The sequence below is a fragment of the Lycium ferocissimum genome, unplaced genomic scaffold (genome assembly GCF_029784015.1).
Source record: "Lycium ferocissimum isolate CSIRO_LF1 unplaced genomic scaffold, AGI_CSIRO_Lferr_CH_V1 ctg60, whole genome shotgun sequence".
In the NCBI taxonomy this organism is placed as follows: Eukaryota; Viridiplantae; Streptophyta; class Magnoliopsida; order Solanales; family Solanaceae; genus Lycium; species Lycium ferocissimum.
Genome location: NW_026726189.1, coordinates 253,548 through 323,201, shown reverse-complemented (window position 1 = coordinate 323,201; position 69,654 = coordinate 253,548). Strand labels below are relative to the sequence as shown.

The 69,654-nt window shown below is 35.2% G+C and overlaps 8 protein-coding genes across 13 annotated transcripts in view; 4 read left to right on the top strand and 4 right to left on the bottom strand.

The window, feature by feature from the left end:
- Window positions 1-2,373, bottom strand: part of LOC132045118 (uncharacterized) — a 3,246-nt gene extending 873 nt beyond the window's left edge. Inside the window, exons 1-2 of the mRNA XM_059435652.1 lie at window positions 1,706-2,373; window positions 1-1,464 (exon numbers count right to left, since the gene is read on the bottom strand). The exon at window positions 1-1,464 is cut by the window's left edge and continues 873 nt beyond it. Coding sequence (XP_059291635.1) covers window positions 1-1,058 — 1,058 coding nt within the window. The 5' untranslated portion in view covers window positions 1,059-1,464; window positions 1,706-2,373. The remainder of the gene's footprint in view (window positions 1,465-1,705) is intronic.
- A 1,732-nt stretch (window positions 2,374-4,105) lies between these two features.
- On the top strand, window positions 4,106-6,378 carry LOC132045086 (ABC transporter I family member 17-like). Its single transcript, XM_059435610.1, has 4 exons — window positions 4,106-4,559; window positions 4,650-4,973; window positions 5,688-5,875; window positions 5,985-6,378. Exons 1-4 carry the CDS (start codon window positions 4,544-4,546, stop codon window positions 6,237-6,239), a joined length of 783 nt encoding a protein of 260 aa, XP_059291593.1. The 5' UTR covers window positions 4,106-4,543; the 3' UTR covers window positions 6,240-6,378.
- A 14-nt stretch (window positions 6,379-6,392) lies between these two features.
- On the bottom strand, window positions 6,393-12,832 carry LOC132045085 (very-long-chain aldehyde decarbonylase CER3-like). 2 transcript variants are annotated; one of them, XM_059435609.1, is made up of 11 exons: window positions 12,366-12,832; window positions 12,047-12,267; window positions 11,721-11,953; window positions 11,371-11,590; window positions 11,063-11,190; window positions 10,640-10,890; window positions 10,228-10,335; window positions 9,486-9,692; window positions 8,728-8,838; window positions 8,119-8,292; window positions 6,393-7,599 (listed from the first exon to the last, which is right to left on the bottom strand). In XM_059435609.1, the coding sequence occupies exons 1-11, from the start codon at window positions 12,477-12,479 to the stop codon at window positions 7,432-7,434; spliced, it is 1,935 nt and encodes a 644-aa protein (XP_059291592.1). In that variant the 5' UTR covers window positions 12,480-12,832; the 3' UTR covers window positions 6,393-7,431. The 2 variants fall into 2 exon arrangements, with proteins under 2 accessions (XP_059291592.1, XP_059291590.1); XM_059435607.1 differs by having other exon boundaries at window positions 10,640-10,896; window positions 12,366-12,829.
- A 3,920-nt stretch (window positions 12,833-16,752) lies between these two features.
- Window positions 16,753-25,220, bottom strand: LOC132045119 (uncharacterized). Of its 3 annotated transcripts, none has more exons than XM_059435653.1 (21): window positions 24,857-25,218; window positions 24,471-24,749; window positions 23,098-23,352; window positions 22,541-22,665; window positions 22,261-22,305; window positions 22,073-22,154; window positions 21,919-21,987; window positions 21,675-21,845; window positions 21,490-21,555; window positions 20,564-20,632; window positions 20,147-20,290; window positions 20,009-20,067; window positions 19,684-19,863; window positions 18,602-18,712; window positions 18,360-18,450; window positions 18,016-18,057; window positions 17,654-17,776; window positions 17,523-17,571; window positions 17,387-17,436; window positions 17,212-17,273; window positions 16,753-17,126 (listed from the first exon to the last, which is right to left on the bottom strand). In XM_059435653.1, exons 2-21 carry the CDS (start codon window positions 24,627-24,629, stop codon window positions 17,063-17,065), a joined length of 2,016 nt encoding a protein of 671 aa, XP_059291636.1. In that variant the 5' UTR covers window positions 24,630-24,749; window positions 24,857-25,218; the 3' UTR covers window positions 16,753-17,062. The 3 variants fall into 3 exon arrangements, with proteins under 3 accessions (XP_059291636.1, XP_059291637.1, XP_059291638.1); XM_059435654.1 differs by having other exon boundaries at window positions 24,471-24,735; XM_059435655.1 differs by lacking the exon at window positions 18,016-18,057 and having other exon boundaries at window positions 24,857-25,220.
- Window positions 25,221-32,761: 7,541 nt separating this feature from the next.
- Window positions 32,762-36,649, top strand: LOC132045129 (ubiquitin receptor RAD23b). Its single transcript, XM_059435666.1, has 12 exons — window positions 32,762-32,943; window positions 34,286-34,447; window positions 34,580-34,618; window positions 34,714-34,769; window positions 34,844-34,888; window positions 34,995-35,172; window positions 35,270-35,404; window positions 35,484-35,549; window positions 35,747-35,794; window positions 35,882-35,991; window positions 36,215-36,293; window positions 36,389-36,649. Exons 1-12 carry the CDS (start codon window positions 32,878-32,880, stop codon window positions 36,503-36,505), a joined length of 1,101 nt encoding a protein of 366 aa, XP_059291649.1. The 5' UTR covers window positions 32,762-32,877; the 3' UTR covers window positions 36,506-36,649.
- Window positions 36,650-37,829: 1,180 nt separating this feature from the next.
- On the bottom strand, window positions 37,830-44,101 carry LOC132045153 (uncharacterized). Of its 2 annotated transcripts, none has more exons than XM_059435691.1 (7): window positions 43,946-44,101; window positions 42,962-43,191; window positions 41,109-41,348; window positions 40,852-40,963; window positions 40,562-40,736; window positions 38,911-39,151; window positions 37,830-38,292 (listed from the first exon to the last, which is right to left on the bottom strand). In XM_059435691.1, exons 2-7 carry the CDS (start codon window positions 43,143-43,145, stop codon window positions 38,003-38,005), a joined length of 1,242 nt encoding a protein of 413 aa, XP_059291674.1. In that variant the 5' UTR covers window positions 43,146-43,191; window positions 43,946-44,101; the 3' UTR covers window positions 37,830-38,002. The 2 variants fall into 2 exon arrangements, with proteins under 2 accessions (XP_059291674.1, XP_059291675.1); XM_059435692.1 differs by having other exon boundaries at window positions 38,917-39,151.
- An 11,687-nt stretch (window positions 44,102-55,788) lies between these two features.
- Window positions 55,789-58,489, top strand: LOC132045107 (uncharacterized). Of its 2 annotated transcripts, none has more exons than XM_059435638.1 (2): window positions 55,789-55,807; window positions 57,765-58,489. In XM_059435638.1, the coding sequence occupies exon 2, from the start codon at window positions 57,803-57,805 to the stop codon at window positions 58,118-58,120; it is 318 nt and encodes a 105-aa protein (XP_059291621.1). In that variant the 5' UTR covers window positions 55,789-55,807; window positions 57,765-57,802; the 3' UTR covers window positions 58,121-58,489. The 2 variants fall into 2 exon arrangements, with proteins under 2 accessions (XP_059291621.1, XP_059291620.1); XM_059435637.1 differs by lacking the exon at window positions 55,789-55,807 and adding an exon at window positions 55,944-56,059.
- Window positions 58,490-59,885: 1,396 nt separating this feature from the next.
- On the top strand, window positions 59,886-64,948 carry LOC132045108 (probable polygalacturonase). The gene is made up of 5 exons (XM_059435640.1): window positions 59,886-60,440; window positions 62,083-62,203; window positions 62,334-62,582; window positions 63,311-63,464; window positions 63,770-64,948. The coding sequence occupies exons 1-5, from the start codon at window positions 60,027-60,029 to the stop codon at window positions 64,293-64,295; spliced, it is 1,464 nt and encodes a 487-aa protein (XP_059291623.1). The 5' UTR covers window positions 59,886-60,026; the 3' UTR covers window positions 64,296-64,948.
- The last annotated feature ends 4,706 nt before the right edge of the window (window positions 64,949-69,654 follow it).

The following is a 69,654-nucleotide window of genomic DNA, read 5'->3' as shown; positions in this document are numbered from 1 at the left end:
ACGAGCTTCATATGGGTCTGCTGCTTTTTGGTGTTGTTTATTATAGGCTCATGCCCTGACCTTGCCCCAACAAGTTGAACACAAGATCGAATTAAACCTCTTAAGTAAGCATCTAATCCATTGTTCAACAAGTTGGCACAACTGCTGGCCACTCCTTCAAGGCCTTGTTCTGCAGCAATCTGCTCCATGCGTTCCCTCAGAGATACACTATCCAACAAAGCACCACAACTAGAAGAGGTAACACATTTACTATTTGTTGCCAAAGGCAACGCTTTACGTGCTCCACCAACACTAACAGGGCAAAATGGAACCCCAAGCGGAGCTTGGAGCTGGCTCCTTGCATGCATATCTTTCCCGTCATTTTTATATACTGAAACTGGACCTTCCTGTGATCTCTTTATTACAGAAAATCTAGCAGTTTCTTGACCAGATGCCTCCCTTTCATCATCAGCCTGCTGCAAGAGTCCTTGATAATGCTGCACAGCCCTCCGTGCATCAGGTGGATTGGTATCCCCATTCTCCATAACATCAAAACTTGATTCTGTCGCTGTCGGTTGTTGAATAGTGAAATTGGTCTTCCCGTTTTGACCAAGCACAGTACGGCGATCCCCAGTCCTACGATCAAGAAAGCTTGTTCTGGCCTTTCCAGGAGATAATGGGAGAATATCCCCATTAGACAAACCTGGTTGACTTGAAGCCTGGCTTGAAGAAACATGCGATCCATTTTGCTCATAAGCATCATTTGGGGACCCATTACTGCCAACTGCTGCACCAGGCTTCAAAGCATCAGTCTCCTGAGTTGGCGGTGGAACTTTTGCGCTACAAGCATTTCTCAAAATGGAACGAATGAACTGATTATGCAGTGGAATGTTCTCTCTGCCCAATATCCTAAGACAAAGCTTATTGAACTCAACCTTGCTTATTTTCAAACTCAATAACCTATTTAAGTAATAAAAGTACTGTTTAAACTTCTCAGGTCCAAGTTTCCTCACTAACTGAGCTTTCAGTTCAGCAAGATTGATTCGCGAATGCTGATGTGGCGGTTGCATGACTTGCATCTCTGTCAACACATAACAAGCAAAAGAGCACAAAATTTCTACTGTTTTCAAGTGTCACAACAAGTCAGAATACAAAATTAGGGTTTTCCCCAATTCCAAAAACCCATAGTGGAAACAAGATTGTATTCCTCCAATGGCAATTCAGGCAATGCTGAATCAAACCCCATATCCAAAATTCCAACTTGCAACAGTATAACTATTGAAGGGGTTAAGACCCCAGCTAGAGATCCATAATTCTCAACTAACTCTCCCTCCAAAAATCCCAATCTTGAAAATTTTCAAATTCTCAGTACCAATCAAACTCCAACCTTAAAACCAAGAAAACCCCTCAATCTCTAATACCTCTATGCAACTCCAAGTAAACCCAAAGACTTTATTTTTCCCAATTCAATTAAGTTCAAATTGCCTGTAAATTACAGGGCAAAACTTAATACAGACAAGAAAATGCCACCAGGTACCAAAAAAGTAAACTTTCAAAGCTTCCCACTTCAAGTTCAAATATATCCCACACAAAATTGGGATAAAAAGAAGAGATTTTTAAGCTTGAAGGGGATACTGAAATTAGAAAAAAAAAAAAAATACAGACTTTATTGAAATTCAAGATTCAAGAAAGTAGAGGGAAAACCCAAATGTTTTTCAACTCTTACTTGTTCATTGAAACCCAAATAGCTTCTTCTTCCATTGCTCTACAAATTGCTTTGAATTTCAATTCAGTGTTCTATATCAAGAAACCAAGAAGACTCACCTTCAACACTCTCTCTTTCAGATCGCTCTTTTCCAATACTCTTATTTCGTTTGTGTGTCTGATCAGAAATAGCAATTTCTTTTTCTGTAAATTCTTCTACTTCTATTTTTCTTTCTTTCTCTCTCCATTACCAAACACAGCCTTAGTGTTTGACCCTTTCACGCGCTTTCTTCCTCGTACACTCTCACGCGCCCGGTAATTAAGGTTTCAAGGCGCGTTTGAGTTTTACAAATGTAAGTGCGCGTGGGTGTTTTTGTTTTATGATGATATGTTTTATGAATTTTGCTAGTATTATGTCGTGGAAAAATAAAAAAGAGAAGTTTGTTTTGTAGGAAGAAGAACTAAAAGATTCTAAGTTATAAAGAAATATTTTTTTTTTGGGGGGAAATGAACAATGCAAAGTTATTTCTTGGTATGTTAGTGATCATTGCACCATTCTTTTTCCTAGATTTTTGAAGATGATGATGTAAAGTTGATAAAAAATGACTAGTGCTGGCATAAAAGGAAAAATGGAACAGAATTTTATGGGGAAAAAAACAGAGAGAGCAGATGGTTTGACAAATGAGGAAAAGTCAATTTGACATTCTAGTTGGACTTGGAAGGGAAACATGATTCTAGGTTGTTTGTTGTATATACCAACTTCCCCTCATTGAGCACCTAGTACTAAAAATGTATTTATGTCTTCTTCTCAAAGTACAGGTATCTCTCCCTCTCCTTGTCTCTTTTGCTTATTGGGAGTACCATCAATTTCGCCTGCGTGAGCTTGCTCACATAATAACAACTCGGTATAAATGTCACGAATCTATAGGCATAATTTATGAAATCTTTTCTACATAAGCTAGACATGGAGAGTTTGTTTATTCATAGATGAAGTGAGATTTTGGGATCTTTTGTTTGCTACAAACTACAAGGTAGGCAGAGCGAGTCAGTTTTTCGTTAAAAATGCATCACAGTTAGGGGTGAAGCTAGGCTTTTGGTTACGGGTTCGGTCGAACCTAGTAGCTTTGATCCAAGCTCTATATTTGTCTTAAGAAATTCATTTAATGTATACAGATTATTAATTTAGAATCCAAAAGAACTTAATAGGACAAGAATCCCGAATTCATAAATTTCAAATCTTGACTCCGCCTTTGATTATTCATAGTCTTTGAATCTCACCCAACCAATAAACACTTGCAATTCCATCTCCGACTGAGATCACCTGACCGATCTCATCCACTTTAAAATTTTGTGTAAAAGTTGCTAACTCGACGGAGTAGAGAAGGACTTTGCTGATTATAATAAGGTTGGTCTCACCTTTGTCCATCGAAAATGAAGGATCTAATTGTGGTTTATTTGGGACGATGCTACGAACTTCAGAAATAGCATGAAATCTTTGTCGGTTTCAAATTAATATAAATTAAATATAAAAAAAGGAAGTGTTACAGGAAGTTGATAGCTAATGTAAAATTAGTTAATCGATTACTCCTCAAAATACCTAATATTAGAATTAGATGAGCTTAAATGAAACGAGATGGATTGTGAGAATTCATAGATCTGACTTGAACTTGCTTAATTAGGGCTGAGCCATAGTTATTATTGCAATATTAGAAGTATCATTAGCAATAATATCAACTAGGATTACCAAAAGTTTAAGGGAAACCTATCAGTCTCTTGTTTGAAGTTTATGTAGCATGCATGTTTCGCGTAGATTATATGAACCAGTTACGATTCTTTAAATAAAACGGAAAAAGGTCCAAATAGGTCCTTGGACTCTGCGAATTGAGAGATTTGCACTCTGTCAATACTTTAGCCCACCTATGCCCTTACTGTCAAACACTTGATCCAAATATGCTCTTATTTTAAATAATTCCCCCACGTAACCTAATTACGAGTTAATTAATCAATCAATACCAGATCTTGACACGTGTCACAATCCTCAGAGAACTAGACTTACACAACCCTATATGAATGGCTTATTTGGTCCAAGCGCATACTTTTTGAGGGCATATTTGGTCCCAAACACATGTTTTGAGAGCATATCAATTTTAAGTTAATGAAACAGTAGTGGCCAAAATCTGCTTGGACCAAACCCCCCAACTTTCCTGTACATGTCCAGTCCAAACAAGCCCAAATACATAGCATGTCGCTCCACTCCATCATTGACACACCAGTCTGCAGGTACACCACTAGATCCAGCAGACTGCATCAAAGACTCTCCAAGTATTTAGCATTGTGTACTTACTCATTTTACTATGACTCACTGTATCTCTCAACATTTGTTTATTAGTAGCAATATTCACTTCATCTATCATCGTGATTTTAAAATCACAAGTACACCATGTCTACAGACAAAAGTGGCCGAATCAATTTTGTCTGAATCTGACAGACATACAACCATATAAGTAATACCCAAGTTGTTAAGACTTAAAAAGTGACAAATTGCAGAAAGGTCTTTTCCTCCCTCAGATAATGAGATTAGTCATCCCCAGACTTTACTACTAATGGCATAAAAGATTCTTTATTTTCAGATTTAGAAAGAGATTGCACTCTTTGACAAAACATCACCTATCGTTGAAAGTTACTTGTGTCAAGAATTTGTCCTAGTGCTTTGGTGGAAAGTGGGGAAGGTTGATTCTTTCCTCCATATAAATCTTCATTCCCACAGAAACAAAACACAAAAAAACTTCTTTCCTTTTCTCCTCTACTTGGTCTGCAGCTAAAGAGGTGTGTACTATCTAACAGCTTGACATTTCATACTATGGAAATTTTACCAGGTTAGTACAAAGTTAATTTCAAGAAAGCATTTTTCTTGAAGCAAAATTTCATCTTTTCTTGAAATTTGTTTGTGGTTGGTTTAATTATAGGAGCAAGAGAGCATCTTTTAGCGAATGAAAATGGGTTTGAAGAGAACCAAGAAATCAAGATTCAGGTAAGGGGTCTTACAAAGGTCTCAGAAAAGGGTGTTTCTATATTGAACAATGTGAATGTTGACATACCCAAAGGTATAATCATGGGTGTTATAGGCCCAAGTGGTAGTGGAAAGTCAACCTTCTTAAGATCACTCAATCGATTGTGGGAACCTCCTTCCAACACTGTGTTTTTGGATGGTCAAGATATATGTGATCTGGATGTGCTCACTCTTCGCCGTAAGATTGGCATGCTGTTTCAGCTTCCTGTTCTCTTTGAAGGTATGCTATTGCATTTCTAGAATTATACCAGTATTGTAGACAGATCCATCTTTTTGTGTAGATATTTTATCCATCAGATGTTTGATGTTAGAACTTGCTATCCCTCCCTCTATTTTTTTGTTAACCGTGTTTTCGGGTCAACATGTGTGCATGTCGACTTATTCTACGGGTACTGCTACCTCCCACCAGCACCAGTGTTGTGATTCAATCCGCTGTGATTTGAACCTGAGAGCTCGTGGTTCTCAACCCACTTCGTTGACCTTTAGGCTATCCCGTTGGGTGCATAACTTTCTATCCTCTGCCCTGCCTTGTAGTGGTGGAGCCAGAATTTTTCACTAAGGGAATTCATAAAGTAAACATACTCAGAAGTCAAGGGATTTAACATCTACTCCTAGCTCCGCCCCTGCTGCTTTGTATGCTTAATCTAATGGAGTGGCAATGCTTCTGGCTTCACTTAATGATATCTAAGTCCTTCATGCCCCAAGGCTTTCCCTTCAGTGGTAAAATGGTAAAAGCCCGGGGCTTGGCGTGTGGGTTAGGTACACATCACAGGTTAGAACATTTGTGGTAGACAATAGCTTAGTGTTTAAGTGAACAAAGGTAGGGAGCAGTTTCATGGATTTCCCGGCTATTAAGAGAAGTCCTTTTTCAACATATATTTCAAGTTGTAGTTACTGTTGCTTGGTTAAGTGATCTTTGTGGAAAATCTTTCAGGCACTGTTGCAGATAATGTGCGATATGGGCCGCAGTTAAAAGGAAAGAAACTAATTGACAATGAGGTACACAAGTTGTTGACTCTAGCTGACCTGGACTCATCTTTCTTCAACAAGTCTGGTGGGGAACTCTCTGTTGGTCAAGCACAGAGAGTTGCACTTGCTAGGACCTTAGCTAATGAACCAGAGGTGATTTTAATTATACCAACATTTAACCAGTTTTGACATTAAGAATCTTCACTCGATTGACGTTAAATTTGAAATAGGAATCTGACTTTATGTTACCATATTCTGTAAGGTTCTGCTGTTGGATGAACCAACAAGTGCACTGGATCCAATATCAACACAGAATATTGAGGATGTTCTTGTAAAGCTGAAGAGGGAGCAGAATATGACTATTGTGATGGTTTCACATAGCATTAAACAAATAAAGAGAATAGCTGACATAGTATGCCTGCTTGTCAATGGGGAGATTGTAGAAATATTAAAGCCTGATCAACTCTTTGAATCTAAACATCCCATGGCACAAAGATTTCTTGAACTCAGCAACTAAAAACTTCTCACCCTCCCAACCCTGTCTTTTCTGTATATCTTATGTTTTGTGTTTTTTATGCTTGGATGATGAAATCCATTAAACCATTTCAGATGTGTAATAGTATTTGATTTATCATAAATATATCCTTGGGTAAACATTGCCGGTCCCAAGCCCGGATAAAGGAGGAGGGTTGCCGAGGGTCAATCGGAAACAGCCTCCCTACCCAGGTAGGGGTAAGGCTGCGTACATCTTACCCTCCCCAGACCCCACTATTGTGGGATTACACTGGGTTTGATATGATGATATCCTTGGGTAAACAACAATAAGATGTTTCTGATTTATCCTTGGCTTGAATGCCCTTCCTACAGAAAGTACATATCCAATCACCAATATGATCTTGAGTTTGAGATACATGTGATAACTTGTAGCAAGCCGAATTAGGTTGAGCATGTTTCATTCTCCTTTTATTTGAATCAGATCTTGCTATGGGTTGATCGCGTAGCAGTCCATAGTGTGTTGTTCAGATTTACTAGTATGAATTGGTCATTTTGATACATGGCTGGAGTCCAAAACCAGAAGCAGCAGCTTAGTACGAACAGTGTAGCTGCCAAACACCCTTGGCCAACTTTGATTTATCATAAATTATACCCTCGGTCGTATTTGTGCAGATTGAATAGCAACGGGCCAAGCAGGTGCCAGTTTCCCCTGTTTAAAGATGCATCTAAGGTAAAAGTACAAGATATACAGCTATATAGATCGAGCAAGCAGTGCTTGTCTTGGTTGCAGATCAATTTCCAGCAGTAACATTATTTGTGTGATTTCTTCTTTTAGCAAAGCTCTATACATTAAAAGATAACATACATATATTCATCGAGTATTCATAGAAGAATTTCTTCAGATAATAACTCCGATATACCACTTATCAAATAGCAAATCTTGCCCGTCTCTGAAACTTGGCAGTAATCTGGTAGCTGAGATGCCATTCACTTTACATTAACAGTGATTCTGAGGAATTACAATGATATATACTGTAGCATATTTTCTATATTCAGCTTACAGCGTTTGTTTGAATACAAATAGATTCTACATGTACCATGGGTAAGGAAGCAGTGACTGGTGAAAGAATATTTGGAAGACTTTATATCTATGGACTTAGCAACAATCCAAACCTTTTCGGTTATGAAGGTGTGTTTAGAAGAATATGGTATTACTATCTTGAATTATACAACGGTTCCAAACCATGCTTTAATGCAGCATCCCACACAACATCAATCTGATCAACGTCGATAGCTCCAACCTCATGGTGTGTCCAACCTTCAAGAAGATGAACTAGCCCGCCCGCATGACAAGCATGAACTATGCCTCTTCCCATTGTATACTGGTGCAATACGGAAGAAGAGTGAGAATTCAGACAAACATGAAGGAAAAAAAAAAAAGGCAGCCTAGTGCACTAAGCTTCGCTATGTGCAAAGTCCGGGAAGGACCAGGCACATTGGGTCTAATTAAGCACACTTACCTTGCATTTTTTAAAGTTTCCGTGAATACAAAACATGTAACAGTGTCATAAAACTGATGCTACTAACAAAAGGAAAGGGACTAGCTTGTGCATGTGGTGAGGATTGCTCTGGTACCATGTTAAGATATAGCCTTTGGCCTAACTCAACCCCAAACTAGCTCATGAGGAGATGATTGATCAAGACAAGATAAGGAGATAAACAACTATCCCTCCACCAAAGTAGGACATTTAACATTCACAACACAACACTATCTGCCGAAGTTTGGATTTCACACTAAATTGTTGTACTGTTGGCTTACTATTACATGGTTTTCAAAAAAAACTGAAAGAGTTGTGGGTTTGGGGGGGTGGGGGGGGGGGGGCATATGATCTGAATTATACCTCACAAGTTCCTAGGCCAGTGACATCTTTCGGGAGTCTCATTGCAGCTAACTTGCCATAGGTACAGTCTCTGCGAAAAGGAATGACAGGAGGAACCACAAACTGATAAAAATGAGTTCCTGATGGAGCCCAGCTCTGCTCTCTAGGGGTAGACCATTTTCCAATAATCCAAGTCTGTCATTTTCAAAAAATCACAAAGTTAATGAGCAGCAGAAACTACAGATAGTGGACACTCTTTGCTGAACTGAAAGAACTCAGTTCTGTTCACCCAGTAATAAACATTAATGTTTTTCTAACTATAAAAGTTGTTTGTTATCATTCTCTCTTTTAACCTATGAACTTAGCCTTAGCATTACATATTAATGGAAATGTTTCAGTTAACTTCTGAAGGAGTTAGATTCCACCGCACAAATATTCTTTTGTAGGGCAAAAACTTGATCTTAACCTTAGCTCAGATTTTGTGTAAGCTGTAAACAGAATTCTGGGAAATCATTAGTTTTCTCCCTTAAAACTATTAGTAAATGATTGAATATTGCCTCTGATTCCCAACAGTTGAGACTTTGAGTGGCACACATGTGAGTTCCTATTTGGTTATACTTGAAACATTACCTTACACTGTTTAGCTGCTTGGTACTTTGTCACTTGAACCAGATACTTCTGGCACTCAACAGGAGCTTCTCTGTGAATTTTCATGAACCTCTCAGTGGACTGAGTGAGCATCTGAATCAGAAAACTACCCTTATTACAATGGAACATTATAAAGTTAATTATTGAAGAGAATATTAAAAGGAAGAAGGGGCTTCTCCCACTTAATGACCATAGAAGATACTAACACTCTTGTATGTCATCCATTTACTTCACAAAGTAGGATAACCATAGATGTACTCATATAGCAGCTCATGTACTCATATAGCAGCTCATTTTTTCTTTTACATTCTTTTTCTAACGTTAGTCCTGCATGTGTTTAGATATTTAGGTATCATAACATGGACAACAAGTTCATAATGCTTATGGGGCTTGCAATAAAAAGATGCACATGTAACCAGAGGCGGAGCTAGGATTTTGATTTATGGAGTCTAGATTCTAGAAAAGGCGGCTTCCTAGGTTCTGGATAAATTATTTATACATATTAAGTGGAGTTTTAAACATCAATACAGGATATGTGCCAAAGCAATTAGGGTTCTGCCGAACAACACGCTTGTAGCTTTGCCCCTGCGTGTAACAGAGAAAATGATCATAACAAATGGAAGATCTTGTTAACGTATTCTGATGTGCTTACTGCTACAATTTTCTTGCTTTAGAAACCCGACAAACTTCTCTTGGTAAATGCATAATTCAAACAACATCAATGATTTAGCAAATCTTACCAGAACTTTGACTCTTCGACGAGCAAGGTAGAGTGCAATGGCCCTTCCAAGCTTAGAAGTAGCACCTGATAAGAAGACCTCATTCACATCTCGAGGAATCTCATTTAAGATCACAGCAGCTGTCAAGGTGTTTCCATGGACTACTCGGACTCTGAGGTTCGGATGCTTGTTGACAAAGAGTGTCCCTCCACCATTTAAACCTTCATTCTGCAGTAAGTTTCTTTCATAAACAACATGAACAGTAACTGGAAATCGAAACTACTGCTCCTTCAAACCAGAAAAAGACTTGGGAAGATCCCAGCGATACATGATCTACGAATAACTTTATTTTGTGTCTCACACAACTAACATTAGTTGTATGAAGCTTTTCTGTTGTCGCACACGTTGGTGGACCCCATCTTACATTTTGGGTCCACGAACTTGTGAGACAAAAAGATGCCTCACATAACTAGTGTCAGTAGTGTGACACAAAATAAAAAAAAATCATGATCTACTAATAAGTGTAATTATGAGCTATTCCAATTCTGAACATACTATTATCACATTCCTTCATTTTGAAGGTTTTCCAGTCTAAAACCACTAGCAAAAAAGGCTTAGATTCTAGCAAGAAACACCTAACCGGATGTTGTCATGTATATGCTCGTTGTACTTAAGTAGATAGCAAAGACTATGAGGATTCTGAAATCGTTGAATATTAAAGAGACGATAGAAAATTAGAAACAGGAAATAAAATGAGACTGACCTTATTTAGTGCAGCAAGGCTGATGACTTTGACACCGAGTCTATCAGCCCTAAGAATGGCTTCTTCAATGAGCTTATTTATTCCTTCTGCAGCAAAGGGCAAGAAATACTGCAACATAATATATGTTTTAGACGCTAGAAACGGAATGTAAAAGATATGCGTGCTCAGAATCAAACAGCTTGGGAATTCATTAAGGCATTATCCTTTGAACATTTCAACAAGTCAGAGCAAGGAACCATTTCTTCTTCTTTTTTTTTTTTTTTTTTTTTTTTTTTTTTTGAACTTTGGCTGTGCCAACTTGTTACTCATTTTCTTGCAGATAGACACATCTGCTCTTGCATAGAATTTCAAAAATTCTGAAAAACCACTCGATATTAAACAGTAACTAAGGAAAAAGTACAAACACATATACCTGAAAACCAGCCCTGGGCACAACCCAAGTTTGGTTGAGTTTCCCTCTTATGTAGTAAAAACTGAATAAGAGAGTCTTGGACTTCAGCCACATAATAAGCACGACCACAAAGGTAAAAGGCCACATCGGTAACAAGAAGAGCCTTGTGGAGAAAGGCACTGAGCTGAATGACCGGAAAACAAATGGGGCATGCATCGATGACATAATATCAACAATATGCGCGAGAAACACAAAATCTGGTGCTCTTTCATCTGTACCTTCATGAAGGGGAACCATCTCAGGAAATATAAAAGGTCAAATAAAACATGAAACCTACTTCAACTCATAAATTCAAGAAACTACAAACACCTATGGAAGGATTATTAGTTTGAAGGAAGATAATAATAGAACCCGCCTACCCCGAGGTGAAAAGAGTAAACTCACTTGTCCTTGAACTTATTTCTTTTTGAAGGTTCCAAGATGCAGTATTTAAAGTATTTCCCAACATATCATAGAGAGGCATGAAGAGGCAGAAATTTGTCTTCATTTCCTGATGGTGTAGACTGTGGTATCTGCAAGAATGTGACAAGAAGGAAGTGGAATAACATTGAACTTGTCAAACATGATTGGGAAGGAAAGTTCATTTTAACCAAAAAAAAAAAAAAAGAATATTAGAAGTGATTTCTTAATCTAGATGCTTAAGATAACATATATTAGATGTTGCATCAAACAAAGTCAGTTATGGAACTTACGATGGGCAGTAAATAACATATCTAAGTAGTGGAACGCGCTGGTAGAGACCATGAGGAAAGATCTCAACATTGCTGTGTCCCAAACATCTTAAGAAATCAAATGCCAGAACATAAACGTACATAACGCTTATTGATCCGTAACCAATAAATGCAGTGCCCAGGGTTGGAATTCCTTCAACCACACAGAGCAAAAGATGTTCCAGAAATGTTGCATGTCCAGCTGCACCACAAACAAAAAAAAAAAAAAAAAAAAAAAGGTTAAAGAATAAGTTAGTATGACATTCTTTTTAGGATAGACAAAAGGAAGGTATGACACGCATAAATTGGTACAGAGGGAGTAGTTACTTTACCAGTAAAGGGGTGTGTAATTTTAGACTCGTGATGCTGCCAGTGGTACAAAGGAAAGAGAAGAGGGGAATGCAATAATCTGTGCAGCCAATAGAACAGTGGCTCTGAGATCACTATATGAAGTATAATACAAGAAATAACCCCTCTTACATCCCAGAGGGGAATATTGGCCAGTGAAGGGAAGTTCAAGTAGACGAACGCTGCAACAATCGCTTGAAGTATAAGGAAGTTATCCCTGTTGGAAAAAAAAAACACACACACACACACACACAACATTAATCTCCATTTGGATAAGTGGAAAAAGGGTGGAAATAAAAAGAATTCATACCAATGCCATTCATTATCAATTTGCTCAAAATCTGTGCCTTGCTGAGACACACGTCGTGTGCGATTTAGATATAACATATTATTGTAAGTGCTCCATAGCTGATGAACTAGGCCTCTCAGAGCACACGAGATAAGAACATGCAAGCACCAGATGTCCTCCATGCTCTCTTTCCAATACATAGAATGTATAAATTTTGCAAGAAATGGTCCATATAACAAATACTGCATGTCACAAAGGAAATTATATCATAAATCCAAAATAAATCAAGATTGATGAACATTTATAAGTAGTTGCAAAAAAAAAAAAAAAAGGTCCATGCCTTGCAATTGCCTATGTTTTTCCATGGCCAGGCAAATAAAGGTGCATCTCTTTTTCTCAACAAACAATCACTTCCATCCTCCACTACTTGAACTCCCTCATTCTGTTTCTCCATGTTACTATTAATTGCTCTAAAAGAAACAAAGAATATAACAGTATCCCAACTGAGTGGCAACAGTATATATAAGAAAGACAAATGTGGGAATGAAGGCAAAAAAGGGGAGGAAAAACTCTTTTCTAATTGGATCCTGCAACCCTTTTCTTATCTACTTTTGTTTTTACTCGTATCACTCAGTACATATTGATGTTATATATATAGAGGCCAAAACTCTAAAGCAGGTGTTTTGGCTAAAACCAGTCAAACTGGCTTTTAAGCATAATTTGGTTTGTCTATGCATTGTAAACAGATTACAAGTCGAAATCAGTCAAAAGTCATAAGTTGGTCACCCCTAACTTATGATTTTCCAACTTATAAGCACTTTTAGTTTGATCACGATTTTTACTATTTTATACTTAATATTTTTTCCAAAACAAAATCCCTAACTTTCTCTCCACTCCATATTCGTGGTCCGTCCTTTTGCTTATATAGATACTTTCAAATTTATAATTTTTATTTAAGAAATTACGAATAGTTTAGCCATTTTATCAAAAGAACAGTTTGTCAACGCCTTTTTATCTAACACATCAATAGCTTATGGGTTATCAATTTCAGCACTTTCATTCAAATGCATAACTACTTATTATAAAATTAATTCCTAACACTTGAAGCTTAGTCTAAACGGACTAATAGTTAAATTTCGCAGTATATAAAAAAGGCTCCTTCGTTTTATGCAATTAATTGGCACACAAGGGTGAATATGCCAGATCATACCGAAAAATTAATAAGTAAGAGAAATGTAGAGAACAAAATGGTCAGGAGACTGTTGGTAGATTGCAGTTGGGATGTCGATCCCATTGGCTATCACTGTAAGTTTAATTAGCTAATGACTTTTTTATACTTGATTGTTGTGGACTAAAACACTCTACGTATCTTTATGTTTTGTAATATATTGTAATATAGTGTCTTAAGTGGTATTATTAGATCATTTTCTCATTAAATGGAGGTACTTTTTGAATTGATTTCGTGTGGATGTAAGGACAAAAAATTGTAGAGGGAGCCAGAAGCCTAACTGTACTTCTTACCTAACAGCCTCACAAAAGTTGAGCGCTTTTGTAGGATGATGTTCCATAATAGAAACATGTTTTAACAAAAAAGCAATTGGGGCATGGTGGATTCATGGGTATCGTATGCCAATGTCCATCACTAATGTTTTCATGGTTACTCCTGTCCGAAATTCACTGACACACTAATTTGGATTCACGTCGAATAAAGTGCTTTATATTGAGTAGTTCTCTATTTTCAAGACTCAAATCCAAAATTTCAAAAATTGAGTATCTCAATCATTCAACAAATATTTCTTAGGGGTTCATGCATCACTATTATTTGAGGCTACTGTTAGAAGCGTTTGGAAAGAAAACTTCTTTAAGTTATCTGACTTTCCATTAATATTGGAGTAGCACTTGGCACTTGCTCACTGGTTCCAGCACTTGTTCCCTCCTTTTTTTTTTTTTTTTTTTCCCTCTGATATTCTTGTTGAGAGAATATGGATGATGCAATCTATATATTCATGAGTTCAATGAATATAATATTTTCAACACGAAATATAAAGACATTAATGAAAACTCATTGATAATTTTGTAAATATTAAATTTTGAATAGCTATAGTAAATGACTCAAATTTGACCATTTATTATCTCCAAATATTTTCTATCTCGGATGATTTGCAAGGCTATTATCAATACTATCATGTCAGACGTTCTACTTCACTTGTATTCTTCTCAAAGAGCATTTACCATTTGTGACGACTTAAACTTGTTTTTTTCTCTTCTTTTTCCTGCTTTATTCATTTCATTTTTATCCTTTCAATTTGCGGTTCTTGAAAATTTAGAGAAAATATTTTCTATTCCTACTGAAAATCTGAATAGAAAAAAGTGACCGTACAAAGATCTCATGTATTTTATTTACATATCTATTATGTTATTTCTTACTGATCTCTTGTGAAATGAAAAGATCATATAACTAAAATAATATTTGTAAAGGACTACAAAATCAAGTTTCCCGAAATTTACTTTCCTAATTATTGTGACGCGAAGTCTAATTACTTATCCCCTCAAGTTTAATTCTGACCTTTGCAGTGAACTATACTATAAATTCCCTTACATCACATATAATAGGGAAGGACATGGAAGTGCGTAGGGCTAAATTGAATTAGTAGCTAGCGGGGTGGGCTAGGGCCTAAGCAGTAGCCATGGCCATTTCAGATTTGAACTACTTAATTATTCCGCCATTTAACAAAACAACATTTTTTGCTCATGTTAGCCCGTTTGGATTAGCTGAAAAAAGTGATTATTCCGCCATAGAACCACGATTTTTACTATTTTATACTTAATATTTTTTCCAAAACAAAATCCCTAACTTTCTCTCCACTCCACATTCGTGGTTCGTCCTTTTGCTTATATAGATACTTTCAAATTTATAATTTTTATTTAAGAAATTACGAATAGTTTAGCCATTTTATCAAAAGAACAGTTTGTCAACGCCTTTTTATCTAACACATCAATAGCTTATGAGTTATCAATTTCAGCACTTTCATTCAAATGCATAACTACTTATTATAAAATTAATTCCTAACACTTGAAGCTTAGTCTAAACGGACTAATAGTTACATTTCGCAGTATATACAAAAGGCTCCTTTGTTTTATGCAATTAATTGGCACACAAGGGTGAATATGCCAGATCATACCGAAAAATTAATAAGTAAGAGAAATGTAGAGAACAAAATGGTTAGGAGACTGTTGGTAGATTGCAGTTGGGATGTCGATCCCATTGGCTATCACTGTAAGTTTAATTAGCTAATGACTTTTTTATACTTGATTGTTGTGGACTAAAACACTCTACGTATCTTTATGTTTTGTAATATAGTGTCTTAAGTGGTATTATTAGATCATTTTCTCATTAAATGGAGGTACTTTTTGAATTGATTTCGTGTGGATGTAAGGACAAAAAATTGTAGAGGGAGCCAGAAGCCTAAATGTACTTCTTACCTAACAGCCTCACAAAAGTGATTTTTAAGTGCTGAAAGTTATTTTATAAATAAGCAGTTACGTGTTTGGATAAAAGTGCTTAAAGGGTTTTTAGAGGTAAGGGTAGTATTAAAATTAATAGAAAATATAAGGGATAAAAGTGTAAAGTTGTTGGTAAAACAAAAATGACTTTTAAGCCAAAAAAAAAAAAGTTGGGGTTGAGCAACTTCTTGGTTTTGGCTTATTTTAAACACTTTTTAACTTAATTTAAACTGTTTTCTATTTTACCAAACACCCAAATAAGTTAAAAAATGGCTTATAAGCTGGTTTGACCAACTTATAAGCCAATCCAAATGGGCTCATAGTCTAACCAAACCACCAGACTTAAGATTCCAACATAATCAAGAACATACCAAACATGAGATTGAATAACTCTAGTTCTGAAAATAACATCTGGGCGAAATTGAACCAATCTGAATACGAACTGATTCCAACACTATCAATATTACAGTACCAAACATGAGAGTGAATTGAAAGGAATTTTTGGTCTTTGCTCTCACTTACAACAACTCCTTTATCATCATGGTATACCATAACAAACATTTGTATGATATAATTATCTGGAAGCTACTTCTTGGTGGAAATGCAAAAATGATAAAGAACACAACAGCCTGCATCATTTAATAGAAATTTGGAGGGCATAATAGATAAACAGACCCTCAAACCTGACCTCAGCTGGCAAATATGCCCTCCAACTTTGAGTGTGCACAAATAGGCACCTCAACTTGTATAAAGTTGAGCACATAAACACAAATGTTGATGTGGCATTGATATGGCGTTTACGTGGCAAATAATTTTTGCGGTGTCTAAATGATAATTTTGTAAGTTGAAGTGTTCAACTGACTAAGTGGAGACAATTTGAGGTGTCTACTTGTGCACATTTAAAGTTTGAGGGCATAATTGTCAGCTGAGGCCAAGTTTGATAGTCTGTTTATGTATTATGCCAAATTTGGAGCAAGTCGAACTATTTAATGAACGTACGGGCTCTATCCATTTAATCAAACAACATAACAGGTAACCTGTTATGCCACGACATCTCACGCGGGTTACATTAAAAGTAAGCTGAACTGTTCAATAAGCCAGAAAAGGTGGCCAAAGTGACATCAATGGCTACAACTACAAGCATAAACTTAAATACATTAAACTGCAAAGACTACCTTCGGCCACAAACTTTCTTAGGCTGTAACTAAAACAAATGGACCGACTTCTGCAAGAAATCATTCATATACGAACGATGGTATTACAAGGACGAAATTTTCCAAAGTTTGTACAAACATATACAAGAAGCAGTCGAGTAAATGCAGGAATAAACAGAGATAATAAAACCAGCATCTCACTGCCTACTATAGACATAATGTACAAATCAAAATTAAAACTGCTACTAATCAATTCTCCTTTACAGTGTCAGCTACTCCTTGTCTAAATATTCCTTTTTAATTTCAATGTATGCCACTTGAGCACTCTGACTGTATTCGAACTATAAAGATTATGATCTCCCCTATGCAGTCTCCTATTTCAGGAGTTATTTTGAGTGTTTTCTGCTTTGTATTTTTGAAGTTCTTCTTGAGTACGTATCAGCCTGTATACCAAGGAAATACAAGTTTCAATGCCAGCAGATAAAATCTTCAATACAGGCATATGGCATTATTGGGTAACGATGATACCTCCACTGCAATTCAGCAATTTCGCTAATTAATTCCTTCTCTTTGTCATGAGCAACCTCCAACTACAAGAAACAGAGGAAGGGCAAATACTTAATACAGATACGACAAGATGCAAAAGTCACTTAAATGGTTCCTATTGCAAAAGGATGTTGAAAAGACTAATGCAAGCTCATACCAGTGATTTCTCCGCACCAGACGAATTTGATAGCATGCATCCAGCATCCACTGCAAGGTTGGCAGAAAAGGATAAAGTGAGACCAACACAAAAAGATACAATAAATAAAATTTCAATATGCATGGATTGTTCATACCTGCAGTGTCTCCAAGGGCCACTTGCCTCATTAGTCTAAGAATACTCTCCTGTTTAAGAGGGAAAACGGGAAAAACATTGGAAAAACAAAAACTGAAAAACTAATGTGTCATAATTGTAGATCCTTCTTACCCTTTGAAGAATATTTGCCTCTAAAATACTCTGCAATGCTGGGAAATGGGATGGTGTAAGAAGATTTGGTGCTGTAGCATCAGTAGGTAATGGTAGAGTAGCAGCAAGACTTTGTGGAATCACCTACATGATCCAGCACATTTTGTGTAATAAGTTGTAATAAAAATTAAACAAAAAAAGAGAGAGAAAAGCCTAAGAGATACAACAGTACATAGCAATGTCTAAGCCAACGTGAAGGTATACATAGGAGCTAAGCGTTGTCGAAAGGAAATAAGGAATTAGCTTGCAAGCTAAGGATTTAGCGACCAAAAGAAATATGTTCAGCCGTCAGAAAAGGTATTAGAAGAATTAGGGAAACCAACCAGCATGCTCTGACTCTTTTGTAGCATTGGAGATGCACCTACCTGAAGGAAGAAATTATTTCTTGTGAGGCAGGCATATCGATGTGTGTGTGTGTGTATAATATATGTTATATACTACAAATTACATCAATTCTAATAGCTAGTTGTGGTTGGTCATATAAAACCTACGTATCTATTTCATTCAGTATCTAAAACATCACTATTAGACTATTTTTATGTTGGCCATCGACTTACCATAACTGTCGTCCTTTATCTTGGTTTAGGAGTGGCTGTGCTTTGCAAAGCTCACATAGGCGGAGTATCTTAAAAATATTGCAAAATGAAAACTAAAGCTATGCATTCACCTTTTCCAAGTCGACATTCTCTGATGTGACTTTGAAACGTCCTTTTTGCTGAACAACATGACCCTTAGTCTTCTCATCAAAATCTTCACTGCTTGCTGCTAAATACAGTCTTGATTTAGCAAGGAAATATTAAACCAACGGAAAAAGAAAAAAAACAGAATATGTTGAACAACTATTTCTTACAGAAACAAATATACTAAAAATTATTTGTTAAGATCAAAAGCCATGTACAATCACGATACTTGCCTGAGGTTCTACAATGTTTACTGACTACTTCAGCTGGCACATCATCTCCTGTTTGAAGAACAGAAGCCCCGTTGCAACTGGATACATTTTGGATCTGACTTTTATCACTAATCACAAAGAGAAAAGCAATTTTAGGAACTTGGCAAAAAACGTGGCACTGCTTAAATAGTGGATTGTTAAACAAGCTAGCTAAGCATGTTGCCTATTAAAAGTTAAAGGAAAGTCAGAAGTCATTTATGAGATTTAATTACTAATACACATTCGACAATGCACAAGCAATACAAAGTTAAAGAAACAAAAACTGAAAAATTAGAGAAATGGCAAGGATTTCACTAGAATTCCATTCTTTTACATAGTTCATCCCTGAAATACTATGAGTTAGTAAAGAACAAGCTTTAATCAAATGAATCAAACCAGAGGGAAGACAGAGCTCCAGGTGAACAAGAGCAAGATTCAATGCAAAAGTTCTTTGATTAGGTTCCTCTTTCCTCATTCACTTTACCTAGCTGGGCTCGCCTTTATTCCTGGTAGAAACCTTCTTCTTCAATGACATATATTATTCATGGTTGTTTCTCAATCTCACTTGTCAAATAAATAATGACACATACTAACAACTTCTTAATACAAGCTTGATGATGTCAGAGGTGCGTTGAGGCCCAAAAGTATCAACAAAAAAGTTGGGAATAACAAGGGCTCAAATGGAATATCATTATTGCAAAAATATAGACAGCTTCCAGATGAGGGAGGAAGCAATTTGGAAAGTCACGTTTCATTTCCTTTTTAATCAGAGGATAGAAGTTAAGTATGACTTCTATCCACAAGAACAAGACCAAGCAGAGTACTATCTCCTTACCAAAACAAATCGATCAGCTAACAGCATAAATCCAAGTTAAAGAATTTGCTCGGAGCAAGAAAGGCTAAATTTAACAAGTCAAAGAAAATGCTAAAACATTGGATACTGACATCGTACAGTAATGCTTCACGAGGCTAAAAATCAAAAGTAATTCAAATAACAACCTTATAAGTATAGAGAAATACCTCAAAAAATGTCTAAGTCATTGAGCAAATTGTGTCATACCTCTGGCGAGAATTTATAGGCATTCCCTCGAGTAACTTCACATCAGCCACTTGTTCACCTTTTCCCACCAAATTCATTTCCATGCGATTGTCATAGCATGGCGAAGAATTTTGTGAAATTTGAGGTTCATGAAATGAACTGGCAATGCTTATATCATCATCAGATTTCTCACATTTACTTCTGAAATGTTCAAAAAAATAAAAGGAATGTTTAGCTACAGATACAAGCAAACATAATAATGTGCTCTTATTCTTGATATTTGGCGTAATGAAAACATGATAAAAGAGTAATGGTGATAAGTCTCAACATAGGATTGATGACATACATGCTATAAGCCATATTCTGGTTGGCAGGTGAAGGAGGGGCAGATGGATTGTTACTGTCCTGTTGAGAGATGTATCATATTAGAGGAAAGATCCCAAATTGCAACATATCATATAGAATAAAGGAGATCACGACATACAAATTCGGTAGCATCTGAATATTGACTTGAGAAGGAGAACTGATGCTGAAACTTGTGTAGCTGTTTCCCTGGAATATCAAGCGCAGACAGCGCATTCGAACTCCCACCTTGGTCCTTGTCACCAATAATCTCCTCATCTGGAATCTAAAAGCGAAAAAAATTGAAAAAAGAAAAAGGTAACACAATGCTCAGAACTTGCTTTTGTTTCACTAATTAAGAAAAGATTTCCAATGTGGACAATCTAGACTGAAATTCTTCATTTTGCAGCAAGTTTCACAATTATCAATTGAAGAGGCCAATAAAATTGAGCTTGCGAAAATACACATTAACCGAGAACCTCCATTTGTATACATTGAGAAACTAGCATATGATTGAAAATACTGAGGTACATGTGCATCAGAAAATAGATCTACGTACCAAGGTAGCCTGTGCCTTCAAATCTTCAAGGTTAAAATTCCAGCTGCTAATCCCCCGTTTATATTCATTCTGCATATAGTATTGAGGCACAGTAAGATCCAATTTGCAAAGATAAAAAGGAATATTGAAATGATGTACCAAAAGTAAGGTGTGAAAACAGAATTTGAAGCAAAATAGTAACGAAAAAAAGAAAGGTAAACCTGGAATGGAACAACTTCTAAAATATGTATCAGTGCTTTCAAAAAAAAATTCTTGTGTGTTGCTATCCTGCTAGATGAAGAATAATTTCTTTTCTTTCTCTTTTAAACTTGGAGTAGCTATTCCCAAAAAACAAAGAAACTTGTCTCGGGGTTTAATGATCAAAGTTATCAAACAATCACCTCGGAGTTCAGAAATTTCCTATAAGGTGGCGATCCTAAAAAATATAGGGAGTTTAATGTCGCAGCATTTACACAAACGGTCAATTTCTTAGGATCTGACAAGTCAATCTTTTGAAACTATATTAAAATGGCATTACCTTAATCAAAAAAAAAAGTTCAAAATATTTTCCGGTTAACTAAATAATATTCCTCCAAAAACACTTCTTTCCCTGCAACCTGCTAGTACCCCATTTGTGCCTAAGCTTTTGAAAAGATTTTCCTACATCCATCTTGTATATCAAATTTAAAAAGCACTGGACATATGACACATCGCTGGGATGAACCGGAGAGTCTAGTCATATGAATTACTTACCTCCAGTAAATACTGTTACTTTCTTGTTTGTTACATTTATTTTCCATAGATAAGCAATTTACAGAAAAACCATCTTATTTCCTAATGCACGCTTAACGTAAGCATGTAAGATACTCATTCTGTTATATAAGGCAATATGTTATACAGGTATCAAAATCTCAGTTTTCTCGTGAAATTGGCTGTGCACAGCAAACCTGTGATATTTCTTCTTTCTGCCCATCTGGTATCTTCTTCTGTGCTAGCATGTCTTCTTCTTTCCTCTACATTTAGGTTAGGAAAAACTCTTGTTAGCATAGAAATGCTGATCAATATTATCATCTGGATAAAGTATCATGTGGTTCTAAAGTGGGGAAACTCAGATTAAGTGACAGCAAATCACCTTCAAGGCCTTCATGCGATCTCCAAGTGCTGGCAAACCCTCCAACAATGTTCTAGCTATATAATCGTTGGACCTTGCTTGCTTAAAGAAAGGATGCTTCAGCAATTTTTTGGCTGAAGGTCGTTTTGAAGGATCTTTCACCAAGCAACTAGCAATCATTTGCTTAAAAGACTACAAAGGCAAAAAGGAGTTTAAGCAAAATGCCAATAACATTATCAGTAGATAATCAATGCTATTCACTTACCTTCGAAAACTTCTTATCCCTCTCGTAATCAAGGCCAGGGGGTGCATTTTGTAATGTCATTAGCAAGACCTGATAAGTACAGAATATTGAATGCATTTATTTTATATTTAGGACTTCAACAAAAGAAATATATCATGTCACTAACAATATTCACCTTCATTGGAGGATATTTTGAGAAAGGAGCATGGCCGTGAGCAAGCTCCAAAGCAGTTATGCCAAAGGACCAAATATCAGCTCTGTGAATGAGGATGGATTAAAAGAAAAAGAAAAAGAAAAAAAGGAGTTCCTTCAGAAAGTACACATTTAGGATGAAAAGACTACATAATTGACCAGAAGCATTACTTAAAATCATAACCATGCAATTGCTCCATGACCTCCGGCGCCATCCTGTAAAAGGAATCTAAATTATGGAAAACATTAAGGTGCAACATGAGCAAAATCTTCATCAATATTTTTAACATCTTAGTTTCTAGATGTACACTTTACGCATGCACTTATTCTCGCATGTCCACATAATTAGTACCAACATAGATCAAAAGTTTGAAGCTTATCAACCATTGAATAAATCATGAAAACTAAGTAGATAAAAACTCCAGAAGCATCCTCTTGGGTTAAAGCATACCAACAAGGAGTTCCGACAAATGTGTTCCGCATACGTTGTCTATCACCTGAATCAAATAAATAAGCAGAGACACCAAAATCTCCCAACTTTATTCCACCTCGTGCATCAATGAGAATATTCCCAGCCTGCAATAACCACACAAGTACGTGATATCAACCTCGGCATGGTAATGGAAAAGAATGTTTTTCCTTAGAAACATTTTGATGTTCATGCAGGTGGTGCCAACCATGAATAAGATTTGTCCTTTGTCATATTTCCATGGGATCTTAAGTGGAACAGGTATGCTAAAGTTTCTTCAAAGGAATCATTTTCCATGTTCAAACTCGAAAGAACAAAAACGACACTTATTAAAACTGTCAAAAAACTGTATGTACAGATCATGTCTAGTGAAGCGAGTTTCAATGGAAGTGCCCACCCAAAGAATCCTATTAATATCATCGAATCAAGACTTGTAAAAGTGAAACCTCATGAATATATATGTTCTGTCATCTAATACATAAAAAAAATCAGCCAATGCACGGAAATTAGTAATGGATTTAAGCAACAATGAGACTTACTTTAACATCACGATGGATGAATCCATGATGATGAAGATATTCCAAACCCTTTAAAACTTCCCGTAATACTGTTGCAATAACAGTCTCTTCAAAGCCATCTGGATGAGCAGCCTTCAGAATGTGGAGACAGGAACCTCCAGCCATATAAGGCATGATAACCCATAGATTGTGATCACTAACAAAGGAGCAGTGTGATTTAAGAACATTGGGATGATCAACTAGGACCATTGTTTGGGCTTCACGCGAGATGTTATTCTGGATATAAGTGTGAAAAGGAATCAGAAATTTGCCTTGATTCTACAATCAGATTATCATCAACCAAATCAAACAAAATGCCAGATCAGTTAATTACTCATTTCTGGTAGATATCTAGTTTTAACCTCTTCATTTTCAGAAGCTACCGATAACCTTAGCTTCTATCAGCTAAAACTAGCAAGAATTGAAGCAAAAAGGAATTCACTTTTGAAAACTACTTCTATTTGAGCTTTCATAGACAAATTTACCACGAAGCAACCTGTTGAATTGGCTTATCCAAAGTTCAAGTGTAAGACAGGTCTAAGCTAATTGTTATGTTTCAACTCTTTTCATGGAATGCTAGCATGTTGCATGAGATATTTTAGCGCTCATAACCAAGCAGTGAACCAAATAAGAACTGAACTGTTGAGGTGAATCAAAAGCACATGGCTACAGGAACTTGATTACCAAGCCATACACAACATAGCACTTTTAGCCTCCGTCAAATATTTAACCAACTCTGTCTGTTAGATTTGATGAGAACGGTGAAAGAAAGGAAATTAGTGGAAACTCACATATAAAGGTACGATTGTAGTTTCTGCTATTTTTTATTTATTTCTAGCGTCTGGTGCAGCTTTTTGAGGTGTAATTTCTGCATTTTTTTTTTTGTGAGTGTTTAGTGTAGTTTTTCGTGTTTCATATTTTAGGATTTGATGGGACTTTCTTGGTGTTTATGGACGTTAAATCTTTTTATGTCACTGTTTTCATCAAATCTAACGAACATAAATTGTTAAATCTTTGACATAAATTAAAAGTTTAAACTTTTGGCGAACTTAAAGGACCAAAACTGTTCAATGCATACTTAAGTCACTATTTTGAAACTATCCTCAAACATAAGGGGACCATCTTTATCATTTTTTCCAACATAGCACATGAAATTTGTATACAATCTCACAAGTGTGATTCCATTACATAAACAATCAAGCAAAGGAACTTCTCCACCTTTCATGCAAGTTCATGTCGTTCAAAATCAAAGTTGCAAAGAATAGCCAAACACCAGCGCTAGAAATGTCGAATTTTTTCTGTTATAAGCAACAAAACAGATATGCAGAATAGGAAATGAAGGAATACAATCATACCAAATCGGAATTATCGCGTTCGAAGTCGAGGATTTTAATGGCAACAACCTCGTTGATAGGAATACATAAAGCACGATGAACCGAAGCACTAACTCCTTGCCCTACTTCCTCGAAAAGCGTGTAATGCTCCGGTCCAATCGGATACTTCTTCTTGTCCATGATGAATGATCCCAAAAGAAATATCGAATAAGAACAAATATCCTTCAACTATTGAACGTCAAATAACACACAAATGCAGCTGGCTTGCGATCTACAGATCCGAATTCTACACAAACATCTCTATCACAATCACAAAAAAAAATCAAAGAGAAAAATTCAATTTTCATCAAAAGAGAAAACAAACAGAGCCTATAGAGTTTAGAAAGAAGAAAAGAAGGAAAACTCACGGGTATTATCAAGTTCAGATCCATGGACAGGATTAAATTAAATATATATCTACGGAAAAAGCAAAATATGGTAACCAAAGCAACCGTAATTATGATGTATCTTTATTTCAAAAATATATACATTTTTTTTAAAAAGGAAACTTTAATAAGTAGTGTCATATAAAGCAAGTATAATGGTTGAAAGGAAAGAGTGGGAAGAAAGGAAAGTTGATGAAGAAGAGAAGAGGATGATTATTGTTTTCTCGTGAGTGAGAGAAAGGCGGGCTTATCGGATCGCCGCTCCAACAATGAAGGAGAAAGCCATTATTATTTGTATTGCATAAATGCCGCCACTTGTTATCTTAACACTCGACCCTTTTCCCGCATATTGGAAATTCGTAGATCCTAATTTACGTGACACAATTAGAATTTAAAGAGTTAAACGTTTAAATTTGGAGCATGAATTCACGCTTGAATTATTTTTAGTATTTTAAAATAAAATTTATATATTTAAAAATTATAAAAAAAAGTATTCTTTTTTAAAGCTTTTAATTTGAGTGTCTTATTTTCTTTTTTGATTTTATTTCAAAAAGAGTATTTTTTTATCAAACATCATACATGACAAGTTTAAAATTATAAAATTTCAAGAATATTTTAACATACACATATCTTTTAATTTAGAACCACAAGATTGAAAAAATGTCATTTATTTCTTAAACTAGGTGTTCGGACAAACTAAGACAACTAAATTGGAATGACGGGAGTATAAGTCATAATAATTAAAATTTAAAATATTTAAAAGACATATGAAAATTTCGCGGCAAAAGAAAATATTATTTGACTAGTGAAATTCCAAAAAGTGACATAAGTCGAGACGGGAGGCGTATTCTTTTGCTGATTTTATGTGGCGTAAGGGGTACAATTGGATCTTTTAATGGTACAATTACCTTAAGCAACTGATATACTATTCTTTCTGATTTTTTTGACAAATTCTAACTTATGTCACGTGAGAAGCGCGTGATACTTCGTTTTTCGAGCATAGAGCTCAGTGATGATCGTGTCCAGAACGTCAAAGGGTCTAACAGTTGGACTCGGTGAATGTTGCGTAAGCCCATGGACCAGCTTGGATTGTCTTTTTTTTTTAAATAATAAAGAAAAGCTTTTCAACTTTTGCAAAATCGAAGCAAAAAGAATTCTTAAATTTATCTGAAAAATAATTTTTGCAAATCATTCAGATTCTTTCTTCAGAAAACTCTAAAAAAATAGGATTAATATGTATTAATCCCAGAATTTGTCAGAATATTTTATTTAGACACTCGAATTAAGTTATGTTTCACTTGAACACCTCAACTCCTAATAAATTGTTCCGATTAGACACTTTCGGCAAATTTTGAAACTTTTGTTGCGTGTGTTCTCATTCGTCTATTAAGCAGCTAAATTAACCACATAATATATGTCGTCTGCTTTAATTATACTCATTCATCTCAATAAGTCGTAAAACTCCAGACATTTTCTACTTGAGGTTGATGTATATGGATATGTAGTTAACTTAACTACCTAATAGACAAATGAGAACACATGCAAAAATAAGTGTAAAAATTTGAACCAAAAGTGTCTAATTGGAATACTTAATTAGGAGTGAAGATGTTTAATTAGAATAAGGCTTAGTTCGAGTGTCTAAATGAAATATCCTGACAAGTTTAAGAAGCTGGCTATGTATTAAGACAATAAAATAGTTAAAACACCTCATCCCACACGGGGTAAATGTGATTTTTCATGTGCATAATTTGGCCGACAACATTGATCTACTTTTGCTTTATACTTATATTCTCTTTAGCACCATAGTTAACACTTTGATGAAGTTTGAATAAGATAGTCAAAAAAATTCTAAAGGTCCTAATCCAACTCGTGAAGAATAATGAGGACCACGATTTAGAGTTAGCACCCGAGAGGCCAAGTATGAGTGTATGCCTTGTTTTCTTTTTTCTCTTTTCATCACTTTGAGAGTGTGACCACTGTTTGAAACTTACAAAGCATCATAAATTGCATTCATAAAACTTCGCACAATTCTGACGAAGTTAATCGCCACGTCCTTTAAGAATGGGGAATGGGGCGTGAGTGGCTGGATCAGTCGTATTAAGATCATAGAAATGGACTTTGTGTTTAATTCAATCTAAAATATTAATTCATGAGGTGAGAATTACACAAGATTATATTACTACAAGTAAACATCAAACTAACCAGAAGTTCTAATTGTTGCAACTGAATATTTGAAGTTCAGTTCATTATTAATCCGTAACAAAATTTTAGACCAGAAAAAATAGAACTAGACAGAAGACACATCAGAATACGGAGTCGCAATACAAAAAGGAGTACAAGGAGGGAGTCCGGAACAAAAATGGCTTAAAAAAAAAAATTGAACCAAAATACCCCAACAAAAAAAAAAGTTAATGTATTTTAGCGCGAAGATATTTTACTGCGCTAAAGCACTTGACCGTAACGGTACCGTTAAGTGCTTTAGCGCAGTAAAATACTGCGCTAAAGGAGTTGTCTTCTCTCCCCTATAACGCAGTATTTTAATGCGCTATAGATAGATGGGTTTTAGCTATAGCGCATTATTTTACTGCGCTATAGTAGTCCGCCATTTTCCATTTCACTCCTTTTTACGTAGTTTAGCCGTATATTAATCATGCTTTGATACTCCGAAACTTCAATATTTTATATAGAACCCTACTTATATTTGTACAATTAATAAGAAAGGCTCAATACATAAAGAATACGCAATACTTTGGATTGTCGTTTTAGTGGTTGAAAAGTGCTCAAAGTCCTTTTTTGTTTGAAGACTTGTAGTCATTAGCTTTACGTTATTTATCTTTTAGGGTTTCGTCTTATTTTTAAATTAATGCTTAACTTTATTTCGAACGTGTCAGCTTTTTTTTTTTTATCAATTTAGGATGTGAAACTATAAACAATAATAAAAACTAAGATAATATATATAAATATGCAAAAAATATATAATATTTACGATAAATTGTATAACACTAATGTATATACACTATCGTGGATGGGTCCCATGTAGTATGCCGAGACTATCCCTAGGCCTAAGGCTCATGCCATCCCCACCGCCATCGCCATCGTCTCCATCGTCCTTCTTCCTCTTAATAACCAGACGCTCCAAGTCATGATCATCTCCTCTTCCCCTAGCCCGTGTGCCCTTGACTAGAACGTGCTTCTTCTTGGGATCTGTTCCAGCTGGCACGCTCGAAGCTCGAGCTTAGCTAGGGTCCGAGACTCAACCACTTCCTCGTCCGGGAGTCGCCACCTCGGCGCCGAAGGATGAACCCGAAAAGTATATAATAATTAGTACCATTTCTTATTTATATTGAATACATTAACGTTATTTATTTAATCAAACCTGTGTGTCAACGGGCGCCTGAGTAGGCTCCTGAGATGGGTCTGTAGGCTCCTCAGATGGGTGTGGTATGAGGTAGTCTCCTGGACGAGATGCTATTCGAAGTCCAAGTAAAGGTTATAAAAATTAAATAAATATTTACCTTATATTGAATAAAAGTAGTTTTAAGTAAAAAACTTACACGCGCCTCGCAGTCTCATGAGAAGACACCTCTGCCTCGGCGGTCGGCCGAATGCTCCTGAATGGGTCGCTCCTGTGGACCCGCTGGCGTCGAATCCTAAAATATCAAAATAACGAAATAATAAGTAACATACATATTTAAAATAAGTACTTTAAATAATCAAATATATATATATTAAATATTGACCTTATGTTGAATAAAAGAAATTTTAATAAAAAGCTTACCTGTGGCTCAGTGGTCATATGGGAAGACACCGCTGGCTCGACAGACCCATGAGAAAACGCCTGAGTGGGTGGCTCGTGGACCACGGCGCCGAATCCTAAAATATAAAATATTACTAAATAATGAGTAACATATATATATATATTAAATAAATAATTTAAATAAACAAATAAGCATTTTAAATACTAACCTAGATCAAAAACTCATCGAAGTCAAGAATCGGGTCCCTCTAAATTCCTCACAGCCGCTCATCGCCTAATGAAGCGCGTAACGCCGCCCAATCAATGTTATCATGCTCCTCCATGTATGCATTCGGCTCGGGCGTGATGACGACCCGGTATCTCAAAAAGCAAGAGCGCCGACGTAAACGTAGGTGAGTCCCCGTGTGAGCGCCACCGCCCGGAACGGCCGGATGGACTAGACCGTGAACGCCCTACTGGGAATGGGATCGGCCTCATCCGCCTCATCTACCGGATGGTGTCCTCCACCACCAGTCCTCTGGCAGCAGCACCGCGGCCTCTACGAGCACGGCGTCCCCCGGCAGCACGGCGTCCTCTGCGCGAAAGACGGCCGCCTCCCTCCAGGGAGCACCCGGCCCTCCTCCCCGGCGCTCGATAGTCGCCCTCCGACAGGCTCCTCCCTGCGCCTAATCTCGCCTGCCTGCCGGATACCATCCTCCGATATCCGTACCATCTCCGCCGCAAGCCCAGGGTAAGGCATATGCTCTAACCCCAACATGCGTAAACGCTGTACGGCCACCAGCTGCATTTGTGTTCAACAGAAAAAAAAAGTTATTTTTTAAAACGTAACATTCAATGCGATTAAATAAATCTAAATACGATAAACTTACCAATGTCTCGTACTGACCGGACTCTATGATTGTCTTGTAAAGACAATACTGATCTATCAGAGGGTCCCGGGTGAAAAGAGGGCCCCGCGTGAGCATCGGGCCACGGGGGAACATCGGGCCCAGGGGAACATTCGATCCATGAAAGAGTCCGGGCCGTACAAAACTAAATTAGTCATTATTCTTGAAATGAAAGATAAATTATATTAACTAATTAATAATTTGTAGGGAATATGTGAATTATGTAGTATTATATCTTGTGAATAATTAACATGGATATGCAGAAATTTAATATGTGATAGTAAGGACATATATGTGATGGCAAAGACTTTTTTGAGAATCATCTTAAGTTAATTAGTTTGAGAATCGAAATTCAAAGGTAATATTTGTTTAGAACTCTATTTTGAATATGTGATATATTTTTAGTTGACCAAATAACCAACACAGCCTACGATAAAATTAGACTAAAAGAGTATATTCGTCGACCACATATTTTTCTACATACTTTACATTTTTATCGTTAACTTATGTATTTATGAAAAGAAGTACTTTAACTATTCTTTTTTGGATAGTTTTTTTTTATTTAACATATATATATTCACGCTTTTAAAATTATATAGCTAACAATTCATAATCATTTACAACTTATCTGGATGGTTGTTACCTATTGTATTATATTATGTTGTTAATTTAAATACAATGTTTGTTTTGATTGTTACTTTTTTAGATAATCTTTACATTTTTATCGTTAACTTATGTATTTATGAAAAGAAGTACTTTAACTATTCTTTTTTGGATATTTTTTTTTTATTTAACATATATATATTCGCGCTTTTAAAATTATATAGATAACAATTCATAATCATTTACAACTTATCTGGATGGTTGTTACCTATTGTATTATATTATGTTGTTAATTTAAATACAATGTTTGTTTTGATTGTTACTTTTTTAGATAATTTTTATGTAACGACGAAAGGTCCTATTTTATGTAACCATTGATTTGGTCCTATACAATATGACACAATACGAAAAATGTCAAAATAATACATAACAATCATCCAATCAAAGTGTTAACAATATAATAATTCATTACCAATCGATTTCTTTCAATTCATAAACAATATTTAACAACTAATAAATTCATAATTAATATTTAACAAAATAATAATTCATTAACAATTCATAAATAATTAACAAATTAACAACTCATAAACATATAACAAATTAACAATTCATAAACATTTAACAAATTAACAATTCATAAACATTTAACAAAATATTGAATTAAACCAAAAAAAAAAAAAAAAAAAAATCGGAACAGTGGCAAAAGCCACTGCCCAGTCCGAAAAAGAACGATTTTTTTTTTTTGAAACATAGCAAGGATTAAATGTTAAGCATGCTTAGAATATAATGTATATAACAAAATAATAACAAAAGTTCATAGTAAAAAACCTTAATCAAGATTTTTGTAGAAGTTATTTAATCGAGTTCTACGCCGCTTTTCCCCAAAATTTGAACTTAGAATCTTGCTCCTCGACTTGAATATACCGAGAATCTAAACTTTCCGACGAAATTTAATAGAAAGTGACGTTTTTGGAAGTGGACCACCTCTTTTTCTCCGTCAATGGCGGTTTCCTTTTTTTTTAAAAACGACCGGAGGGGACCAAATGGTGGAACCCGATCGGTTTATGTTGAAGAGTATAACATACGATTTTATCAAGGCTTATAGTATAACGCAAAGAAAATACCGCGTTATAGGGCACACAAGAAAATCCTTTAGCGCAAGATTTTATCGCGCTAAAGCACTTAATGGTACCGTTATTTTAGTGCTTTAGCGCAAGAAAATACTGCGCTAAAGGTACATTGGTAACATTTTTTTTTGTTGGGGTATTTTGGTTCAAATTTTTTTTTTTTACAGCATTTTTGTTCCGGACTCCTCAAGGAGGAGCCTAGTAAAGCTTTGGATGTAGGGGCCCCAATTTTTTAAAAATTAATAGTGAATTTGGGAAAAAAAATCTCGCTTAGACAATATTCAAGTTTGTAAAAAAAATTAAAAAAATTGTCTACTATTTATAGTGGAAATGTTTTAGAATTTTCAACTAGACTACTCACATCTTCATATTAGTAAATAAAATTATATACAACAATATTTAACGGATGACATCGCAAACACGTGAATAACATCGTATTAACTTGAATTAACCTTACTAACATAAATAATAGTAATAATATTATTATACGAAGTTAAATGCTTATGTCTTTTAAGAATATTATGCTATAAACAATAAGCACCGAAGAAAAGCATAATGAGTGTCTTATAAAAAATTGGTTTTATCAAGCCACGCTTACAAAGGAAGAAGAAGATCATTTGTGTGCCTTGGTTTATTCTTTCACCTCTGTGAAGTGGGAAGCTATCTTTGACAATATTTTATTTAAAAAAAAAGTACAATGTAGAAAGAGTGATTACAAAATGAAATATACTGTGAAATTTTCAGTAAGAAATGAGATACAAGGGCAAGACTTTTCCACTCGACACATCACTTTGTCCAAGTGCACATGTCAAAAAAGTCTTTGTTCTTGTTTAAGCGTATCAAACTTTTTATCGCAGTCCACAACGTCGCATCTGACGTTCGTCTTATAGGGAGCATCCCTGAAGTTCGCTTTTCTTCGATTATGAAAGATTTCATAATCGTAAACTGATCTCATATGTGTGTGGAAATTATGCTAAGAGATTTAGAGAAAGACGACACAGAGAATGACGCCGAGAGATTCAGAGAATGACGGCGAGAGAATGATGTTGCAGAGAGAGGATTAAAAATATTAGTTAGGAAAGTGGTCCGCGTCTTTTTATATCAAATTAGAGAATGTTCCGATAAAACTAGCAGACTAATACATTTGCCCCGCTGTAAGAAAAAGTGAATGTATCGTGTTCTAACTTCTACTTGTGATTGTTACATGATACTTTTTTTTTAAATATCGAAAGTTAGCTGAATAGTACAGATATCAAAGTGAAACCGAGATGATTGAACGGTTTCGAAATGCTTAATTTGATTATACAAATTGATACGATATAAATTCTATAAAATAACCGGTCTAACCATACCATTGACACCCTTACGTGACCGAAGTTTGATGGAGTATCAAATGTGCTCAAATGTACAAACATAAAGGACTATTACCACACTACATAAAACAATAAGGATGACTTTGAGTGTAAGCCCAAACATAAATGACTATAGCATATATTTGTTTGAGAAATTGTTATATTCCAAAAACTTGGAAAGCAGGGGGTAATAGCCGATCCATAGCAGCATTAAGGAGTTTCTAGGGTTTGTTATTTTTTGTGAAGCCCTTTGTTTTTCTCCAAATTCGCAGAGATGAAGCTCACTGTAAAGACTCTCAAAGGCAGTCATTTCGAAATTAGGGTTCAATCCTCAGATACTGTTAGTCCTTTTGTTCTCCTTTTTTCTATATAATATATATACATTATTTTTTGCTGTGTAATTCCTGTTCCAATTTTTCATTTTATTTATCTTTTTTTTTTTTTTTTTTTTGTGTGTGTTTATGTTTATAATTACAACGTTGATAGTGTTGAATGAGCAAAAAAGACAACTTTAGTTCTCATTTGCGTTCTTGACAATTTTGTCCTGGTTTCTGCTTGCTACATTGGTTATTTTCTTGGAGCTGTTTATGATGTTGTGGTTGTGCTTTACCTGATGCCTGCAAATACTACAAGTTCATAATTTTATTGAATTTTAGTTGTTTAGATGTATATGCTTCACCCCTTTTTTTTTTTTATCCCTAGGTTAATTAAAGCTAAATGGTTAGTACAAGGCATAGACAGTCCCTTTGAATCAAAATTGTCCCTTAAATATTAAGTGGTGCACTAATAGTCCTCGAAGTATATAATGTGGTGCATTTTTAGTCTTTATTAACCATTTGTGTCCCCCATCCCCAAAACTTAAAAAGAACAAAATCCATCTTCTAGCAATGGCCAGTGGGAAGGTTTTCCGGCTGAAGGGATGGTGGATTTAACACCTTCTTCTATTACCTGTCTCTATTAATGCGCTTTAGTAGATCAGAATCATTTGGATTTTTGAGGTCTGTTTTATAGGCTCAAAGTGTTCATATACTTAACTGCTTATAGGATACTGGAGGAGGAACAAAATAAAACTTCAGCTGCAGAAGAGTATAGTAGACGTAGCTTGACCCAGCGTGATCACTTAGTTATTCTTGGGTTCAGTTGTGACAATAATGTAGAAAGCAACCATCTTCCAATACCGAAAACCAAAAGTGTTATGTGAATTCGATACCCATGATATTATCCATTTAGTAATGTCAGGAATAGGAAGACAACTCCAGCCCCTTGAATGGTTTATTTTGCTTCTTTGCTGCAATAAAAAGAAGCTAGCTTGATGAATTGGAGAAACTATGACTAGCTAGACATATGAATCAAACATGGTCTCTCCGTTAGCCTTAGACGGAAAAGGTTACCCAATGACTAAATGAACACCACTTCTATATACTTGGAGGACTATTAGTGCTCCGGAAAATATTTAAGGGAGACTATTTTGATTCAAAGCCTAAATACGGGGGACAATTTTGAGCTTTATCTCGTTTGTAAGCTTCGGAGTGCATCGTATTAATCAAAACCTTACAAGTCTAATTTCCAGAGTCTCAGATCATTTAATTGCTTTGAGCTATAAATGTTGGGGCTACTCCTAATTGGTTAGGTTGGTCATTGAAAAATATTTTCTATGTTAACGGGATATCTTGTGATTGTAGATTATGGCAGTCAAGAAAAACATTGAAGATATACAAGGGAAAGATAGTTACCCATGTGGGCAGCAGTTGCTGATTCACAATGGTAAAGTGTTGAAGGATGAAAGTACACTATTGGAAAACAATGTCTCTGAGGATGGTTTTCTCGTTGTCATGCTTAGCAAGGTATGTCTACAGATCTTCAGATTCCCTTTATTGCCCTTAATTGATTGAGTTTTGATATCTCCAATGCTAAACCTGAGACCCCCAACAGGATGTATTTTCTGATCTTATATCAATTTTATGTTTTCTTTGCAGAGCAAAACTGCTAGCTCAAGTGGGACAACACCTGCTCAGGTACTATATTCAAATAACCATTCAGGACCTCTTTCAATTGGCAGTTTTAGTTTGTTTGGTATTCTGATACATACCTTCTTAATCCTTTCTTTCAGCAGCCAGCTACTGCAGCAAATCCTACTACAGCACCTGAAGTGGCTCCGCCATCACAGTGAGTTACAACTTTCACTAATTACTATTGCTTATGTTGGATTTGCTCCTTCTCATGATGCAAATGATGTGTAGGGCCCCACAAGTTGTTGTGTCAGCTTCGGATGCTGCGACTGCTAGGTAACAAATTATGCCAGTATATAACAAATATCTTCTTTTGGGGCTCATGTAGAGTTTTTCGATTACCATATTAGAGTTAATTAATACATCTTTTGCATTGCTGCAGTCTTCCAACTGATGATTATAGTCAAGCTGCATCAAATCTAGTTGCAGGCAATAATCTCGAGCAAACAATACAACAACTTATGGATATGGGCGGTGGAAGCTGGGATAAAGAGACAGTTACGCGTGCACTTCGAGCAGCTTATAACAATCCTGAAAGAGCTGTTGATTACTTATATTCAGTATGTTCCCGGTCTCCCTCACTTAAAAGAAGTGGAAAGCATCGCACACAAGTTTGTTGGTCTTTTGTGCTCTGATAGTGATTTCTTTTTTATTCAGGGAATTCCTGAAACGGCAGAAGTTGCTGTACCGGTGGCTCGAGGTGGAGTTAATTCTGCTGCTGGGACTACAGCAACACCTACTGCACCTTCTTCTGGCGCACCTAATTCTGCTCCTTTAAATTTGTTTCCTCAGGTCTTCCATAGCTTCCCCTTAATATTATTATTTGTCGGTCTTCTCCTTATGTGATTTGTCTAAGCTGGAGATATTACAGGAGAATGCTGCTGGTGCTGGCGGTGCTGGTCTTGGATCCCTTGATTTTCTCAGGAACAACCAACAGGTAGGGTTCTAATCATTAGGTTTTTTTCGCTTTTTGTCTCTAGTCCTCCCTTTTGGACTCCTGATTTGGATTAATGAGACCACCTCACCTCTTGCATCATTCCAAGTCATAAGTTTATTCTTGATATTTCTTGTGTCTAAGTTGCTTTACGTCGTTAATCCTCTGCAACTCATGATTCTTTTGTTTTTTTGTTTTAGTTCCAAGCTTTACGTTCTATGGTTCAAGCTAACCCACAAATTTTACAGGTAAAAGTAGTGTTCTCTACTTTTTTTCATTGCTTAGTTCATTGTGGTGGTCTTGTCTAAATGTACAAGTTGGATGTTGTATTGCAGCCTATGCTTCAGGAACTAGGAAAGCAAAATCCTCAACTTCTAAGATCTATACAGGAGCATGATCAAGAGTTTCTTCAATTAATCAATGAACCTGTGGATGGTTCTGACGGGTTAGTTCCTTACTGTGCGCTATTTGCCAAGCTAGAGTTAGCATTATTTCATTCATTGTAGCGTTTCTCCTCTCCACATCAAAAGATGATTAAATTTTAATTATGTTGTGGTTAAGTATAAAATGATTTTATTATTTTTGCGGTGCTAATTCATGTTACTCAAGAGGTCAAATCTCCTATAGATGAGTGTATTTTGAGTGCTTTTCTATGGGCTATGTTTCAGGGACATGTTTGAACAGGCTGAGCAAGAGATACCCCACACAGTTAGTGTCACACCAGAAGAGCAGGAGGTGATTGAGCGGGTATGAGACATCACTTTAACCCTACTGGCTCTTGGACATTGCAGTTGTTTACGGATTTTGTAATGTTTGAAACTAATTTATTTGCTCATTTGCAGTTGGAGGCGATGGGTTTTGATAGAGCTCTTGTCATTGAAGCTTTTTTGGCGTGTGATCGCAATGAGGAACTAGCCGCAAATTATCTGTTGGAGCATGCAGCAGATTACGAAGATTAAGTGGTAAAATATCTTAGCAGTATTCTTTGGTAAACAACAACAGGTTTTGAGCTGTTTTTAGTACTCGAGATGGTTTGTAAAGGAGGTTTTACTTTAACTTATTGGATCCAATTGATCTTCCCAATTGGGGAGCTTAATTTGTTAGCTTTTCTTCGCACACTCTGCTCGCAAGAATCTTGTTTTGTCCAGGAAGCAAAAAAGAAAGAAAAAGATCATTAATTTGGAATTTGTTCCAAAGCAAATTCAGTGCATGTGTTGGTAATAAGCCGTTTGTAGTACTGTAGTCTCCGGGATAAAAAATCTCACGTTTTTGTAGATGCAACTCTTGCATTTCTATACAAGTTGGTTGAACATTGTCAGTTCTTAAAGAATCTTAAGAGTAGGATCTGGTAATCAATGCTTCAAAAGAGCAAAATAATAGGACTTGCTTTGGGAGTCATCTTTGATCAAACAGCGCCTAGTGTCTTCGGTTACTATTATTAAAGGTGGCGGCTAATTTTCCAATAGGTGAAGCATTCTTTTCCATCACGCTTAAACATCTAAGGCCGTTCAATATGTTCCAAGAGCCCCTACATCTCACGGTAAATACTTACATGTTAATTAACCATGATTAAGTGCTAAAGCTCTACATATAAAAACATGTCATGCATCTATTGGCTTGATGTACTTGATGTAGATGGTTACATGTTAATTAACCAAGATAAGTGCTAAAGCTCTATGTTTAAACACACGTCACGCATCTCTGAGTGTGGTGTAGAAGACACTTTCTTTTAAAAAGCCTTAAGAGCATGTGACTGACTCTGTTACATGCCCTATAGTACATAATTACAATTTTGTTATATACTTATCATGGTTAAATAACTAATCAATTTTACAAGATTATGTTTTTGAATCATATAAATATTAGTGTCCTAATTATTAATCTGTATATTTGAATTTCCATTTTATTTCCTACATACAAATTTCGCAAAATCATGGAATTTACGATACCTGGTTATTTGATTTTATACCACGTTCATTGATACTTAAAATGTTCTGCCATGCACTTCTACCTATGGTACAAATTTCTTCATTTTGATGCGAAGTGCAACAATGTACCAGAGTGTTACTTTTGCAGCAACTGATTAGCTACTAAAAAGAACAAAAATCTATAGTAAAGCCCCACAGTTTTGCATCTGAAATGGTAATCCATTCAGATAAAAAGAAAAGAAATAGCACACTCCATTTTGGAGTTTTGGATACAAGCAAGCCCATATTTATATCCACACAATTTTCATCTGAAATATACAGTTAAATAAAACAGCTGCACCAAGAAGTGGTGGTTATAAATGAAAAGGTACTTAGGATTCATCAACACAGTGGCATCGTCTTACACATTATCCACATGACAGAAAAGGAGCATCGAAACCCTTGCATTAAGAAAGTCCTGTTCCTGCTGAAATATAGTTCAAACTTACTTATCATATTAGTAATTGTAATCTTCATTCCTTGGGTTTCTCAGAACTCCCTGTCTGGAAACAGAATTGGAGCAACCTGAGACCAGATGAACAAAGCTGCAGTTGCCCACCCGGTCACGATCCTGACCCAGACAGATGGCCACCCAACATCCACCAAATTTCCACTCTCCCCCACAGAGGTCGACCAACCTGTTAGAAGCATTGCCGAGTACATACTAGCGAGAGAAAAGATAAGGTGGAAGAAAGAATAGGAGTATGTGACTGGCTTAGCTCTCTCTTTCTCTTCCTCCTCATCGACCTTGTCCAATGGTAGCAAAGGCTTCCCTGCACCTTCAACAGAAGACACAGTTCTTTAGAAATGATCCACATATTAGCTGATCATACTACTCCCAGGTATATGGAAATGGCACTAAATGCTTCTATCAGCTAAACTTGGTACAGGAGGAAGTACCGAATGCAGCCAATATGTAACACTAAAAAAGTTAAAGAAGTACACCAGCAACTTGATTCACAATAACAAACTGCTCTGCCAAATCAAGTGACAATGGCGCAAGTGATTTACAAAGAGACTCTACCTGTAAACTATATCTATTGGGTCAACTAGCTGCTGAACTAGTAGAATAGGTTAGAGTAACTCCCAAAGAATAATATAAAATTTACTTGACACAACCAAGCCTAGAAAAAGTATAAGCCACCAGATAACATAAGCACACCAAATTCGATAATGAAAGGTATAATTATAGCCCCATTAAGTTGAAAAACTCTACTAGATCATCAAGATAGTCCAGCTCCATCAAATGACAGCAAATCCAATTGGCCATATAAGGATTCAGGAGTCTACCAGGTTTTAAGGACAGAGTTTGAGGAACATAACATACGCAGTTCCTACCAGTGAGAATGAAAGAGGTGTAACGTTTTAATATACCTTCAGGAATAGTGGAAACTAACCTGCACGTGGTGAACTTGGAGGAGAAAGCAGAGTTGTAGAAGAGCCAGCACGAACAGCAGAGTAGACAACAGATAGAACTGTTGTTAGCAACCCTAATGCAAGTGTACCACTGGAAACAGCCTTGGAGTGCTTATGTAGACCGTTGCACTCATAATCCCTAGGTTCACTTGCAAGTGCACTGTAGCAAAGGTACGTACAGTACAAAGATAAAACTGATGCAGGTAAAATACTTCCACCAACCTACATTTAGAAAAATTGATCTCAGAATAAAGGAAAAAGATCAGAATATAGAACTCATATTCTGACAAAAATAATGGCAGTAATCTTCGCAGTCAGACAAATATTTCATTTCCAACAGCTGGTCAATCAGCAACGAGCTTAAATACCTCAAAATAAACAGATCATGAGTACAGATCAACATAACCTATTCTTCTCTTTCAGTAGAAACTCAGGCATAGTGTGCTTGGATGATTTAACAGGATTTTCCCATGCATGGAATGATGGCTCTAGGGGGAACCTTTTAATATCAAATCAAACTTATTAAAAGCTTTAGTGGGAGTTTATTTTATTCACGGGGGTGGGAGAGTTGAGGGGGAGGAGACTTCATGACAGAGATGGTTCTGAGGGAGCTGCCTGGAAAGGTTGCATCATCTCAACACAAAGATATAGGAATATACCCAGCTACGAGTCATTCAAGGGAGAAATATTGGAAAGAGTTAGCTCCAACTCCTCACTCTCCGAAAGAATTTTGCTGCATCTATCTACTTGCTCCTGTTGTTACCTAGACCATTCTTGACTAGTTCAAGACGTTATGTTCATTAATGATTGTTGCTTAGAGTTCGCAATATTGAAGAGTTCTCATAAGGATTATGGAGGACCAAGTTTAGGATGAACCCAATACGCTACTTAGCAGCTAAATGTCCTGGTTTAAGCAATTCCCACTTAGACCATACATTTAGGGTGATTAAAATAGAGTGGTTTCGTTACAAAACAATATGTTACATGAACAAGAAATCGAAAAAGCTGACAGGCCCGCTAGTGAGATACTCTCCAGCTTCAAATAAAACAAGCTGCTCTAATGATTAAGGACCAAGATTAAAATCCTAAAACCAAACCCAAAAAGAACAACAGAAAACAAAACAAGCACACCATGCCAGCCTTTTTCCAAAAACTAACTTTAAGTTCTGAGATCTTGAAAAAAACACATGAGACCACCTTATATGAAATTTAGTCTTCCTTATCATTGAAACTAGCAATAAACCTAACCATTTTCTTCAAATCACTTAGAATAAACATTTTCTCAAGATCTAAAGAAAGCATAAAAAGATTCACGAGAAGACCAACTTGAAGACATGAAGAAGAAAATTCTAACATGGAGAGACATAAATGCAGCATATGTAAACATAAAAGCAGAGCTTTCTAGCTTCCATGATCTGCAGTAACCTCAACTACCAAAAGTTGCAGATCTGCTTTGTCTAGTAAGCACATATTTACAGTATTGCAATCAGCACAAATAGAGGTATCAGATGAGAAAAGCAAATGAACGTTTATGAAAGTGGCAGATTTGCCAGCAAAACTTAGCGCCACCAAAGGTTTTTAGAAAAAGGAAACACTGTGCAACAATAAATGAATTAAATATATGAAACCTACCGAAGGATGCAGTGTAACAACAGCAAAGCCGAAGATCAATATGAGGGTCATCACTATAAAGAAAGTGTTAAGCCCACAGTCCTGTCCAGATGGAGTGAAAAAGTGGAAGAGCAGTCCGTTGAAGGCAAAGGTAGCCACATAACATACAAGTGAAACGACAAGCAATGCCACATACCTGTAAAACAACACACAACAACACAGCCAACCAAAAGCAGGAAGAGAGATTAGAGTGAGGAGGATAGTGAGAAAAACCAAAATTAAATAACTATGCAATACATGACAAAACTAACCAGAACTGCTCATCATATCCAACCCATTTGTCATTCCAACTATGCACAAAATCCAACAAGAGCACAACTTGCACAAGGAGAAATAGTCCAGAACCAAACTTGGAAATTGTCTCTGTATTCACAAATAAATACTCAATTGCCACTTCTCAGAAAAAAGTACTCAGGTGCAAATCCACGTGTATGGGAGATAATTTGAAACTTTGCATAATAATTTAACACAACATTTCAGGACTTTAAGAAAAACTAGCACATCTTACCGTAGAAGCTGATGATTCCATTTGGAAGGAAAAACATAAATATTACCATGAGGCACCAGCAAATGACTTTCATCATCCAACCACCATGGTGCATACTGTCACGGGGGTCTTTCTGGTTCTTTACACCAATCATTAAGATTGCTAAGAGAGTAAAAAAAAGGAAGTTCCCCAAGCTAACCCGAAGCACAGCATCTGTTTCAAACCACTCTCTGTTTGGTGTCGTGTGAAAGCTATTAATCCCTGCAATATAATCAATGTATAAGGATTCTTGGAAGATTAGACAACCCACTAAGAGTAAAAACTATAGTTCCAGCCAAACTACATCAAAATCAAGGTTGTAGACTTAGGCGCTACTGATGAGCTCACAATATCACCTCAAAGAGGTAACTGGGACTGAAAGGGATAGAGAGTGAGAAAGAGATACACAAAAAATTATTTCAGCCTATTACTCAATAATCAGACAATAGCATACAAAGTACAATTTGTCAAAGCTTCACTATTTCTAAACTCATAATTGAAGCACAGGCTCTGATCCCAGGAAAAAAATAAGGAAAGCAAAGCCATCAAAAGCCAGAAAAGTTTCTGGCATTTTTTCGTCTATTAAATATGTAATTTGTTTCAACCTTCATTTTTTTTTTCCAAGAAGGGATTCACCGCAGGTTATCAAATGACAAACTAGCTCTGTTTTATATTTTTATAATATATTTAACTTCTTCACTCCTAAAATCTACACTACCTGACCATTATAACCTTTGAGGAAGATTCCCAAATTCTCAAGTTTTCATCACCTTGCTTTCATTACTTTTCAAGGAAGATAACATTGAAAGATAGCAAATTAATTAGACAACCTCTTCTGCTTCAAATGCTAGCTAAGCTTGCAGATGCACACAATGATGCGGGGTTTTCCATTCTTCATCCTCTTATAACATTCCTAATAACCAAATATGCAATTGGCAGTTTGCGTTGCACTAATCATTATTGCAGAGGCCACTTTTCCAGGTCGAATTGACATGGCCGAGAATCAAATCATGGGCTGACTTGTTCTACCAATTCAAGATGTTATCTTGCCCGAAAAGAACAATTTTTTGTTAGTAGAAGGGGTTACAAAAGCCTTACATGGAAGGTTAAAAAAAAAAAAAAAAAAGCTTTAATTGGCACCACGAGAAGCATCACATTACTAGTTCGTCATTGGTACAAATTTGATTTGGTATCTCGTAGTTTAAAATGAGTATTGACTTACATTCTGGCAAAGGCACTCGCTTTCCAAATTAATGAAATAGCTCAGTATTGAAACTTTGGCAACTGAGTTAGACGAAGGTGCTTGAAGCCAATTTCACAAGAGGTAGACATAACAATTAGCCATTTCTACATCAGGAACATAATTAGATTTGAAGTTAAAATGAAATGCTGCAAAGAGAATGAGCAGATTCTTCCAATGGAAGAGTTCATTGATTCAAGGTCATTTCCTTAATCAATGAAGGAAATTACATCCCTACCACTTGTCTAACTCAAGTTGCCACCGACAGGGTTCGGTTCAAATTTGACTGTTTGCAGCAGTCTGAAATCTACAAGGGTATGTGCCTGCATCCATTGGTCCATCTATGTTTAATGGACTTACAATAACCATTTTAGCCTCTTCGTGCATTAGTTTAAGAACCATTTACGCCCACCTACTTCTAATTAGTAGGATCAACTTAGGAGTCGGGACGATTGATGTTAAACTTGCAAGACCAAATTGACAAACAGTCAATGGTAGAAACACAGTGAATGACAACAAAAGAAAGATCAGATAAGTAAAGAAGCTCATGTATCATAATTGAAAAGAAAAAAAAAAAAAAAAAAAAAAATCTTACATGGTATTTTCTCCATTAAAGGTGCAGCAACCTCCCTAAGAATCCACGAGACGATGAGTGACAAAGCGAAAAGACCACAATAAGCAATCCTGGCAGAACGGCGGCTGATCCCTGACACTACCGTACGGCAAGCGTCACAAGCGCATGCCGCACAGCATGACGCAAGGCAAGTAGCTGCCCACATATTCACCAAATTCTAGCTCCTCTTCAACGATTATCCAATAGCAACCCTGAAATCCCAAAATCAAACCTTTATCATCGTTTTTTCTCTTTTTCCCCTTTTACACACGAGAAAATTTCCATCTACCAATAAATAAATTGAACCACACTTCCATGTAATAATTATGATAAGTTAGGTAAATTACACTATGAATTGATCTTTCTAGTAAACCCTAATAGAAGAATTAAGAAAGTTGCAAACGAGCTATGAATCAATAATCAATTTGCCCACATGGAAGATGAGGAAGTCGTTTGAGGCCTTTGGAGGCTACTACAAGCACCACAAGATGGCTTATGATATGTGGAAGGTGGCTTGGGGGTTGATTGAAGAAGAAGCTACTAGAAAAGGGGCCAAATGCGCAAAGTAGCCAAACGTGCAAACAGGGACATTTCTGCAAATTGGCTACATTTGCAAACTTGGACAAGATCGGGAGTTGGCTATTTGTGCAAACGAGCTATGAATCAATAATCAATTTGCCCACATCTTGACCAAATTCTAGTCCCAGAAATCCCAAAATCAAACCTTTATCATCCTTTTTTTTTTCTCTTTTTATTTCTTACTTGGCACACGAGACAATTTCCACCGATCAATAAATAAATTGAACCACAATTCATGTATGAATTAAGGTAACCCAAAGGTAAATTAAAGTAGGAGATGATCTTTCTAGTAAACCCTAAGAATTAAGAAAACAGCAAACTAGCTATGAATTAATAATCAATGTTGTGTTAACAGTAAGGGGAGAGAAAGTTAATCGGATGGTTTACCTAGAGCTGGATAAGACAACGATGATCGCGATTCGCAAAACGAAAATTTCTTCTTACGACTTGAAGGCGAACAAATACCAAAAAAGAAAAAGAACAAGGAAGATGCCTCTTTGTTGTCTTGGATGACGAATGTTCTTCCGCGGGGGGGCTCCACGCGGGGAAGTTCACATATGTAAGTACCGCTATTTAAGTTATAGCCGAAAATTCGTAAGTTATTGTAAGTTTAGCCACTTTAAAATCAACTTCAAAAGCAGGAATATGAAGATTTAAAATCTTTAGACATACATCTTTAAAATTTAGCTCGTCAAAGCCTAACTTTAGACATGTTATTCAAAATTCAAACTTTAGATATTACATTTTTGGTCATAAATTTGACCTGTCAATCTCAAAAACTCAAAACACGTATATCTAAATTTTGGACTTTAAGTGTGATTTCAAATTCAAACATATTGATCATATTTCAAAATTGAGAGATAGTTTATATAGCCAGTCAGTTTATATAGCCAGTCTTCACCCTTGTTGATGTTTCCAAGATTTTCAAACAACATCCACTTGATTTATATTCATTTTTCATATTTGAGATTCAAGACTAACTTCTTCAAGACGATGATGATGGATTTTAGATGGTTCATTAGTTTACTCCATGGAATGTTGTAAGAGTTGCTCGACTTATCTTTTCAATAGTTTTGACATGCCTAATAACATCAAGTGTTTTTCTTTTATTCCCAGTCCTATGTGTGGTTGTAAAAAGGTTGATTGAATGCTATCAATGTCCATTGAGTGCTTTATTTGTGTTGTAATATAAAACTTGATTCAATCATTATGCTTCAATTGTCGCAAAGATATCTGAATCAAGTTATGTGCAACAACTAAGAGGAGGAGAAGGAGGAGAACAAAAAACGTTTTGTCAGGAGTTTGCCAATATTAAATGTAGATTAAATAATTTGAAAAAATAAATATATCTTAAACAGTAGGATATAAACCGGTCACCCCATTAATTTTTTTTTTTTTTTTAAAAAAACACTGTGGATTACATAATTTGAAAAAAAATTAGATATATTTTAAATAGTAGGACAGAAAGTGGCCGACCCATCAATTTCACCCATGCACTGAGTATATAAATTAGTGGGCGCTATTTAAAGAATAAGTCATTTTTGGATGCTATTTAAAAAGTAGTCGAAATTTATAATGTTTTTAAAATGCAGCTTCCTTGGAATCAACCATAGACATATGACTGAGTTTTCAAACTTAAACCTATACTGAGTTTCAGGTTGGGCTCCGCAAAAGCACAACTTAGACTCTGAAACTCTGAAAAAGAAGAGTCAACAGCAATACAGGTGCTACAAATGGCTACCTAGAGAGCAGTTTGGACATGGTTTGGTTTGAAACCATGGTTTCAAATCATATTTATACGCACTCAATATTTTTAAGTTGATTTTCTCTTATGCATAAAAACCCCACAAACATAAAACTATCAAAACATTTCCAATTTTTATACAATCTTACCAAATGAGCAAGTCATAGCTTATAACAAAATTAATATGTTACTAGAAGGTCTTTCTAAAAAATACAACATCAATTGATCAAACTTTAGTTCAATAAAAACGAAAATTTAACATTGAATAGTAATGTAACTACTCTTTAATATAATTCTTCCACACGACGAACAATCTCTTTCAAAGTGAAAGATGTATATTTAAATAATTGTTAAAAATATTTAACAACTTATGGTCTTTTTTTACAAAATATAAATTTATGGGTGAAGTTTATATTTAAAATTTATGAACTATTGGTTTAAAACTTACGAGATTTAAACGTGCGAATGTCAAATGATGATTTATGCCCCTATGGTTTCAAACCGCATGTCCAAACGCCTACCTAGTGTCAGTTTTACTAAATCAGGAATAGTCATTTTTAGGCCCCTATTTAAAAGTAGACAAATTTATAAAGTTTATAAATTTAGCTTTCCTATAATCAACTTTAAACATATGAGCCTGAGTTTTCAACTTAAACCTATGAGTTTGAAGTTGGGCTTGGCAAAAGCGCAATGTGGACTCGAAATTCCTGAGAAGAAAAAGAAGAGTCAATACTAGGACGACTTTCAGTTTGAATACACTGCAAATGGATATCTAGTGTCATTTTCACTAAATAAGTGTAATTATTAAAGGTGTAATACGACGGATCCTCTCACCTTTTGAGAAGTTTCGAATTCCAGTTTTGGAATTGAAAAACTCTCCGCCATTAAGTAGCGAATAGCAAGTGCTTCTCCTACCTATACAACGTGGATCTGAATTAATCACGCTAATAAAATTTCAAGACATGCTTATACCAAATCACTACATAATACTTCTCCTTGTTTTAGCCCTTCAGAATAACTAGATAGTAAATGCCTCATTAACTTTCTGAAACTATGTGTATGAATGAGAAATAAAATCCTTAATAGATTTTAGAAAAAGTACTCACAGTAATACTCATATTAACCATAACATTATGAATAACATTCTCATAATGAGTTAGATCTAAATCTATAATTTTAACAGTACAATATTGGATTCATTAGATTTAAATTTTGAAATTGCCTTTGTAAATATATTAGTTAATTGCATTTACAAATTTAAAGATAACATAGCCAACTATTTATACAAGGAATTGCGATTGCACCTTTCTATTCTCTACTATATATAAATGGGATAAGAGGACGAACACATGCAAGAAAACTTGTACTTTGTTTTTCATTTAAAAGACATTCCAATTTTTCATTACTTTTTCATATCCTTTTATCTTTTCCTATAAATACTTTTGTATCCTTCTGCCTTTTCACGGTTAGCACGCATTTTACTACTATATAGAAGCATGGGTTAAAGCCCATGCTTCGTCGTCCGTAAGCATTAAAAAAAAAAAAAAAAAAAAAAGTGTGGTTCCCATATTAACACCAACCAATATTAAAAAAAAAAAAAACCAACCAACATTAAAAGAAAAAAAAAAAAAAAACACCAACTAATATTAAAAAAAAAAAAAAAAAAAGTAAAAAAAATGGAACCAACCATCTCCAAACTCACGGAAAAAAAAAAGTGGATCCCGTATTAACAAAATCAAGCAATATGAAAAAAAAAAAAGTTAATCCCATATTAAAAAAATAAACAATGTAAAAAAAAAGTGTAAACTTTGTATTCATAGCAAATACTAATATAATAAAGTTTTAGATACGGAGCACAAACTACAACGTTATATTAATCGTGTTTTTAAAAAAGAAGTAAAAAAAAATGGAACCAACCATCTCCAAACTCACGGAAAAAAAAAAGTGGATCCCGTATTAACAAAATCAAGCAATATGAAAAAAAAAAAGTTAATCCCATATTAAAAAAATAAACAATGTAAAAAAAAAAGTGTAAACTTTGTATTCATAGCAAATACTAATATAATAAAGTTTTAGATACGGAGCACAAACTACAACGTTATATTAATCGTGTTTTGAATATATATATATATATATATATATATATATATATATATATATATATATATATATATATATATATATATATATTATATTATGCATAAAATAGTGTAAACTAATAATGTCCAAAAGGGTAGGCCCCATACTAAACAACACCAAGCTATATAAAAAAAAAAAACCATATAAAGCATGGGTTTAGATCCATGCTTCGTCGTCCGTTGTCCCTTAAAAAAAAAGAGGTGTGGGCCCCATACTAAATACCACCGAGCAATACAAAAAAAAAAAACAAAAAAAAAAGAAAAAAAAGTGGAACTCACCATCTCCGAACTCATGGGAAAAAAAAGTGGACCTCATATTAACAAAATCAAGCAAAAAAAAAAAAAAAAAAAAGTGAACCCATATTAAAAAAAATATAATGTTAAAAAAAAGTCACGTACTTTGTATTCATAGCAAACACTAATATAATAAAGTTTTAGATACAGTACAAACTACAATGTTATATTAATCGTATTTTGAACATATATATATATATATATATATATATATATATATATATATATATATATATATATATATATATATATATATATATATATATATATATAGTGCAAATTAATAATGTCAAAAAAAAAAGTGCACCCGATATTAAAAAATCAAACAATATTCATATAATTTTCAAAGTATCTCATTAAGTCAATAATGATGGATTCATTACCACGTGCGTATCAATCCATTAGTGGGAGCAAATGAAACTGCTTTTCTTCAAAAGGTTAAGTAGTCAAACCATACAATTTTATTTTTTTTTGTTATTCCGCTATGTCATTTATTTGTTATGTTTACTAAAATAAATATACTTAAAATATTTATATTTTAAAATAAGATAGAATTTAATTACTTTTTTATTTTTATTCTTACTCTAATAAATGTGAAAAGAGATTAATGTCGTAAAAAATATATCAAATGGAGATCAAATAATGAATAAGGTAAATGTCAAATTATAATTCTAATCGACGTTTTCTTAAAAAACCATGCAAAAGACAACATGACAAGTAATGAGCTAAACCGAGAATATTTACCAAAAATTAAAAAATAGTATTTCTTCGTTTAAATAGAAAATCAATTTCTACTTTGTTTCGTTTTAAACATGTAAAATTAATTTAATAATTAGAATTAAATTATCCAAATCAAAATTTGATAAAAAATAATAAGTATTTTACACCTTTAAACTAATCGAATTAAAATTGAAAGTATCAACTGATGCTTAAATATTGCTATTGTTTTATCTCAAAGAGAGAAAATAGTTTCTTTTTTAAACAAGTCTTCTCTTTTTAAAAAATATTAATAAATTTGCCGATTTTGTATTCGTAGCAAACATTAGTATAATAAAGTTTTAGATACGGAACACAAACTATAATGTTATATTAATCGTGTTTTGAACATAATATATATATATATATATATAATCACTATCCAAACACAACTACATACACATAGATGCACTATAATCTAAAGTGTTGGCCCCGTGCGCAGCACGGGCATAGGCCGTCTCGTACTAACTAGGAAGAGGGAATAAGCGCACACTTTACCGTCGACATGCCTGCTTGGCTTTTAGGGGTATTTCCGTCATTTGGTCCTAAATAGAGCAATCTGACTGGATCTAAAGGAATCTTACTGTAGCTTAGGTTTACATTTTTGAGTGGCTTGACTAAAAGGCCCTTTGCTTATGGCATATCCGTCAGCACACTCTTCCCCACAATTTTGCGCCCCACGGCATGCCATTCTCTTCTACTGCACACTGACCAATCACTACCTTTTAAATTGATTTTGTAATTAGGAGTAACCTCATGTGCCTTTTGTGTTTTAGCCGACAATATTAATTATTTGAATTATTTCTTCCAATAAAATTCCTTTGGGTTTGCTGCACTAAATTGTAATTAAATCAGAAAGATGGATATGAATATGACTAGAGTCTGTTTGGATTGGCTTATAAGTATAAAAATAAAAATGAAAATGAAGACTTATAAGTTGTTTTAAGCTTTTTAAGTATTTGTCCCTACCTAGTTTAAAGTCGTTTTGTCTTAAAATAAGCGCAAAATATAATTAGGCGTTTTAAAATATTGTTAAAAAGTGCAGTTTTTTATCTAAAAAAAAGACTATAAGTTTTAAAACCACCTATAAGTCGCTTTTTTAAGCCCATCCAAACAGGCTCTTACTCATATATCTTACGAAAACACGTGAGTTAATTACTGAAGTTGTAAATATCAATGATTAACAAATGTCAGAGTTTAAGTTTTAAATAATTTAATAAAAATTTGATTTTTATAACTTATGAAAATTGCATAAAATAGCAAAAGCAAAAAAATAAAAAATAAAAATTAGCACGTCCATAATAGAAAGAATGCCATATAAGTTGAAATAGAGGGAGTATTAATTTTGGTATTGCTGCCAAATACATCTAGGCAACAATTGAAGGCAGAAAACACAAATGCAATTTTATATTTTAAAAAGTACTTCTATCACGTCGCTTATCAAATCCACAATGCTATAATTCTATCTTATTGGACATAATCATATTAATCTATAATTAAGTGCTTGCGATATAAATAATAAGATAAATTATAAATTTCTACTATAAGATAAATCCACCTTATTATTTAATCACGTCACTCTCCCTTAAAAAAAAAAAAAAAGGTGGGCCCCAAACTAAAAACACCAAGCAATACAAAAAATAATAAGGTGGGAAAAAAAGTGTACCCCACAGTCTCCAAACTCATGTAAAAAAAAAAAAAAAAAAATGGACCCCATATTAAAAAAACAAGCAACGTCAAAAAAAATAAAAAATAAACATGCACCCCATATTAAAAAATCAAACAATATTCATGTAATTCCCAAAGTATCCCCATTAAGTCAATAATGGTGGATTCATTGCCACATGCGCATCAACCCATTAATGGGAGCAAATAAAATTATTGTACAGCAAAAAATATGGACCTCATATTATTGTTTTTCTTCAAAAGGTTAAGTAGCCAAACCATACAATTTCCTTTATTTTCTTATATTAGCCTGAGATCTAATCTAGATATTTAACTGTTGTATTTGCTATTTCGCCGTGTCATTTATTTGTTATGTTTACTAAAATAAATATACTTAAAATATTTATATTTTAAAATAAGGTAGAATCTAATTACTTATTCATTTTTTTCCTTACTCTAATAAATGTGAAAAGAGATTAATGTCGTAAAAGAAAAAATAATATTAAACGGAGATCAAATAATTAATAAGGTAAATTAGTCAAATTATAATTCTAATTGAAGTTTCCTTAAAAAATCGTGCAAAAGACAACATGACAAGTAAAATGAGCTAAACCAAGAATATTTTACCAAAAATTAAAAAATAGTAGTGCTTCGTTTAAATAGAAATCAAATTTCTACTTTGTTTCGTCTTAAACATGTAAAATTAATTTAATAATTTCAATTAGAATTATCCAAATCAAAATTTGATAAAAAATAATAAGTATTGTTTAGGTCCAATCTACATACATTAACAATAGAATATTTTACACCTTTAAATTAATCGAATTAAAATTCAAAGTATCAACGATGCTTAAATATTCTATTATTTTATCTCGAGAGAGGGAAATAGTTTCCTTTAAAACAAGTCTTCTATTTTAAAAAGTATTAATAAATTTTTGCCAACTTTGTATTCGTAGCAAACACTAATATAATAAAGTTTTGGATACGGAGCACAAACTACAATGTTATATTAATAGTGTTTTGAACATAGTGTGTGTGCATAGTGTGTGTGTGTATATATATATATATATATATATATATATATTATCACTATCCAAACACAACTACATACGAATAGATACACTATAATCCAAAGTGTTGGGCCCATGCGCAGCACGGGCATACGTCGTATAGTATTTTATACAATATTACAAAGTTTCGCATTCTGAGTTCTAAGTAAGAATCGGAAAAGAGAGGATCCAAATATCGTACACTGCTAACATATTCTTCCACTAATAATGATATATTACATTTCACATAACTTCAAAAAAAAATTGTTCCGACAATTTCTTTAACCATACAAGCACCAGTAACTTTTCATAGTAGAGAACTTATTGAATTATTTTTGGAAAAATTTGTGTTGAATTTTAACAGGATAATAGTTGGAAAAACTTAGTGAAAAATACACATAAAATGCAATATCGGGCCCGCGCATACGCCCTGGTCTTTCCATAACATTGTCATCATCTCTATCCCTATCTACGTGTGACCCTAGCATTTAATTTGTATCCCACTCAACATTATCTATACCACTTCAACTTTGTTTAATATTTTTCTAATATATATAAGTGTCCAAGAGGGACGAACACACTAACAATAAATTGTACAAAAAGCTATTTGAGTTGTACACTAAATTTGAACTTATTTCAATTTTACTTAGTTTCTTTCCTTTTTTTTTTTTTCAGTTGTGGGCCCACTTCATTTAACAAGCATTACTATTTGGTTTGCCACCTGTATTTGTTTATTCTACTTTTACGTTATCATATTTCTTTACTTCTACACTTCATTTTATTACTCTATTATAGAAAACATATGAAATTGTACTCTAAGCAGGGACTAACATGTATACATTTCAGAAGTTTAACATTAATTCTACCTCTTGTGTGTTTACTTTTTAGGTCCCCGCGTGTCCGCAATGTCTCAGTTGTCCTTTCATTTCCTTCATTTGACATATACTTCCTCTAAAGGAGTCTAAAGGATTCAAGCTGAGTAGGACCAAGACAGAGTACTTGGAGTGCAAGTTCGATGAAAGACACCTCGAAGGCCCGGCGTGGAAGTGAGGTTTGGTACCCAGGTTATTCAGAAGACAAGTAGTTTCAAGTATCTTGTGTGAGGACCCACCATGTCATCATGCCACATAGGTGTCACTTGGCACATATATTTGCCATGTGGAATGATTACATAAGAGGAAGAGTAGATATTATGGGAAGATTAGAGATATAGGAGGTTTTAAAACCCTTGAAGACATAATTTCATGGATTTTCATGGAAGGTCCTTGGAATACTCTACAGTTGTATAGAGATTTCTAGAATAGGGGCTTATTAGTAAATATGTAGGGATTTGTATAATAATTATTATTTACGTATTAGTCCAGGTGAGTAGTATAAATAGGAGGGTCATTCATTTGTAAACCATCAAGCAAAATCAATCAAGTCTTCTATAATAAAAAGCTTCCTTCTAACAAATTTCTCTTGTCTTTCTTAATTACTATTCCCTTAGCGATCTTGAGTATAGTAATCTAGGCTGACTTGGTATAGCAAGAGCGTGAGCAACTTGTGCAAGAACGTGAGCGAGTTGTCAAGTGCCGCACGTGCGCTTAGTTGAAGACTAAGGACGTGACACTTAGGTCTATTATACAAGGCAGTGGGGAGATTGACGATGATGTCACACATCGTATTAGGGCAAGGTGGATGAAATGGAGGCTCGGCTTAGAGTGCTATGTGATAAGAAGGTGCCACCTGACTTAAGGGCAAGTTCTACAAAGTGGTGGTTAGACCGACCATGTTGTATGGGGGCGGAGTGTTGGCCGATTAAGATCTCTCACGTTCAAAAGATGAAAGTTGCCGAGATGAGAATGTTGAGATGGATGTGTGGGCACACCAGGAGTGACAAGATTAGGAATGAGGCTATCCGGTACAAGGTGAGAGTGGCCTCGGTGGAAGACAAGATGCGGGAAACGAGACTGAGATGGTTTGGACATGTGAAGAGGAGAGACACAGATGCCCCAGTGCGGAGGTGTGAGAGGTTGGCCATGGATGGTTTCGGAAAGAGGTAGGGAGTAGGCGAAGAAGTATTGGGAGAGGTGATTAGACGGGATATAGCGCGATTCTGACTTATCGAGGACATGACCTTAGATAGGAGGGTATGGAGGACTCGGATTAGGGTAGAAGGCTAGTAGATAGTAACGTTTATCCTTTCGTATTAGTAGCCACATTTGTGCTTTGATTTATAGCTACTATTTGTTATCCTGTACTTTGATTATCTTATTTTATACGTGATAGCTACCTCCTTTACAAGCTTCATCACGGCTTAGTCGCTTTAGTTATTTGCATTTCCATATCGCTTTGAATCTCTTGGCCTTATCTCGACCTCTTGTTATGCTTTTATGCTTTCTATTGAGCCGAGGGTCTTTCGGAAACGCCGTCCTACCTTGGTAGGAGTCGGTCCGCGTACACTCTACCCTCCCCAGACCTCACGTTGTGGGATTTCACTGCGTTGTTGTTGTTGTTGTTGTTGTTGTTGTTCTCCCTCTGTTTCAATTTAAGTGTCTAAGTTTGACTAGATACGGAGTTTAAGAAATAAAAATAGACTTTTGAATCTTGTGGTTGTAAATTAAAATGTGTATAATATAATAAAATATCATTTGAATTTTGTGATTATAAACTTGACATGTACAATATTTGAATTGTCAACTTACTAAATATAAAAAGAGGCAGACATAACCAAAATAAGATAAATTTTAACAATAATTAAGAAATTAACGGGAAAAATAAGAGGAAAATAAACAAAACATGAAAACTCACTAAGGAGAATCGCGGCATCCTTTGCAAAATATAGAAACCATAAAGACTAACTAAAGTGAGTAACCAAATTAATCATGTTGGGCTATATGTACTATTATACTTGGTTTGCCACCTGTACACGTGTATTCCACTTTTACGTCATCATATTTCTTTACTTCTACACTTCGTTTTATTACTCTATTATAAAAAGCACATGAAATTGTACTCTAAGCAGGGACTAACATGTGTACACTTAAGAACATTAATTCTACCTCTTGTGTGTTTACTTTTTAGGTCCCCACATGTCCGCATTGTCTTAATTATCCTTTCATTTGGCATATACTCCCTTTGTATCAATTTAAGTGTCTAAGTTTGACTAGACACAGAGTTTAAGAAATAAAAATAGACCTTTGAATTTTGTGGTTCTAAATTAAAAATGTGTATGATATAATAAAATATCCTTTGAATCTTGTGATTATAAACTTGACATGAAGGATATTTGAATTGTCGTCAACTTACAAAATATAAAAAGAGGCAGACATAACCAAAATAAGACAAATTTTCACAACAATTGAGAAATTAAGGGGAAAAATAAGAGGAAAAGAAACAAAAATATGGAGACTCACTAAGGAGAATAGCCGTATCCTTTGCAAAATATATAAATCATAAAGACTAACTAAAGTGAGTAACCAAATTAATCATGTTGGATCCCGTACATCGTACGGGCATAGTTTGCTAGTATTAAATTAAACAACCTAATTTTCCGTTTGTTCATCCAATCGCATAACTTATTGACATATTAAATAGGGAAGATGCAAGTGATCACATCTTGTAAGATGTTAATCAGGTATCAACACTAACATTTTGAAAAGACGACTCAACAGTCTTAATAATTTCCAGCTTCCATTTGTCAACAAAAGAGCATGGATGCCTTACCTTCTAATTTACCATCTTGAAAAGCGACTCAACACTTAACTTATACAAATGGCTTTTGCAACGTCACCACTTTTTTCTAAACATTTGATCAATCAATATTGGCTAGCTATAATTACGCCTGCTAATACGCATTTATCGCTTTCAACATTTTACGTAAACATAAATGAGACAATTGGTTTTCTTATGTTTTTTGGCATGACTTTTTTTAATTAATTAAAGTTTACTCTAATAAAGTCTTATTGCATAAAATTTAATGCCTTTCACAATTTTATAACAACTTAACAAGTCTCTGCGAATTAAAAGATAAATATATCTCCCAAAAGACAAAATGAGTTTCTCGGAAACTTGGATATCTATTGATAAATCAACCGGAATTAATCATGCAGGAATATGTTTACAGACGATGCTGGAAAATTAATCCCAAGTCTAGACTTCAAAAATACTACTACTAATAATTTTCTTTGCTAATAGACAATGCATGAAAAGTATATAAAAGATAATAGAATAATACTAGTACAATGTTAACCATCAATGCTTATGAGCTCTATTTATCATAAAGCAAACAAAAACAAAGAACTCTATTTTTTATCATAGATGTAGAAGGTGTAAATGGGCAATGAGATCATAAATCTCGAAAAAGGTCAAATTATCTTCTCGAAATAGAAACTACTACAAAGAAAGAGAAAAGAAGAAAAAAAAAGTCAAATTAGTTCATAATTTTTTTAGGATACATGGAGCGCACCAGGGGAGTATACATGATGCTAAAACGGAGATCCGACCCTTGAATCATCCCAAAGGGTGAAAATAAAGGTCGGATAAGCAGCGATTTATATTCCAGCTTCGCCAAAAAAGAATCCGAAAACTGATTGTAGAAATTATAAAGTGCCCATATCTCGTACGCGTAAAATCTCAATTTCATCTTTCTCCTCTCATACTGCTGTTAACATCGAGAACGTGCGTGGCCGCTCCGTGTTGTCGCCGGCACCTCTCCTCTCTTTGAGGGAAGCTCGACTCTTACATTGCCGGTGATATACTATTTTAATAACTTTCAATCATTATCGCTATAACAAAAAGGGACAATTGCTTCAACCCGCATATTTGCTCCGAATTCCGATCGACTAATTTTTCCTTCGTTTTTTCTTCTATCGTAAGTATCCTACTTTTCCTAATTAGATCTCTCGCACGTGTATATTTGTGTTTCTGTTAGCCTGCATTGGTTTATTCGTTCTTATGAGCATCCGGATGTTTTCGCAGATCTGATGTACTTTTTTCTTTTTTCTTTTTCTTTCTTGCGTATGTTTTTGAGCTCGCTGTTAATTTGCTTATTTGCTGTACTCATCCATTAGCAATTTCGCGAACATTTTGATTTTAGGTTTTGAGTTGTTCGATTAACTAACAGGGTTATAAGTAGTCTATTAAATTTAGATCCATATGATTATAGCGATTATGTGGAATTAAGATTTTAGGATTTACGGACATCGTTGTTCTCTATTTGGAGATAAATATCTGAACTCTTAATTAGATTGTGAAGCAAAGTGGTAAAATCGTGTACAATTAACCTTTTAATGTGAACATATTTGCAAGTCTCAGTGAATGATACATAACATGCATTGCATTAAAGCTTTACCTGTAACTTCTGTTGGCTCTACTCTCTTATAAAGCTAACCCGCTGAATTACTGCTGAACGACATGCTATAAGCAAATTTGAATTTCTGTGCTTGGGTTCATAACTCTCAAACACAGAGAGAGAGAGAGTTTAGTTCTGCAATTCAAAGTCGGTCTTTGCATTTGACATCCGCTAGGTCTTTGTTTTAGTTTTCCTTAATGGTGAAGGATGTAATGGTGGGGAAGAATCTTTGAGTCTTTTCCATAATTCGACAGTGATATGACTTCAGTCGAAGTGGCTACAGGAGTCACTATAGATGCTGTGTATGTAAGAAGATATTTTGAATGCCTGAATAACGTCACCTAATTGCCCCTATCATCTCAGTTGCTAACATTGGTTCTAGATAGAGATGGTTTGATTTGAACATTTGTGGGTGCTATTGAATCCATTTACAAACTGTCAGCTGATAGAGATGGTTTGATTTGAACATTTGCGGGTGCAATTGAATCCGTTTACAAACTTTCAGCTACTATAGTATTATTTTATTTTTCGCCAGCACATTCTTACTTTATATTCATCACTTTGATGGTATTGCTTCATTTGATGTATTTTGGCATGTTAATTAATCTCTCCCTTTATAAGATAGATGGTGTTGGGAACCACACTTGAACCGAGTAAAATACAAATGAATCTCATATAGAACATGTTATTGTTAAGAGTGATCAAAAGCTAATGGAGCAAATAATGATCTTTTATGCTGTTTTCTCCCCATTGTTATTCTTCCTGTGTTTCGTACTTTACATATCTATCTTTTCCCTGGTCTCACTCCATACACAAAAAATTAGCATATGTAACCAGTTTTGGTGTAAGACGGGCGGAAGACATCAGCATGCCTATTTGTTGTCAACCTTTGTATTTCCTATTTACTTTACTTCCACCCATCACCATTTTTGTAATTTCTTGATTTGTCATAAACTATTCATTCTGTTTTAGTTTACTATATTACAGCTCACTTGTATGGTCTACTTATATAGATTGGGGGTTGCTTGAGATGAACCCTGCCAGGCAGTTGTATAAGTACACCTACTATGTTGTCTTTACCCTTCTTTCTCTCTTCTTGTTATTTGGGTGAGTGTCATTGGATGTAGATTTTTCACTTCTGTCTGCAAGTCGGTGAACACTTCTGAATGAGTTATGCTTTCTTTTGACACTCATAATAGTTAACATGTCGAATTGGTTGGTGCAGGAATTGTGACCGGCTGCCAAAGATTAACTGTTTAAGTTATGGCTCTTGACAGCATAATAACTTCTCCTCATAGGAGGTCACAAACACAGACAGCATTTTCAACTATTGATCAAAAGAAGAGTCAATGCTCCCGTGGTAATGAGCTTGGGAGCTGTTCAACAGTACTTCAGCGCCACCGGTTCCTTCTAACTGCGCTTGGCCTCCTAGCTTTTCTCTGCACTATCTATCTTTACTTTGCAGTCACTCTAGGGGCTGCTGGTGACTCGTGTTCTGGCTTGACAGGGACTCAAAAAGCAGCATGTTTTGTGGAGCATGGGAAAGCACACATGGGCAAAGGAAAACTTAAGTTCTTTTAGCAAATCGATGGCTTCTGGCTAATATTTAGTCTATGATATTTCTTTTTCTTCTGAAGGGCAGAAAGCGCAATCCATAGTGTTTCCTTAGGTTCTTTGGGTCTATCGGGTGATCATTAGTTTGATTGTATTCTTGAAAATGTATAATTTGGTTCTGGGAAACTGTTTGACATCCGTGAATAGTTCTCTCTATTGGGACGAAAACTCATGGATGTCGGTCAGGCCTGGCCGACTGTTAAGTAGCATTTGTTGTGGATAATGAACCAAAAAGACAATGTGATTATGAATGTATGGTAAAGTGAAGATAGCATTATTAGGTGCAAATGAAAAAAAAAAATCAATAGCAAAATTATCATTCTTTGAGACTTCTAGGGCCTCGAGGCCGACAGCTTGAGGGTCTTACTTTAGAGTTTTGACATCACTGCTGGCTAGCGTTTAATACCTTTGCTTGTGAGTTAGGCTTTGATAAATACTCGCAGCTACTTTTTCGTTTAAGTCAAAAGTTCTTGTACTATTAACAATTCATGCTCTTCTGGCTTTGGCTTTGTCCGAACGCCATCATCTGCACGTGAACCCACTCTTACATGTGACGATGGGGTTTGAATGTTGGATCTCTTTTGCCGTTGCAATTTTTATTTAAACAGCGCTGGCCGCTGAGGATCTGAAAACTCTTTACACTGGTAAATATAAATGACTAGCAATCTAAAATTGAACCTCGTAAAAGCCATAAAGATTTTGGCAGTTGCTTGGTAGTAACTCATCCAGGACTATCTACAAAGGAGATGAGGTCTTGTTCTTAGCATTACTGAAATCCAATGATAATGCATATATTTCTATGAAAATTTCTCTCGTAAGAAAACCAATTCGGAACAAGCAATTAAGACTCTCCACTGGTAATTTATCTTGATGGGTATTCAGGGCTAAGCTAAATTGGACAAACTACCTATTCTGAACAAGAAGGTGAAAGAGCAACTTAGACAATTCATTTCTAATTTTACTCGGTTAGGTGTCCTACAGGAAATTACGCCCAATGACCTTAAAAATGAGTGTTTTGGAAGTTTTGAACCCCGCTGGGTCTATGAATAAACTTTCAAGGTCAAAAGTCAAAACTTGTTAAACTTAAAATTTTGCACATAAAACAAGCAGTTCAAAAGGTTAAATTGCTCACCTACAAGGTCTTTAAAATTTAAAATCACCCAGTGCCCTACTTTAACGACGGGAAAATGACGCGTGGTGTCCTCAAAAGTGTCCCGTCTTGAATTTTTGACCCCGCTTAAAAAAAAAATCTTACAAAATGACTTTAACTTGAAAAGATTCGCTGGGAAGAGTTTATGTTGCCCATAACACACAAGTTCTAGCTTTTGCCTATAAGATAGAACTTGTGGTGAATTAAGTAGGTTCATGGGTTGAAATATCTTGAATTTCTACCTTATAATCAAAAATTTGAACTTATGCTTGATGGGCAAAGGTTAATTAAACTAATTTATGTTCACAACTTATGTCCGATGGGTAACAAAAACTTTACCTTGCGAATTTTCTGAAGCGAAGGCTATTTCTTAAAACAATTGTTAAGTGCGGTCAAATAGTCAAGATCACCCCTTATGGAGGCCATTTGTGAACTCAACCTATCTATCAATCATAAAAGCAATAAGATGACAAAAGCCCAATTGAGCCCAACTAAACTTAATGAGACAAGCCCATGAAGGTCCGATACGGAAGCTCCAGCCCATAAATTGTCAGTTTTCCCGACTTAACCACGCAGCAACAACTGCCCCACTGTCCTTTCCATTTCTGTAAATCAAAATCAAAAGGCATCTTTCTTCTCCACTCTACTACTCCAAGCTGTGATCTACTCATCTCATTTTTCCATTTTCCTATTATCAAATTTATACACTTTCGTTACAAAACCATGACAGATTCCTTCAGACTCCAACACCGGAAACTTGAATACAAGCGTTTAATTCCATCATTTCTATTATCTCATCACACACTTCTTACTCTTCTCTGGACCATTGGATTTATTCTAATCGTCGCTTGGCAAAGAACTGCAGTTGAACGCCTTCTTATATATCGACGTTCGGTAACGATTCCGAGGCCAATCCCGAACCTACGGCCTCTAGTATTCAATCTCTCTGATTTCGGAGCTGTTGGTGATGGCGTTACCGTAAATACAAAGGCATTTGAGAGGGCAATTTTGGAAATTAAGAAGCGAGGTGGAGGCCAGCTTAATGTTGAGCCTGGTTATTGGCTTACGGCGCCGTTTAATCTTACAAGTCATATAACGTTATTTCTTGCTGAAAATGCTGTTATTCTTGGTATTGATGTAAGTAGTTTATATACGTAATTGATTTTGTTTAGAAAAGAACTTGTGCTAAACTGTTTGAAAAGGTTCAGTTTTTTAGTTCCTGTAGATGCATTGCGTCTTCAAATTCATCCTTTAATAATTAAATGGAGTAGTATGATTATGGAGAATTTAGTTACTAATTCTAGTAAACAAAGAGACCTTGACCATGGAACTATATTACTGTCATAGTTCCACAGTGTCACGCGTCTAAGACTACCACTCCATGAATGAAATGGATTATTGATCATGCTAGAGTCATGCAGGTATTCGTTATGCAGGGTTTAATTATTCAGGTACTGTATTAGTTATTCCATCTTTCTCAGAGGCGGAGCTAGGATTTGAAGCTTGTGGGTTCAGAGTTTTAATACTTTAAAGTTACTGGGTTCTTAATAGTAGTAATAATTTGTACTTATTTGACAAAAAATTTAATACAAAATATATGGTTCGGACCAAAGCTATTGGGTTCGGCCAAACCCACGCCCGAAGGGCTAGCTCCGCCCCTGCATCTTCTACTCTGCAAAAAATAATACGTAAATTGACTAATAACTTATAAAAGGTTTTATTTATGTGATTGTAAAATGATGACCAAACACCGTACTTGCTGTGCGGAGTTTTATATAAAGCAACTAAAAAGCTATCAAACATTGTATTAGCTATGCTAGTTTTAATACGTTAATAACTCCCTTCCTAACCAGCAACCAAACGACCCCTTAAGTGAATAAAGCCCCTGCCAGTAAAAGGAGTCATTTACTCATTTTCGTTGTACTTCAAGTTCTATTTGCAACTGAAAGCCTGATATTCACCCCTTTAGTGGACATTGCTGGGGTTTGGATAACAGTGATTGTTCCTAGGTTAGGGTTGCCGATAACTCAACATGCTTTCATAAAAAATAAAAATAAAAGATAACTCAACATGCTATGTAATGGTGGACGTTCGCGACTCAGAAGTTGTCGCACGTGTAAAGTTAAAAAGAGTATTATTTACTGCAAAGCGCTGTGCAAATACTGGGGAATTGTAATAGGAGGAATCTAGTAAATGTTAAGATATATAATATTTAGAACAGGTCCTAATAGTTATTTTTTCCCCTTGAATATGTGTAATTAGGCAAGGACCTACCCTTTGCATTCCGATATAAATGACAAGCACAGCTCACTTCCATTCTTGTACCATCTTCTTATTTTAGCATAAAGGCATAGTTTTGGCCATTTGTGATATGTGTAACTGCATTTGTTTTTTCCCCTAGATACTTGACTTTCTCGTGGACATGCATATAAAACAAGCATTTTGTTTGCATCTGCTCCTGCGGCTTACTGACATTCCTATACTAAATGTCTATAATGGTTGGCTGCCAATAGACTCAACTGCCATTGGACTTTCTGCAACACTTAGATGTGCGATCTTGTCTCGAAGTTTTATTAATTTTTGATGGTTTTGAATTGATAACTTTTTGAACATGGGTTCATTAATTTCCTTCTTTTGAAAGTAACTTCAAAGTGTGTTGCTTTGTCACATCCCAAAAATAATTAGGTCTATTATGATACGACAGTATAGGCAAATGTGCTTGGTTGAAGGTGATACATGTATTGCTGCCAACTTATAAAGGTTTAAATGCATGCAACAGGATGAGAGCTATTGGCCACTACTGCCTCCTTTGCCGTCATATGGATATGGAAGAGAACGCCGTGGCCCGCGTTATGGAAGTTTAATCCATGGGCAAAATCTTAAGGATGTTGTCATAACAGGTGAAGTAGTAATACCTTAACAGAATTGTGGAAGTTTAACCCCTTGTTATACGAGGGATTATTTCATCAGGGAAAGTTGATTGAGAATTGGGAAAACATTTCTCTGATTGTTTAAACAATAATGCAACAGGGCATAATGGCACCATTAACGGACAAGGCAGATCATGGTGGGAGAAATACCGCAAAAAACTTTTGAATCACACAAGGGGCCCACTTCTTCAACTCATGTGGTCAAGAGACATTCACATTTCTGATGTTACATTTCGTGATTCTCCGTTCTGGACTCTTCACCCTTATGACTGCCAAAATGTTGTTATAAGAAATGTAACGATTCTGGCTCCATTGACTGACGCTCCAAACACTGATGGAATAGACCCTGGTGAGTTCTCCATATTTCCATAATTCGTTATTCATGCCTTTCTTGATCCCTTGGCTTGTAACTGTAAGTTGGATGTTGGCTTTTTTTGACATCAGTTTCCATTTAAATGCTCACATTAACCTGCTCTGTGGGCATTCTATAGGAAGTGCTGTGTAGGACTACTATTAAATACTTACATATGCTCTATGAATTGCTTTTTCCTTGAAGAGGTTCACTCGTGTAATACCAAGAATAGTTGTCAAGAGTTCTATAGGAAGTACTGTATAGGAATTCAATGCTTATATATGCTTTATCGAAATTGATTTTTCCTCAAAATGTTCACTCGTGGAATATCATGAATAGTCATAATTTATGTGCATGTACCAGCAGATTTTACCCTTCACCTGTTGACTTTCCAAACCAATGTTTCATTGACCACGAGTATCTTAAGCAAAATCTACTTCTTTTTACATGCTAGTAATATTTATTGGTTGGTAGTAGCTTCGATGTGTTTTCTGAAGATTTACTCTCCCTTTCTTATGAAGGGATAACCGATGTATCTTCTCACTATAGATACAGAATCTTAAATCTGACATGGGTCATCATTTTTGGGAAAGAGAGACTCGTGGGGTTGTAAACTGGAACACTTGGTCATTTGTACATGTACTCTATTAGTGCATATTTTTTTGTATCATATCTTTTAAGACAAAGATATTGAGCAGATGAATCTTATGTTTTGGCCTATGCAGATTCATGTGTGGATATGGTGATAGAGGATAGTTATATAAGCGTGGGGGATGATGGAGTAGCAATCAAGAGTGGCTGGGATCAGTATGGAATTGCATATTCCCGGCCGTCTTCCAATATCACTATCCGTAACCTCATAGTGCGCTCAATGATTAGGTAATTATCTTTTCCAAATTATATTAAATTACGTCAATTATACTCCTTGCTGCAAAAAAATTCCGATTACCTGTTTGTATTACCTCTCTGGATCTGCCCACATAAAAAGGTGCATAATCCATGCTGCACTAAATCTATGCAGTTTTTTCATTAAGGGGTTTTAATTATCTGCAACTTTGTCATCATTAACCGAAGGTTACAAATTTATCTTCGTTTTCTCACTTCAATTGCTAGAGTAAGTGTGTGTTTGAGAGTGTGAGTCTTTTTTGGTTTTTAATGTCGACTGACCTGCTCATTATAAACAGTGCTGGAGTATCAATTGGAAGTGAAATGTCTGGTGGAGTGTCAAATATAATAGTGGAGAATCTCCTTGTATGGAACTCAAAAAGAGGAATAAGAATTAAAACTAGCCCTGGCAGGGGTGGTCATATTCGACATGTTATCTACCGCAACCTGACCCTACAGAATGTTCGTGTAGGCATTGTAATTAAGACCGACTACAATGAGCATCCTGATGAAGGCTATGATCCAAAAGCTCTTCCAGTTATTGAGGATATAAGCTTTACTGGTATTCGTGGGCAAGGAGTTCGAATACCAGCACGTATTTATGGGAGCCCTGAGATTCCTGTTCAGAATGTAACTTTTCAGGACATGTCCGTAGGAATAACATACAAGAAGAAACGTATCTTCCAGTGTTCTTTTGTTCAAGGACGAGTTATTGGAAAAATCTTCCCTGCTCCTTGTGAGAACCTTGATTGGTATGATGATGGAGGAAAACTACTTAGGCGATCAACAACAAAGAATACCAAGGACTTGGATTATGATCGTTGAGAGGAAGGTGCTTTATTCCTTCAATGAGAATGTTGGTACAACAGCTGATGGCTCGTTGCCAGCGACATCTGATCTTCTTGGTCCCTCAAATACACAATCAAATCCTGGGAGGTCAGGGCATGTTCAGAGATGTTTGCAGTTGTCACACTAGATTTGCTAGAATGAAAGAGTACATGGATGGAGTACCCACCCGTGGAGCTTTTAAGTGGCAAACTTCCCCCCGGACAGAGTACTAGTTTGGTTTGCGAGGCTGCGACCAGTGAAAGGAAGCTCCAGTGCTCACAGTAATACCCAGGATGGTTGGTTGGGCCTATGTCGCTAATACAAGGGCACAAAATTCATCATGGTTTATTGCAAAAGATGAAGGTGGACGTCAATTCTTGGAAAAAAAACACAGAGAGGGTTGGAGAGTGGGGACGTCAAGGGATGTGCTTCTCATCTCATTCAATTTTTTTTTCTATCTTATTTTGTTTAATCCAATTGGTAATTGTTATTATGTTGGAAAGAGGTACCTGGATTGTGGAAAACATAGTGTAGGTAGTCTTTGTATGTGAACTTCAGCTCCATTAAAAGATGGGAGGAAAGATTTGATGGAGTACATACACAATTGCTAAAAGATTTTATTCACCCCCATTTTGTTTCATCACAGAAAACGATAACTTGTTCCTCGTATCATTATATTACTTTCTACTAATAAAGATTATTCCTCATCTCGAATTTAGTTGACAATTGATTTTGCTTCAATGCTTTATAGCTACAGAGAGTTAGACAAACTAATATTTTGTATAAGATAATTGACATATTAAATTAAATTTCACAAACTAAATCTTAAGTAATTATGATGAAGTAGGTTCCTTGATTATAACTTGCTACGGATTATTTACTTATAAAAGATCGATAATTGGAGGTAAGAAAAATAAAAAGGGAACAGGAATATTGGAGTTCTCACAAGATTAGCTAGGCCTTTTAGCTGTTACAAGCGAAATTCAATATCTAGTAGAAAGGAATTGTAACTAAGCCATACAATCATCGTTCATTTTTTTTTTTTAAAAAGTATGTGGTATTACTGAGCTTTCAACAAAAGAATTTCATATTAATGAAGCTTCATTAGTGTCTTTTCTGAAACAATTGCGTGAAAAGGAACTAAATTCATGAACTTTTTTTTGCCTTTAATTTGCATGCGTTACATATCTAAATTTTATTTATTGATCTAATCTATTTATAACCTTTAACCATGTCTTTGGAAAAGGTCAGTTTAAACCAAAAATTGTTGTACTATCAAAAACAAAAGGGTAAGCACAAATGCTTTTATTCTCTTTTTATTTATTTATTTAGTATTTTTGTGTTTGTTTGTTTGTTTATTATTGTGTGCCACTTTGCTTCTTCATATATGTGCTTCAATATTTACAAAATCTCCATTCTTTATACTTGAAATTGTAGGTCACGATTATCTGGTAATTGGTAATCAACACTTGAGTGTTAAAAAAATGCTGCATTTTGTGTACTGGATGCAATAGAGAAATTTTTATGTTAATGGCTCTAAATTTCTATTTAAAAAAATTAGGAAAGGCAAAATAATTGAAGAAATGAGGGCGATGACGCATTTGGGAGCAGGTAAAACAAATTGAAATGCCACTTTAGGAACTAAAATTGAGCTAGTCTTCGTGCTTGATTGAAAGTATTTTATATTTTGAGAAAAAATGACCTTCAATGCGATTTTTAATATTTGAGAGGATTCTTTTATGCTTAATGCTTCATAAGTTACGCGTAATATACACACCCACACCCCCCCCCCCCCCCAACTGTTGATCAATTAATTAATCAATTGAAGTAGTAATTAATACACATGTCGAGTGCACTTTCTGTTGATATAATATTTCTAGTTTATATAAATTCTTAGCTTAAAGTTGTGTTTAAAATTTCTAACATCATTAGATAATTGGTTTTCTTCACAGGGAAAAAAAATAATGGCTTGTAACCGAATGATGACATTGGAGCAGATTTGTATGTTTTTATTTATATTGTCTATGACATTAGTAAATTGTAGAATATACCCTCCATCAATAGAAGAAGCTTGTCTTTCAGATTGCGTCAATTTTTTAACAATAGAAGAAAGCCAATATGATGTTTATTTTACAATTTTAGAGAGCAGATGTAGAGATGGAGTACCAGAATTTACATGTGACGCCAAGAAGCATTATGATGAGCGTCATCCTGAGATCACTAATTCCCCGAACCCTTAGATAATGTATCATGTGCTTTCCCATAGCAAGATTACTTTGCATATTTGTTATTTAGCTTTGAGAATAACTTTGTAATACTGATGATAAAAATAAATGCAACGCATACAAAAAACTTTATATATTCAACATTATGATTCTCTTATTTAATAGCTAATAATCAAATATTAGTGGAACAATTTGTAATGCCCAGAAAACTGTCTTAACATTTTATTTTATATGTCAAACTTTTGCTACGAAAAAAATAATCGTCACAATTTATTTTAATGTTTTTTTTTTCTTCATATTTTAAATAGACCTTGTTCAAGCGTATTATATCAAAATTATTATATATTCTTAAAGATAACTGAAGTTATATAAATTAATTTTCTACAAGTCCAAACTAGATAGAAAAATGCATATAATAATTGTATGTGCAGTTATGTTTAAAATATTGTCACCAACAAAGAAGTCCAAACAAAAAATCCTTATCAATGCGAGGCCGGAGGGTGATGATCATCAAGCATCCTTCGAAATGGACACATTAACCTCATCAATGTTAGCAGTAGTGGGACCAAGATGTATAGGTTCCACAGCTAATGGTTGGTCAGTAAGAGTATTTGGTTCAATCTGGGGGTGAAGTAATCAATATCAGCCTGAGTTTGCATTAACTATTGTAAAATTTCCTGATAGCTTCCCTATAAAAGAGTTTAGCAAATGGTGAAATTATAATCATAAAGAATATTGGACATTCAATTTACAAAACATAAAGGAGATGAATGCCCTATATAAATCAATAAGATTATAGAACATTAGACTTACATGCACGATGCGGGATCGCTCACCAACAAAAGATATATCTTCAAATCATGACCATGTGTATGAATGTGCAAATGTGTCTCACTAAATTATGGTGAAATTGCCACATTACGCACTTCAACTATTGTAACACTCTGTGAATTCGGGTTAGGTGTGAATGTATTAAATGAGAATTAATGTGACATTTTAGGCATATGAAGTCCTATCAAGATGAGTTTGGATGGAAATAGTTGATTTAAGATCAAGACCAAGTAGTGAAGTTCGTAAGAGTTTAAACTTGTCTAAGTTTCGGTAGGTCTTACTTCTAGGCCAGTTATGTGAAGATCCGTTAAGAATTTAGGAAAAATTCCTAATGAAAGTTGTAGATCTTTGAAATACCTTTCCAACGATATAAGGAGGAGCTCAATCAGAGTTGTGACTTGTGAGTAAAAAGTTATGTCCGCTTTACTGAAAGGTCGCAGAGCAGTCCGCCGGACCGATATGCGTCGCGGATCACCATATGCGGTCGTATTTCACGATATGCGGCGCATTTCTTGGTCGTATTTCCACCCAAAATTGTTAGGCTTTCTGTCTCATTATGCTCTTGGAAGTGTGTTCGCATATGGCCATATGCGACGCAAAACCTATCGCAGAACGCCCCCGCCTATTTAAAAACCCCAGGACGTGATTTTTTATTTACTCTTTCATCCCACTTCGTTTTGGAAGACTTTTTGAGAGGAAAGAACCCTAAAGCTTCCCCTAAACATCTAAGGTAAGTTCTTGATAAATTCCCATCATTGCTACATCAATCTAGTATCAAAATCACTACTCTTTAACACTAGTTCATCTTCCCAAATCCTAGATTCTTGAAAACTAAGGAAAGAAGAAGAGAGGGGCGTGTGGGATTCCATCAAAAGGTAAGACTTCTGATATTTTATGAGATTATTATTATAGTTTGAATTAGCATAGAGTAAACTAAGAGGTTAGAATCCACCAATGATTCCCATAAGATTCAAGAACAAGATTTAAGGCTTAGAAAAGCCCTAGTTTTCGAAATTCCAAGAAAACTTAAAGAAACGATTAAAGTTCTAATCTTTCTCATCTAAAACCATTGTAGTGTGATTATTGAACCTTGGGAAGTACGTTTGAGCGAGATTTGAGGTATGTCTACATTTCCAAAATTTTCCTTGAAGTATGTCTACTTTTTTTTTTTGAAAACGTATTTTTTTTTAAGTATGTCTAGATTTCAAAAATCTTCCTTGAAGTATGTCTACATTTTGAAATTCTTCTTTGGAATATGAACATGAGTGAAAACTCTTGTTTGGTGGATGTTTCTTTCGAAATAAAAGATGATTTCTTTAAGCAAGGTCATGCGCGTGTAATGTCAAGCCCGCTTCGAACCTTATACTATTTTGGTGAAAGTGTTTTATTCCATTATTGGATGATTGAACTCCTTTTCTAAAGATTTCACCTTTAAACATGTTTTGTCGTTGAATGGGTTTTCTTGAACTTGAAATTGAATAAGGGATTTGAATAAGATTTCTAAATCGATTATGACTTGAAATGCCTCTATTTTGAGATGATGACTTGAGAAGCGAAATTCAGCTCTAAGCCATGTTTGATGATTTGATTAATATGCCATGATTTGTAATTTAATTGTGTTTGGGCCTGTATTGGCAAGTTGTGCTAGTCTAGCGGATGATTAGCCGTTATGGTTCCTAACATATCGATACAAGTATTCCTGTGTCAGTCCAGAGGACGATTGACCTCCGAGGCATGCAGCCCGGTGCATATACTTCTGTGCTAGTCCAGAGGACGATTAGCCTCCATGGCTTCTTAGCCGGAGTATTGAGTGGTTGATATTTTGTTGCCTGTGAGTGGCTTGTGGTGATATTGAGTTCGTAAGTGAAATACTTGACACGATAAACAGTAATGAGTTAGTTCTTCGTTGTTGAATTCTCTGGTGATTTCTTTAAGGTTACTAGCTTACTCTATCTCTGGATTTGAACAATTTTTCATGGATACCGTTTTACGGATTTTATTTATCTTATTTTGTTTTGTTAACTATTGCCCCTTAGACACTCACTGAGTACCCAGTACTTAGGCATACTATTGTTGTTTTTAATGGTGTGTCGGGTAACACAGAAGAGCAGGTTCGTGATACGCCAACGACTTAGGAGAACTTGCTGCATTTGAGACCATTCGGTGATCCCACATGATTGTTTGTGGGGCACCACTCTATCTTTACTTTACGTATTTTAGTTTTCGGGCTGCGTCCCGATGAGTCAGACATTTATTCATTATCTTAGAAGCTCCATAGATAGTTGTCAGATTGTGGGTAG

What these genes read in the sequence shown, in the direction of transcription:
- LOC132045153 (XM_059435691.1), bottom strand. Translation starts at nt 43,145, where the DNA reads ATGTGGGCAGCTACTTGCCTTGCGTCATGCTGTGCGGCATGCGCTTGT. An exon ending in TTTAATGGAGAAAATACCAT is followed by an intron (nt 41,349 to 42,961) that starts GTAAGATTTTTT and finishes ATTATATTGCAG; the next exon opens with GGATTAATAGCTTTCACACG. An exon ending in TCCAAGTTCACCACGTGCAG is followed by an intron (nt 38,293 to 38,910) that starts GTTAGTTTCCAC and finishes CTTCTGTTGAAG; the next exon opens with GTGCAGGGAAGCCTTTGCTA.
- LOC132045107 (XM_059435638.1), top strand. Translation starts at nt 57,803, where the DNA reads ATGGCTCTTGACAGCATAATAACTTCTCCTCATAGGAGGTCACAAACA.
- LOC132045108 (XM_059435640.1), top strand. Translation starts at nt 60,027, where the DNA reads ATGACAGATTCCTTCAGACTCCAACACCGGAAACTTGAATACAAGCGT. An exon ending in CTGTTATTCTTGGTATTGAT is followed by an intron (nt 60,441 to 62,082) that starts GTAAGTAGTTTA and finishes TGCATGCAACAG; the next exon opens with GATGAGAGCTATTGGCCACT. An exon ending in TAAGGATGTTGTCATAACAG is followed by an intron (nt 62,204 to 62,333) that starts GTGAAGTAGTAA and finishes ATAATGCAACAG; the next exon opens with GGCATAATGGCACCATTAAC.
- LOC132045085 (XM_059435607.1), bottom strand. Translation starts at nt 12,479, where the DNA reads ATGGAGAAACAGAATGAGGGAGTTCAAGTAGTGGAGGATGGAAGTGAT. An exon ending in AATTACACACCCCTTTACTG is followed by an intron (nt 11,591 to 11,720) that starts GTAAAGTAACTA and finishes TTTGTGGTGCAG; the next exon opens with CTGGACATGCAACATTTCTG. An exon ending in GCCTTGCTGCACTAAATAAG is followed by an intron (nt 9,693 to 10,227) that starts GTCAGTCTCATT and finishes AACTTACTGCAG; the next exon opens with AATGAAGGTTTAAATGGTGG.
- LOC132045129 (XM_059435666.1), top strand. Translation starts at nt 32,878, where the DNA reads ATGAAGCTCACTGTAAAGACTCTCAAAGGCAGTCATTTCGAAATTAGG. An exon ending in CTAACCCACAAATTTTACAG is followed by an intron (nt 35,795 to 35,881) that starts GTAAAAGTAGTG and finishes GTTGTATTGCAG; the next exon opens with CCTATGCTTCAGGAACTAGG. An exon ending in CCTGTGGATGGTTCTGACGG is followed by an intron (nt 35,992 to 36,214) that starts GTTAGTTCCTTA and finishes GCTATGTTTCAG; the next exon opens with GGACATGTTTGAACAGGCTG.
- LOC132045086 (XM_059435610.1), top strand. An exon ending in GCTTCCTGTTCTCTTTGAAG is followed by an intron (nt 4,974 to 5,687) that starts GTATGCTATTGC and finishes AAAATCTTTCAG; the next exon opens with GCACTGTTGCAGATAATGTG. An exon ending in CCTTAGCTAATGAACCAGAG is followed by an intron (nt 5,876 to 5,984) that starts GTGATTTTAATT and finishes ATATTCTGTAAG; the next exon opens with GTTCTGCTGTTGGATGAACC.
- LOC132045119 (XM_059435653.1), bottom strand. Translation starts at nt 24,629, where the DNA reads ATGGACAAGAAGAAGTATCCGATTGGACCGGAGCATTACACGCTTTTC. An exon ending in GGGATAAGAAGTTTTCGAAG is followed by an intron (nt 21,846 to 21,918) that starts GTAAGTGAATAG and finishes TTGCCTTTGTAG; the next exon opens with TCTTTTAAGCAAATGATTGC. An exon ending in CAGAATATGGCTTATAGCAT is followed by an intron (nt 19,864 to 20,008) that starts GTATGTCATCAA and finishes TGAACATTTCAG; the next exon opens with AAGTAAATGTGAGAAATCTG.